The sequence below is a fragment of the Canis lupus genome, chromosome X, assembly GCF_011100685.1.
Source record: "Canis lupus familiaris isolate Mischka breed German Shepherd chromosome X, alternate assembly UU_Cfam_GSD_1.0, whole genome shotgun sequence".
In the NCBI taxonomy this organism is placed as follows: Eukaryota; Metazoa; Chordata; class Mammalia; order Carnivora; family Canidae; genus Canis; species Canis lupus.
In genome coordinates this window covers 70,002,144-70,074,232 of record NC_049260.1, presented here as the reverse complement: position 1 = coordinate 70,074,232, position 72,089 = coordinate 70,002,144, and the positions used below count along the sequence as shown (strand labels likewise).

The window sequence follows — 72,089 nt, the reverse complement described above, 5'->3', positions numbered from 1 at the left end:
GTTGTAACCTCACCCAACTTTTCCATTCAGGGAAGTGTATTGCAATGCAAGCGAATGAAAATAATTGTGATCTGACTCAATAAATAAATTACTCACAGACTTTCTTTTTAAAAATATTATTGAAAACATTATTTGCAGCATACCTCAAAATCGATCTGTGTCACAATTATATTCATAACATCATGGTTGAAAACGGTTCTAAAAAACCACAGAAGTGCTCTTCCTCTCTGTTTCTTTGAAGGTAGAGATCTGGTGCTTTTCAGGTTTGGAATTAAGCCTTGCATGTTCCTTTTAAAGTTTCTTTTTTTCATACTTTAGTATTTTGTGCATACATACACCCTGATGCCTTTTATGATAAACTCATTTTTATAAATCAAGTACATATATTATTGCTCTTTCTCATAAATGCAGCCCTCTAGGTCAGCACTAAAGTATACTGCAAAGATGTTTATATTATTTTATTTCTTGTGATACTGATTCTATGTGTAAACATCATTTTTGCACTTTTAAGGTTATCATTACACGTCCCTCAGAACATTATGTAATTTTTTCTTTCATTATTTAAAAACTTTTTTCTTTCCCAATATTTAAAAATGGTAAGTGTGCTCTTAATTTCCTCTATTTCACCCATTCCCCCCTCCCCCCACTTCCCCTCTGGCAACCACCAGTTTCTTTTCTGTATTTTAAGAGTCTATATTTTATTCTTTTTTACTTTGTTCATTGTTTTGTTTTGTAAATTCCACATATGATGAAATCATAAAGCATTTACCTTTCTCTAATTGACTTATTTCACTTAGTGTTTTACCCTTTAGGTCCATTCATGTTGTTGAATATGGCAAGATCTCATTCTTTTTTATGGCTGAATAGTATTCCATTGCATATATATACCAACTCTTCTTTACCCATTTGTCTATTTTGATTATTGAAAATAATCTTGCATAAATGTAGGGGTGCATATATCTTTTTGAATTAGTGTTTTATTATTTCTGGGCAAATACCTAATAGTGTACTGGATCATATGGTAATTTTATTTTTAATTTTTTGAGAAACCTCCATACTGTTTTCCACAGTGGCTGCATTAATTTCCATTCCCACCAACTGTGCACCAGGGTTTCTTTTTCTCCACATTCTTACCACACTTGTTATTTCTTCTGTTTTTGATCCTAGCCATTCTGATAGCTATAAGACGATATCTCATTGCAATTTTGATTTTTATTTCTCTGATAATTAGTGATATTGAGCTTCTTTTCAAGTCTGTTGTCCATTTGTATGTAATTTTTGGAAAAATGTCTATTCAGGTCCTCTGCTTATTTTTAACCCCTTATCAAATATATCATTTATAAATATCTCCCATTCAGTAGGTTGCCTATTTGTTTTATCGATGGTTTCCTTTGATGTATAAAAGCTCTTTATTTTGGTGTAAAACATTGCATGTTTTTTCAGAGAAATAATGAAAAAGCAAATTGGTTTTTAGAGAATTTAGGGAATGGGTTTATAAAGTTTTATCTCTGCTTAGAGGCTCCAGTGGCTCTCTGACTATAAACTTTATGCTTTTGATTAAACTCTCACTCTGGGCTAAAGAGGAAGAAATAGTTCTTATTCTGAAAGGAGAAACTGAGTCACTTAAAGATAGCATAAAGAATGCAAATATTTGGGATCCCTGGGTGGCGCAGCAGTTTAGTGCCTGCCTTTGGCCCAGGGCACGATCCTGGAGACCCAGGATCGAATCCCACGTCGGGCTCCCGGTGCAGGGAGCCTGCTTCTCCCTCTGCCTGTGTCTCTGCCTCTCTCTCTCTCTCTCTCTGTGTATGACTATCATAAATAAATAAAAATTAAAAAAAAAAAAAAAGAATGCAAATATTTGAGTACTTTCAACTGCCCCTCTAGAAAGTGATAATATGACAGAACACCTTTCCACAGTTGTTTCTTTTACAGTATTCACAGATAATGTGAACTTTAAAATTTTGTATTCTCACTTAAGTATGGTCATGCAACAGATTTTGAGCCTTGAATACTTTTTTGCTTGTGGGAAGTGCTTCATTTCATGAAGAGAAGCTTATTTTTTGTATGCTAACTTATGTGTGTAAGAGGATTTGACACATGCAACTGTCTGTGGATTTTCTGATGTTATTCAGAAGGCTCTTAGAAAACTTGCCGTGGTTTTTAAGGAAAAAAGCAAGTTTTTAGTCAAGCAGGACTGCATCTATCTTTTGGTAAATAAGTATTCTCAATTTCATTGTTGTCCAAAACAAAGTGATACAGTTTTAGAGTGATGATATAGACAATGTAGTATAGAGGAAGGGTTATTGACTTGGGAACCTGTGCTAACTCTGCTACTAACTACTAATGTAACTTTGGTAACCTTGGACTAGTCGCTTACTCTCTGTGGGTCTCAGTTTGTTTATGTGAAAAGAAATATCCACGTCAGTCTGTGTGGGTTTTAGATTGACATCAATAAATACTTTATAAGGTCAGCAATTTATCTTTTCTTTACACAGACTGAGTCTGAACTGTGAAATTAGGTGCACATCATACAGAATAAATAGAGTATGTACCAGAGAACCACAATTAGGCATTCGAGCAAGAAATAGGTTGTGTGTATATACAAAAGTGCATGCATAAGTACATTACAATGCTTTAAAAATAATTTTTTCATATTATATGAATAATACATATTCTGTTTTGGTTATTTGTTGCTGCTTCACAAACTGTCAAAACTTAGTGTCTTAAACAGCAACATTTTATTATTTATCATCGTTTTATGGATGACTTGGCATCAAATGAATGGTTCTTCTCTTCCATGTACTAGGACTGCAGTCATCTTAGGGCTTGATTGGGTTGGGGAATCCAGGATGACTTTACTCACATGTCTTGGTGGGTACAGCTAGAAAACTGGGTTCAGATAGGATACTGGCAAAATTCAACCTTTTCTCTTCATGTAATCTCAGGTTTCTCTCTCTCCATATGACTTCTCCACTTAGTTTCTCCATGAGGGTAGCTGGTCTTAGTGACTCAGGAATCCACAAAACACAAAAGTGGAAGCTTCTGGGCCCTCTTAAGTCTTAAATGATTAACTCACACACTGTTACTATCAGCTCATTCTTTGATTAAAGACAAGCACCAAATCAGCCAAGATTCACAGGCGTAGTTCCATGGAGATTGTCTCTGGAGATAAGCTACTTTCTGCTCATTATTTATTTTTTAATTTGGAAAATACAGAAAATTGTAAATAAGAAAATAAGGTAAAATTATCTGGAATTATCTTAAGATTTACTATGAAAAAAGTAGTTACAAAATAATAAGCACCCTATAATACCATTTTGTGTTTAAAATGTGTATGTGCACATATGAGGTAAAAAAATCTGTAAGAACAAACAACAAAAAGACTTAAAAGAGTAATTTTTGTTCTGTGGATTTATGGATGATCATTATTTTATTTTTAATCTCTATTTTCTAGCATTTCAATAATGCATGTATATTACTTGTATAAAACATTGAATCAATTCAAATTCCACCACCCACTGATAACTACTATTAATATTTGGTGAATTTCTTCCTACTCATTGAACATTCTTTGAAAACATGATTTTACTGGTTATGTTGTATTTTATTATATAGATATATTATGATTTACTTAATCATTTCCCTACTGCTTCAAATTTAGGTTGTTTATTTCTATATGTGTATATCATTATTGTAAATCATATGATGGACATTTTAGTACATCTTTAACTATATCATTTATGATTTTCTTAAGATAAACTAATAGAAGTAAAGTTTCTCTGTGAACATGTATGAATTTTCAAGTCTTTCAATAAATGTTCCCAAACTACTTTCCAGACAATTATAAAAATTTGCATTACTTTTTTACTCTCTCTGGTACAAGCTTTAGTTTGAACAAGATGAATAGTTGTAGATTAATTGAAAACATTATTATTTTTTAAGTTTTTACTTAAATTCCAGTTAACATACAGTGTAATATTAGTTTTAGGTATATAATATAGTGATTCAACACTTCCATACATCACCCAGTGCTCATTACAAGTGAACTTCTTAATCTCTATCACATTTTTTACCCATCTTCCCACCCACCTCTCCTCTTGGTAACCATCAGTTTGTTATTTATAGTTGAGTCTGTTTCTTGGTTTGCCTCTCTCTTTTCCCCCCCTTGCTCATTTGTTTCGTTTCTTAAATTCCACATATGAGTGAAATTATATGGTATTTGTCTTTCTCTGACTGACTTATTTCACTTAGCATAATAGAAGATAATAAAGTATACACACACACATATACACACACACAGAAATATACACACCTATCATAGCATTTTCTTTCAGCTTAAAACATAAGTGCATGTGTGTTCATTTGCCAGCCTTCTGTTTTATGGTCAAAGATTTTTCTTTGAATATGGTCACACTTACTCGATTTTGCTTTTGTTCAGTGGTATGCTGATAAATGTTTAGCAATAAACTCTCTGGAAAAAAAATGGCCCTGGTTGTTGTGTTTGATTATTTTCATAATAGTAAATACTCCCATGATGGCCACTTTTAAGTTACTAACATGTCACTGAATGTGAAATTGGAAAGAAATGTATGGCAGTGCACCATTATATTTCCACTCTTTAGATACAATAACTGTAAATAACCTCAAGAGTATAGATAATTAGGGACACCTGGGTGGCTCAGCTGTTGAGTGGCTGCCTGAGGCTCTGGTGTGAACCTGGGGTCCAGATGGAGTCCTGCATCAGGATCCTGGCAGGAAACCTGCATCTCCCTCTGCCTGTGTCTCTGCCTCTCTCTCTCTCTCTGTGTCTCTCATGAATAAATAAATAAAATATTTTTTTAAAAAAGTGTATAGATAATTATAAAATATAAAATATTCATGAAGTAATGAGTCATTGGATTTAATACGTTTGTTTTAAAATAGAGTTTATTTTATTCTAAGTTTGTGTCATTTAATTATTAAAATGGCATTGTTTAACAATAGGCTCACCAAGCTCTTGAAAACTTGATAATTGGCCATTGTGAGGCCAGCACAAGCTGGCTCTGGCACACCACTGGTTTTGTCTTTTTCTGAAACTACAACATAATGCATCCTCTGTGATTTCCAGTTTGGGTTTCTTTGAGGTCAAGAAGTCAATTTAAAAACACTTGTTATGCAATTTGAGTGTGGAGTCCTTCTAGATGTTTATGACTCTTGCTCCCAAACCAATCTTTCAAAGTTGTTTCATCCTCATCTAATTTGACATCACATCTTTGTTTTACTAACGTCTTTATTGAGTCGCAATTTAATTTTCATTGAAATGAATCTGTTTTTTTTTTCTTTTTTGCACTTATACTTCACCATCACTATTTTATGTAATATACAAAGTAGAGTTGGCATCAGCAAGCTTGTTAAAAATTACAAGTGGTTTTTGGTAAATATATAACTCAACTGATAGGAGCATAAGTGCCTAGGCATCCACAATCATGTGAATCTCTTTGTTAACCTCCATTTAATGTGCCATGGGCACAGAGATGCACTAGGCAAGTACTATATTTAGTATTCTGTTTCTTTCAACAGAAGGACAGTTCTTTAGTAAAATGTCTGATAATGAACTGGATAACTCAGATTTCTACCCTATTTTTTTTTTTTTTTACAGTGGGGAATTATTTAACTGGTTATCTAAGTTATCTCCCCTATGATCAATATGAAGGATTTATGAGAGGACTAGGCAGAGTCTTAAGGAAGGTATGTCTTAGCCAACTAGCTCAGTAAACAAATCATATCCATGACCCTGTGCTCTAGAGGGTCATCACCACTAGATTCTAGCTTACTGAACTAATGAGGCACTTGATGTTATATTTTTCTTGACATTTGTTTCTTTTCCTGCTTTAGATTCTGCTGAAGTAGTTATCAAGTCAAACAATGTGAGAGCCAGTACAGTCCTTACAAATCAATTCCCAATTCCCTCATTTTATTTATTTTTTTGTTATTTTAATTTTTCTTTCTTTCTTTCTCTCTCTCTTTCTTTCTTTCTTTTTTTCTTTCTCCTTTCTTTCTTTCTTTCTTTCTTTCTTTCTTTCTTTCTTTCTTCCTTCCTTCCTTCCTTCCTTCCTTCCTTCCTTCCTTCCTTCCTTCCTTTCTTTCTTTCTTTCTTTTTCTTTCTTCCTTCTTTCTTTATTTTCACTTACAAATTTATTTTTTATTGGTGTTCAATTTACCAACATATAGAATAATATCCAATGCTCATCCCGTCAAGTGCCCACCTGGGTGACCGTCACCCCCACCCCCCACCCACCTCCCTTCCACCACCCCTCGTTCGTTTCCCAGAGTTAGGAGTCTTTCATGTTCTGTCTCCCTTTCTGATATTTCCCACTCATTTTTTCTCCTTTCACCTTTATTCCCTTTCACTATTTTTTATATTCCCCAAATGAATGAGACCATATAATGTTTGTCCTTCTCCAATTGACTTATTTCACTCAGCATAATACCCTCCAGTTCCACCACATCGAAGCAAATGGTGGGTATTTGTCGTTTCTAATGGCTGAGTAATATTCCATTGTATACATAGATCACATCTTCTTTATCCATTCATCTTTCGATGGACACCGAGGCTCCTTCCACAGTTTGGCTATTGTGGACATTGCTGCTATAAACATTGGGGTGCAGGTGTCCCGGCTTTCATTGCATCTGTAACTTTGGGGTAAATCCTCAGCAGTGCAATTGCTGAGTTGTAGAGCAGATCTATTTTTAACTCTTTGAGGAACTTCCACACAGTTTTCTAGAGTGGCTGCACCAGTTCACATTCTCACCAACAGTGCGGGAGGGTTCCCCTTCCTCCACATCCTCTCCAACATTTGTGGTTTCCTGCCTTGTTAATTTTCCCCATTCTCACTGGTGTGAGGTGGGATCTCATTGTGGTTTTGATTTGTATTTCCCTGATGGCCAGTGATGCGGAGCATTTTCTCATGTTCTTGTTGGCCATGTCTATGTCTTCCTCTGTGAGATTTCTGTTCATGTCTTTTGCCCATCTCATGATTGGATTGTTTGTTTCTTTGCTGTTGAGTTTAATAAGTTCTTTATAGATCTTGGAAACTAGCCCTTTATCTGATATATCATTTGCAAATATCTTCTCCCATTCTGTAGGTTGTCTTTTAGTTTTGTTGACGGTATCTTTTGCTTTGCAAAAGCTTCTTATCTTGATGAAGTCCCAATAGTTCATTTTTGCTTTTGTTTCTCTTGCCTTCATCGATGAATCTTGCAAGAAGTTGCTGTGGCCAAGTTCAAGAAGGGTGTTGCCTGTTCTCCTCTAGGATTTTGATGGAATCTTGTCTCACATTTAGATCTTTCATCCATTTTGAGTTGATCTTTGTGTATGGTGCAAGAGAGTGGTCTAGTTTCATTCTTCTGCATGTGGATGTCCAATTTTCCCAGCACCATTTATTGAAGAGATTGTCTTTTTTCCAGTGGATAGTCTTTCCTTCTTTGATGAATATTAGTTGACCATAAAGTTGAGGGTCCACTTCTGGATTTTCTATTCTGTTCCATTGATCTCTGTGTCTGTTTTTCTGCCAGTACCACACTGTCTTGATGACCACAGCTTTGTAGTGCAACCTGAAATCTGGCATTGTCATGCCCCCAGCTATGGTTTTCTTTTTTAAAATTCCCCTGGCTATTCTGGGTCTTTTGTGATTCCACACAAATCTTAAACTCTCCCTCTTCGCTAATGGCATGATACTCTACATAGAAAACCCAGAAGACTCCACCCCAAGATTGCTAGAACTCATACAGCAATTTGGCAGTGTGGCAGGATACAAAATCAATGCCCAGAAGTCATTGGCCTTTCTAGAGAAATTAGAGTCAATCGCATTTACAATTGCACCCAAAAGCATAAGATACCTAGGAATAAACCTAACCAAAGAGGTAAAGGATCTATACCCTAAAAACTATAGAACGCTTCTGAAAGAAATTGAGGAAGACACAAAGAGATGGAAAAATATTCCATGCTCATGGATTGGAAGAATTACTATAGTGAAAATGTCAATGTTACCCAGGGCAATTTACACGTTTAGTGCAATCTCTATCAAAGTACCATGGACTTTCTTCAGAGAGTTGGAAACAATTCTTTCATTTTATAGATTTCCTCTCAAACTCTCTTCTGCGTCCATTCTTCTCTTATTATATTGTTGTGTATATCTCAGCAACTTAGAGTTGTAATGCTAACAATTTCCTATAGAAGATTGGTATTTTGTGTTATATAACTGGGCAGTTCCTTCAAATGTGTGGATTGATAACTGAAGTTTGAGGATGCTGATATAGTTATGTAACTGGAGAAGAATCTCCAGTGCTACTTATTAGGAACTTTGTAATCATATTAGAAAGGTATCAAGACTCCACTAAGTGAAAATGTCAAGACATATTTGTGAAACTTTCAAGTTTCCCCTGAGCCTCAAGGTAACCAAATGACTACCGCAATTGGAAAGGTTAACTATTCTTTTGTTTCAAGTAATTGTTGCCAGAAATGCCATCCTGCTTTCTAGCTGGAGGTTTTTTCATAACCTTTCGTAAAAGAGATTTTAGAAATCTTAGAACTTGAAGCATACTGCCTCTGTGTTATTCACTTAAGTGATCATTATTTCTTTTTCTAATTCTGTCAGGTCAGGGAAATAATTTACATATTGTCAAAAGAGCTTTATAGGTCATAAGCATTTCCAAGTGTTGTCTTTAATGATGTTTCAACTGTTTCATTTGTCTATGCTATTAAAACTCATTTTGTTTCTAAGATTTCTTTAATTTTTGATAGTCAAGTTTTCTTTAGTGTGAATCTGAAGTAAACTTAAAGTTTCAACATGGCTAAAAGGGTTATTCTAACTACCCTATATTATAAGTCAAGATGGGGCATAAAAGGTGATCAGGGCCAATAAATTATTTGTGGTGGTAAATGCTGTCTGCTGATAGTTAAGGAGGTTTGCAAAGGCAAATGTTCCTTAGGACTGATAAACTTTGAAAAAGATAGCAGTATTGGATGGTCCAATTGTGACTCTTTTTTTTTTTTTTTTTTTAAATTTTTATTTATTTATGATAGTCACAGAGAGAGAAAGAGAGAGAGGCAGAGACATAGGCAGAGGGAGAAGCAGGCTCCATGCACCGGGAGCCTGATGTGGGATTCGATCCCGGGTCTCCAGGATCGCGCCCTGGGCCAAAGGCAGGCGCCAAACCGCTGCGCCACCCAGGGATCCCCAATTGTGACTCTTGATACAAATTACATTATCTTATTCAATCCTTGTGATGTTGAGAGTGTCAGTCACATATCTATCAAGTCACATAGCTATCAAGAAGCAGTGCCAGGACTCAAACCTAATTCTAGCAGGTGTTGAATTCATCTTATTTTTTAATTTACAGTTTCAATGGCACTAGCAGATAGTAAATGTTACTTAGTGCTGTTCTGATCTGATTGCTTGATTTTGTAAAAGAGGATTTTCAAGTTTTTTTACAGTAATTTGACTCAGGCATTTCATTTGAGGGATAGGCAAGATTGACACCTCGGAATCATAGGTCTGTTAATTGGCCCCAACCACTGAATCCACAGTGGGAAAGAAAAGAAAAGTGTAACACTTGATATCCAGGAACTGGTTTGATGCTCACAACTAGGTCTTATGCATGCTACTTCAAGCTGGAATGTCACTAACGACTAGGCCTCTTCTCTTTTGGGGGAAGATCACAGAATATTAATACCAGACAAGATTACTTTGAGATTATAATGGAGTGAGAACAAAACAAGGTCACTGTGCAACCCAATTGTACACATAAGCCTCCCTCTCTCTTAGTTAAAATGATTGTTACTTGTTTACCAATTATAGCTTTGACCTCATCTAGCCTGCCCTCTTTATAAATACGATTCATTGAGATACCCAATTGTAGAATTGTCCTTGTTTTCTGATAGCTCCCAAACCAGAGGGAATTACTGCTTCCTTACCTCTTCCCCCAAATTATGCAACCTAATCCCAAATACTGTAATATGTTCTTTCCAACACCCTCTTTCTGAGATGTTTCCTTTGATACATGTTTTCCCTCACTGCAACGAGTAATAATCCCAACTTGTTCAACTACAAGTGTGCTCTGTGTGGTCTTTGAATAGAATTGACACCAGACTCTCATGATGGACAGGGCCTATTTTGCAACCTTACAACTTGCTTGGACTATCTAGTGAACAGTTACGCTGATGGAGGTGGCTAGAATCCTCTCTCATCCTACCAGTGCTATATGATATGGAATCCTGAATTTCTTAATGAACCTTTAATCTTGAGTTAAACTTCTGGGCATCATTAGCTATAGTTCCACAATTGGGTCTCCCTAGAGAAGAGAGTCTCCTAGTGGAGGGTAAGGTTAATACAAATAACGCTGGGACATGTCAAAAACCTTGGCTCCTGGTTTTGTCTCTGTTGGAAGATATCACTGTGACCACAGTCAAGTTGCTTAACCTCTTTGGGCCTCAGGTTTTTAGCTTTAAAATGAAAGATTTGGACAAATAGAGGGTTCTTGTAGCTCTAACATTTGGTGACTGAAATCCACTATGGGGATGTCATCTCCTCTCTCTAGTAGATAATACCATGTAACTGAAGAGTTTTGTGATCTGAATCACTCAAAATGTTTGATTTTAAAAAGATACCTGAAATACATAAAGGTATAGTTTGTAATTTTCTCCACGAATATTTTCAGACTGATGGCTAGCATAATTGTTTCTGGTGTAAAAGCAAACATTGTTAAGATAATAAGAACCAGATAAATCTGCAGGAATTCTCTTAGCTTCGTCTCTAGAGAACCAGTGCTAATAAGTCAAATAGTCATTTTTATTTAGGAGATATAAGAAGGCATATGGTTGCATGCTGTGCCAGCTGTCATTAAGTTTTGGAGAAGTGTTACTTACAAAGCTTCTAGGGAAAGTGTTTCATAAAAGTACTTTAACCTTTATAGCTTACAAAACTGGTTCATGTTCTTTCTTCATAAACTATGTTTTTGGACTAAATTCTCTTTAACAACAAAGATTTAGCAGGAAGGAAAACACAAAACTAGGAGAAAAATAAGTGAACTGCCTTCGAGTGGAGGACCTGTTATATATTGTTTTTTATGGTGCAAGGATTTTCATGTGAGCCTAAAGTGTGTTGTAATGAAATATATTTAGAGATTTGTTTTCAGGTAAAATAAGTGTAAGTTCTAGAAAGCTATGCTCCACTGTTTAACCTTCATGCATAGTGTGAATTACAATGGTAATTATATTATGTACATATTTTGTCTGCATACTTTAAAAATCCTTTCTCATATACAAAATCTTTTCATCTTTTGGCCTCTCTTCTGTTACCATTATTGAATTATATGTGTGTGTGAATGTAGAATCTAAAGACCTTCCACTTATTGTAATTTATTTTTCTTCAGTTTCTCTGGTCTTTGCATTTTCTAGCTTATGTTTTCTTAAAATTTCCTTGTTTATTCACCTTATAGATTCAGGGTGGTTTTTTTTCCTTTTCTTTTAGTTTTCATTAAAATAAGCCAGACTCATAAAAGGACACTGTTCAAAACAAACCTGGAATCAGAGATTTACAAGTTTATATATAAGAGCCCATCACTGCAATTGTAGTTGGCCTCATGCTAAGAAAGAAATGCATAGTAAATTATAAAAGACTAGTTAAGGAAAATCTTTGGAAATAATCAGAAAAGATAGTGGAATTCTCAAAAACTAACAGTAGAAATTGCGTAGTTATGTATAGATGTTTATAAGGGTAAATATTTGGAAGGTATTAATTAGAAAATCTATTGAGTTTGCTTGTATAAATTGCAAACTTAGTGTCTGGGTTGTCAAAGCAACTTGAATATATTTGTTCTTTGAAATAATTTTTGGCTATGAAATTGTAGAAGGCTTTTAAATAATTTTTACCACACATTACATTGGGGCCTTATGGCCTTAGTTTCTTTGAAATAAAATTACATTTCATTTCTCATCTTTTTCATTCCATTAAGACTAAAGTACATTTTTTAGCATTTTGCATAATATATTGTATATAAGTCTATCAGATTATGCATTTGTTAAATAGTTGACTTTTGCCATGATCTCAATAGATTAAAAGCAGTGATTCTAAAATTTTAAGGGTAAAGATTTCTTGTATGATATCAAAATAGTTCCTAGGACTATCCTCCTTCACCTTTGCCTCTAATCAAATAGCTATCATTTTCTATTTTCCTCTTATAAAGCCACATAGCTTCTATTAATTATTATAATTGATTTGCCTTTCATTAATGCCATTAAAACTTTGCATATAATAAAAAATAGTAATATACTATTCAGTTAACAGATTAGTGTACACATGAACTGGTGATCTCTTTGTAAGAACTGATTAGTATCTATAGTACTCAGATTGGTTTAAAACTTGACACCTTAAATTGTTAACTCCTTGCTTTGGCTGATTTAATTCCCAGTGTGATTTACAGGACTTATTCTCTAAATCTGATCCTACAATTTTAAATGGGATGTTACTAAAATGACAGCAGTACGGATTAGCAGTATTGATCACCTTCCTTCTGTTTTTGCCTTACAGTTTGTTATGGGAAGTAGGTATGAGAAGGCTGGCCCAGATAGTTACTGATTATTGGGGGATGGTGAGGGTTGTGTACTGTGCGTGGTTGTGTGTTTTGAACTGAAGTAGGGTATTTCCTGCCTAAAAGAAAATGAGTTGAAACGAACAGGGTTAGAGGGCCAAGAAAAAAAATCTGTGAAGGATAAGTTAAAGTTTACACACTGAAAAAAGCACAAACAAATACCAAGTCCAAAGGTAGAATCAGTGTCAGGACTACAGAGCCAAATATACAAGAGTTGAATTTAGAAAAGGCTGGAGTAAAAACAGGATCAATTATGATACTGCTTTTCATTTCTTTACTTCTGAAATTGATCCAGATTCAGATTTTTTTTATAAATTTATTTTTTATTGGTGTTCAATTTGCCAGCATATAGAATAACACCCAGTGCTCATCCCATCAAGTGCCCACCTCAGTGCCCATCACCTGTCTCACATTTAGATCTTTCATCCATTTGAACTTATTTTTGTGTATGGTGTAAAAAAGTGGTCCAGTTCTATTCTTTTGCATGCAGCTGTCCAGTTCCCTCAACACCATTTGTTGAAGAGACCATCTTTCTCCCATTGGATGTTCTTTCCTGCTTTGTTGAAGATAAGTTGACTATCAAGTTGTGGGTCCATTTCGGAGTTCTCTATTCTGGTCCACTGTCTGTTTTTGTGCCAGTACCATACTGTCTTGATGATTACAGCTTTGTAATACAGCTTGAAGTCTGAAATCTCAATGCCTCCAGCTTTGCTTTTCTTTTTCAAGATCATTTTGTCTATTCAGGGTCCTTTGTGGTTCCATAGGAATTTTAGGGTTATTTGTTCCAGCTCTGTGAAACGTGCTGGTGATATTTTGACAGGGATTGCACTAAATGTGTAGATTACTGTGGATAGCATAAACATTTTAACAATGTTTGTTTTTACAGTCCTTGAGCATGGAATGTTTTTCCATTTCTTTGTGTCCTCTTCATTTTTTTTAAATAAATTTATTTTTTATTGGTGTTCAATTTGTCAACATACAGAATAACACCCAGTGCTCATCCCGTCAAGTGATTCAGATTCAGATGTTTATTTTTAATAAATGGTGAAGGGCTAATTGGCTTACAATATATGGTTTTCCATTTAGTGTCCCAAGGTATACTTAGCTTTAATTAGAAACTGGAAGGCTAGTTTGTTTTCCTTTTTTTAACTGAAAGTCATAACATTGTTTTGATTATATTATAAGAAGCAAGATAATAGGTGTGTTGACTGGAAAATCCATCTCCTGATCTATAACTCTCAAACCTACATTTTATATAGGTTTTCCAATATAAATTAGTTTTTTTTTCTTAAACTATCTCCTATGGATTTTCCTTCCCACAGACAACCAATCTATTTTCTATCTACAGACTGTACAAACAACTACATCTAGCTGTCATGTGGGTATATGATGTTGGACATCAGTGGATTCCATGTAAATTAGTGATCACTACTCTGATCCTTCTTTCCTGGTGTAAAAGCTAGGGAATGCTCAGATGAGCTCTGTAGGGCTAGAGCAGGAGTTAGGAGCATCTGTTGTGATATGTTATGCCAGTGGTTGAATACCAAACCATCTAAATGTCCAGGGGCAAACCTAGAGAAGTGAATGTAAATGGGACAGTAGAACAAGAAGACCTTTGTTCTTTACTGCATAACTTACCTCAGTATTTCATATGACAATGTGAAATACAACTCTCCTACATAAGGATAGATTATGCTGTCTTTTCCAAATATATTTAATCATTGATTCTGAGTATTTGTAACTGTGTGTGTGGTGAGTTAATATCTTGCCAGACACTAGTGTTCCATGGAACATGGTTTGGAGAATGCTGCCCTAATATAAATGAAGTTTAGAACATAAGTTCTGCTAACTGTGTGTTATATTATTTCAGAAAGTAGAAGAATAGATTTGCTTTAGAATGAGCAGAGCAAAAATAATGTTATTTAATTTGCTAAGGCCTATAAAATGATATGGCACATCAGTATAATGTACTAAAAGTGAAATGGTTAGATTTGTACCATTTCAGAAAATTTCAGATCATAGGGTGCTAGGATGGGGGCATAACTGTGGAAGGAGAGACACCCTTTGGTCACTTTGATCATCAAGAAATGATCTATATTAGTGTGAATAGGAACCCAAATCTACTTTCAAACAAAGCCTAACTAATAGCAGTGAATTTCCATATTATTTTTCTTCTTAAGTTCAAATCGATTCCTTTCCTTGAGGTACCACAAATGTTATTTTAAATTCCAAAATCTTCTTTTTGTGCTCAAATATCTCCCTGACTGTGTTTTGCTAGCACAAAGAAAAATTATGTGTTTACATTAAAATGCACTGCTTACAAATCCTATTTACATTACTCACACCAACAGGTCTGGAAGTACTTTACCCTATGAGAATTTACAAACGTCAGAGTCTTCTTCACATATCTCTAGTCACCTTTCAAGGACAAAATTCCTCTTAATTTAGAGTTTAACTTGTGAGGTGGTATGTTTAGTTTTCTGAATTAATGTCAGTGTGCTTTACTATGCTGAGACATCTGTTCAGAACACAGGTCACTCCTTCATACAGTAAATTTATACTGCTAGACCTGGCTTCTACTTTTCCTTTCTAAGAGAGTCATAGTTGACTGCAAGCAGACTTACCAGTTAAGAATATCATGTCATTTAACCTGTCTCCACATTGTTTCTTTAATATTTTGCAGGATGGAAGAAGAGATAGCAGGTACAAATAGCTCAATGTTAATGAACTTCCTTGAACAAGTTATGTATCTGAGGGTCTTTGACCAGCCTCACAAGAAGGTAGATGATCTGTTACAAAACCAGTTTGATTTGAGGTGTGTTACTAAGGGCCTGTGCTCCTACCAATACTTGGCATAATACCAGCATTTCTTCTGTTGGGAATTTCTTTCTTTGGAACTTAAAGATTTCAGTCTTTCAAAAGATTTTTACTTAACTATAAATACCTCAAAAAAAAAAAAAAGGTATGATATGGGATGCCTGGGTGGCTCAGTGGTTGAGCATCTGCCTTTGGCTCAGAGCATGATCCTGGGTCCAGGGATTGAGTCCCACATCAGGCTCCCTGTAGGAGCCTGCTTCTCCCTCTACCTATGTCTCTGTGTCTTTCATGAATAAATAAATAAAATCTTAAAAAAAGAAAAGGTATGATAAAGTTTCTTAACATCTAATAATTTAGCAGATTATAGTTTGATTTTTATTTTTAAAAATTTTTAAGAGATTTTGTTTATCTAAGAAAGAGAGAGAGAAGTGCACGAGCACAGGGAGTGGTAAATGGGGAAGCAGGCCCCACAATGAGTGGGGAGCCTGATATGGGGCTTGATCCCAGGACCCCGAGGTTACAACCTGAGCTGAAGGCAGATGCTTAGCTGAGTGAGCCACCCAGATACCCAAAGTTTGACTTTTAGAGCAAGGATGCATCCAAATATTGTGGGACTGAAACTTATACTGCTAAGAAGTCTCTTCAAGAAGAAAAAACAGACTTTAATAAAAAATTAGGCAAAGATTGTTAGAAGGAATTCAGGCAAGTTAGAGGCCCTAAAACTTTCTTAATTTCAAGGTACATCCTCCTTTGGTGTAGAGCAGTGATTAGAGTGCATTAGAAGGCCCACCTTTTGAGATTCAGTTTCAGTATATCTGAATTGGAGGCCTGGAACCTTGGATCCCAGGAGGGTCTGAGGTATATACTTATATACCACACTTTGAGAAACATTGTCCAGAAAATTAGATCACAGAGTAGGCTCCTGAGGGACATAGTAGGACCTTGCCATCTAGGGAAATAAGAAAGTAGGAAGAGGCTAAAGATAACTCCTAAGTAAGATACTGGTATGCATAGCTGTATGGCTCCAGAGTCACATCCACAATCACCATCATCATATATGGCTCCTTCAGTCTTGTCCTTCTCTGTACTCAATATACCAATTTTCTCAGACATCTGCACAATGAATTAAGGCACAAAACATCTCAATTTAGTAACTTTACTTACTGCATCTATTTCTTTTGCATATCAAGGATAAAGTAGCATGAAATGCAAGCTTTTCTCATAAAGAAACATTTTTATTATTGAAATGAGGACCCATATGCTATTATACAGTATCTATTTTTCTCAGGACATGAAAGACATGTGAGGTCTCTGATATTACTCTTTGCAAGAGGAGTCCTATGCTTATATATAAAGGGGAGGTGATGAATGATTGGACAGGAAGAGGGGCAGAAGGGCAATGTCCCTGACTATGGCTCAAAATGTACTCTTCCATTCTTGGAAAACTGGATCAACAGACCTATTAGGAAATTTTCATTAACATTTAGGGTAGCAGAAGATTCACAGTTATTTACCTTTGGATCATAATTATAAAGGTTAGATGGATATATAGATTGGTGTATGTTAAAACATATACTAAAATGTATATTATAGAATGTAAGTGGTGGGTATATGGGCAATTAAAAAATTAGAGCTGCCTTCCAAATAGTAAATGCTTCATATACATTATCTTATTTATGTGATATAGATATTATTAGTCTCATACTACAGATGTGGAAATTTAACCTCAGAAAAATCTACCTAAATACACACAGCTAATAGTTGAACTATGATGTGAACTCAAGTTTGTCTGATTCCCAAAGTTTACCATAGGTGAAAGTACTGATCCTTCTGGACTCTTATATCCCTAGGTACTGAATTTCTCTCAGTTGGAAAATAATCATGCTTAATTAAAGAAATATTTCTGAAAAAAAAAAAAGAAATATTTCTGTTTAGCTGGTGTCATAGTGAGAGCCATTTTTGGTAAGAAACTAGTTACTGGACACTATCATCATATGCTACTCTTATACACAAATCTGAACTGCATGCTATTCCGAGTAATTGTATTAGAGTTCTCTAAAGAAACAAAACCAATAGGATGTGTGTGTGTGTGTGTTTGTATAAAGAGATTTATTTTTTTTTATAAAGAGATTTATTATAAGGAAATCAATCACATAATTATGGATGTTGGCAAGTCCAAAATCTACAGTGTGAGCCAACAGGCTGGAGATTCAGGAGAGCCGATGGTGTGGATGAAGTCCAAAGGCAATCTTCTGGAGAATTCCAAGGGCCTGGTCTTTTTGTTCTATTAAGGCCATCAATTGATTGAATGAAGCCCACGCTGATTATGGAAGACAATCTGTTTTATTCAGAACTCAATAATCTAAATATTAATATCATCCAAAAACATCCACAAATTTAAACAATTAAACATCACAGCCACTTATATCATGGTTTCCCTTTTCTATTGTGGAAGATTAGCTCTAGGTAGGGCAATGAGCCTCCCAATGCCTCCATTGGAGTCAGGTGTCTAGAATACAGTAACTTTCTATATAGTTGGCAGAGACGAACTGTTTCTGTTTTTGGATATTCAGAAATGACCCAGGAGAAGTAGGTCCTAAACTCTTTGAGTGATTTCTGTCAATGAGATCACTATAATAAGCATTGGCATGCTTCGCATCAGTCACAGCACTGAGCTATCCATAAGACTTTTTCTGAATTCTTGTTTCTCTGTCAAGCTAAGTATGATTAATCTTCCTTATCGATAGAGTATCACTTTATTTTTACATTTGTTGTGTAATTCATCAAATCATATGCTCTAATATGAGTAGTTCTAAACAGATTTTATGTTCACCTCTCCCTCCTCTGGAAATAGTCACTAATTTATCAGTCACTTGAGAAAATGGTTGTGTGTCATTTACTTAATGTCCCTCATTGCATGTACTCATGAGCCTTATTCATAGTAGATGTTCAAAAGATATTGGTTGAAATTACTTGGAACATATTTTGGGGCTCAAAACAATCCTGGCCAATGCCTATTTAAAGCAAATAGGAAGATACAGTTCTCATATACATTACAGCCTGACAGAACACGGCCATTTTTTTGGTATATTTTTCTATTGGAGTTTGATTTGCCAACATATAGCATAACACCCAGTGTTCATCCGGTCAAGTGCCCCCATCAGTGCCCATCACACATTCACCATATACCCCACCACCCTCCTTTTCCACTACCCCTTGTTCATTTCCCAGAGTTAGGAGTCTCTTGTGTTCTGTCACCCTCACTGATATTTCCCGCTCATTTTCTCTCCTTTCCCCTATAATCCCTTTCACTATTTTTTATATTCCCCAAATGATGATAAGATATATATATATAATGTTTCTATTTTATCTGATTGACTTACTTCACTCAGCATAACACTCTCCAGTTACATCCACATTGAAGCAAATGGTGGATATTTGTCATTTCTAATGGCTGAGTAATATTCCATTGTGTACATATACCACATCTTCTTTATCCATTCATCTTTCGATGGGCACCGAGGCTCCTTCCACAGTTTGACTATTGTGGACATTCTGCAATAAACATTGGGGTGCAGGTGTCTCAGTGCTTCACTGCATCTGTATCTTTGGAGTAAACCCCCAGCAGTCCAATTGCTGGGTCCTAGGGTAGCTCTATTTTTAACTCTTTGAAAAACCTCCACACAGTTTTCCAGAGTGGTTGCGCCAGTTCACATTCCCACCAACAGTGCAAGAGGGTTCCCCTTTCTCCACATCCTCTCCAACATTTGTTGTTTCCTGTCTTGTTAATTTTCACCATTCTCCTGGTGTGAGGTGGTATCTCCTTGTGGTTTTGATTTGTATTTCCCTGATGGCCAGTGATGCGGAGCATTTTCTCATGTCCTTCTTGGCCATGTCTACGTCTTCGTTGGTGAAATTTCTGTTAATATCTTTTGCTTATTTCAAGATTAGATTGTTTCTTTGCAGTTGAGTTTAATAAGTTCTTTATAGATCATGGGTACTAGTCCTTTATCTGATATGTCATTTGCAAATATCTTCTCCCATTTTGCATGTTGTCTTTTAGTTTTGTTGACTGTTTCTTTTGCAGTGCAGAAGCTTTTAATCTTGATGAAGTCCCAATATTCATTTTCACTTTTGTTTCCCTGACCTTTATGGATGTATCTTGCAAGAAGTTGCTCTGGCCAAGTTCAAAAAGGGTGTTGCCTGTGTTCCCCTCTAGGATTTTGATGGATTCTTGTATCACATTTAGATATTTCATCCATTTTGAGTTTATCTTTGTGTATGGTGCAAAAGAATGGTCCAGTGTCATTCTTCTGCATGTGGATGTCCAATTTTCCCAGTACCATTTTTTGAAGAGATTGTCCTTTTCTGGTGAATAGTCTTTCCTGCTTTGTCAAATATTAGTTGACCATAAAGTTGAGGGTCCACTTCGGAGTTCTCTATTCTGTTCCATTGATCTATGTGTCTGGTTTTGTGCCAGTACTACACTGTCTTGATGACCACAGCTTTGTAGTACTACCTGAAATCTGGCATTGTGATGCCCCCAGATATGGTTTTCTTTTTTAATATTCCCCTGCCTATTTGGGGTCTTTTCTGATTCCACACAAATCTTAAGATAATTTGTTCCAACTCTCTGAAGAAAGTCCATGGTATTTTGCTAGGGATTGCATTAAACGTGTAAATTGCCCTGGGTAACATGGACATTTTCACAATATTAATTCTGCCAATCCATGAGCATGGAATATTTTTCCATCTCTTTGTGTCTTCCTCAATTTCTTTCAGAAGTGTTCTGTAGTATTTAGGGTAGAGATTCTTTATCGCTTTGATTAGGTTTATTCCTGGGTATTTTCTGCTTTTGGGTGCAATGATAAATGGGATTGACTCCTTCATTTCTCTTTCTTCAGTCTCATTGTCAGTGGATAGAAATGCCACTGATTTCTGGGCATTGATTTTGTTTCCGGCCACACTGCCGAATTGCTGTATGAGTTGTAGCAATTTGGGGTGGAGTCTTTTGGGTTTTCTATGTACAGTATCATGTCATCTGTGAAGGGGGAGAGTTTGAATTATTCTTTGCCATTTTGAATGCCTTTTATTTCTTTTTGTTGCCTGATTGCTGAGGCTAGGACTTCCAGTACTATGTTGAATAGCAGTGCTGAGAGTGGACATCCCTGTCATGTTCCTCATCTTAGTGGAAAGGCTCCCAGTGTTTCCCCATTGTGAATGATATTTGCTGTGGGCTTTTCATAGAGTGCTTTGAAGATGGTGAGGAATGTTCCCTCTATCCCTACACTCTGAAGAGTTTTGATTAGGAATGGATGCTGTGTTTTGTCAAGTGCTTTCTCTGCATGTGTGGAGAGGATCAAAAGGTTCTTAGGTTCTTGTTTGTTCTCTTGCTGATATGATCAGCACATTGATTGCTTTACAAGTGTTGAACCAGCTTTGCATCCCGGAGATAAATCCCACTTGCTCATGGTGAATAATTTTCTTAATGTATGTTGGATCCTATTGGCTAGTATTTTGTTGAGAATTTTTGCATCCATGTTTATCAGGGATATTGGTCTATAATTCTTCTTTTCGGTGGGGTCTTTGTCTGGTTTGGGAATTAAGGTGATGCTGGCCTCATAGAATGAATTTGGAAGTACTCCATCTATTTCTATCTTTCCAAACAGCTTTAGTAGAATAGGTATGGTTTCTTCTTTAAACGTTTGATAAAATTCCCCTTGGAAGCCATCTGGCTTGAGACTTTTGTGTCTTGGGAAGTTTTTGTTGACTGCCTGATTTCCTCCTTGGTTATCGGCCTGTTCAGGTTTTTTATTTCTTCCTGTTCCAGTTTTGGTAGTTTGTGGTTTCACAGAAATGCGTCCATTTCTTCTAGATTGCTTAATTACTTGATGTATTGCTGCTCATAATAAGTTTTTAAAATTGTAATTCTCTGGTTTTGGTGGTGATCTCTCCTTTCTCATTCATTATTTTATTAATTTCAATCTTTTCTGTCTTCCTTTTAATAACGCTGGCTAATGGTTTTTCTATCTTATTAATTCTTTCAAAGAACCAACTCCTGGTTTTGTTAATCTGTTCCACAGTTCTTCTGGTCTCTATTTCATTGAGTTCTGCTTGAATCTTTATTAATTCTCTTCTTCTGCTGGCTGTAGGATCTATTTGCTGTTTTCTCTCTAGCTCCTTTAGGTGCAAGGTTAGCTTTTGTATTTGAGTTCTTTCCAGTTTTTGGATGCATGCTTGTATTGCGTGTATGTCCTCTTCAGGACTGCTTTTGCTGTATCCCAAAGATTTTTTTTTTTTTTTAAAGATTTTATTTATTTATTCATGATAGTCACAGAGAGAGAGAGAGAGAGAGAGAGAGAGAGAGAGGCAGAGACACAGGCAGAGGGAGAAGCAGGCTCCATGCACCGGGAGCCCGACGTGGGATCCGATCCCGGGTCTCCAGGATCGCGCCCTGGGCCAAAGGCAGGCGCCAAACCGCTGCGCCACCCAGGGATCCCTGTATCCCAAAGATTTTGAATGGTTGTATCTTCATTCTCATTAGTTTCCGTTTATCTTTTAATTTGTCTCTAATTTTTTGGTTGACCCTTTCACCTTTAGCAGGTTGTCCTTAACCTCCACATGTTTGAAATCCTTCCAAATTTCTTCTTGTAATTTAGTTCTAGTTTCAAAGCATTATGGTCTGAAAATATGCAGGGGAAGATCCCAATCTTTTGGTATCGGTTAAGACCTGATTTTTTTATTTTTTTATTTTTTTTTATTGGTGTTCAATTTACTAACATACAGAATAACACCCAGTGCCCGTCACCCATTCACTCCCACCCCCCGCCCTCCTCCCCTTCCACCACCCCTAGTTCGTTTCCCAGAGTTAGCAGTCTTTACGTTCTGTCTCCCTTTCTGATATTTCCCACACATTTCCTCTCCCTTCCCTTATTTTCCCTTTCACTATTATTTATATTCCCCAAATGAATGAGAACATATAATGTTTGTCCTTCTCCGACTGACTTACTTCACTCAGCATAATACCCTCCAGTTCCATCCACGTTGAAGCAAATGGTGGGTATTTGTCATTTCTAATAGCTGAGTAATATTCCATTGTATACATAAACCACATCTTCTTTATCCATTCATCTTTCGTTGGACACCGAGGCTCCTTCCACAGTTTGGCTATCGTGGCCATTGCTGCTAGAAACATCGGGGTGCAGGTGTCCCGGCGTTTCATTGCATTTGTATCTTTGGGGTAAATCCCCAACAGTGCAATTGCTGGGTCGTAGGGCAGGTATATTTTTAACTGTTTGAGGAACCTCCACACAGTTTTCCAGAGTGGCTGCACCAGTTCACATTCCCACCAACAGTGTAAGAGGGTTCCCTTTTCTCCGCATCCTCTCCAACATTTGTTGTTTCCTGCCTTGTTAATTTTCCCCATTCTCACTGGTGTGAGGTGGTATCTCATTGTGGTTTTGATTTGTATTTCCCTGATGGCAAGTGATGCAGAGCATTTTCTCATATGCATGTTGGCCATGTCTATGTCTTCCTCTGTGAGATTTCTGTTCATGTCTTTTGCCCATTTCATGATTGGATTGTTTGTTTCTTTGGTGTTCAGTTTAATAAGTTCTTTATAGATCTTGGAAACTAGCCCTTTATCTGATATGTCATTTGCAAATATCTTCTCCCATTCTGTAGGTTGTCTTTTAGTTTTGTTGACTGTGTCCTTTGCTGTGCAAAAGCTTCTTATCTTGATGAAGTCCCAATAGTTCATTTTTGCTTTTGTTTCTTTTGCCTTCGTGGATGTATCTTGCAAGAAGTTACTATGGCCGAGTTCAAAAAGGGTGTTGCCTGTGTTCTTCTCTAGGATTTTGATGGAATCTTGTCTCACATTTAGATCTTTCATCCATTTTGAGTTTATCTTTGTGTATGGTGAAAGAGAGTGGTCTAGTTTCATTCTTCTGCATGTGGATGTCCAATTTTCCCAGCACCATTTATTGAAGAGACTGTCTTTCTTCCAATGGATAGTCTTTCCTCCTTTATCGAATATTAGTTGCCCATAAAGTTCAGGGTCCACTTCTAGGTTCTCTATTCTGTTCCACTGATCTATGTGTCTGTTTTTGTGCCAGTACCACACTGTCTTGATGACCACAGCTTCGTAGTACAACCTGAAATCTGGCATTGTGATGCCCCCAGATATGGTTTTCTTTTTTAAAATTCCCCTGGCTATTCGGGGTCTTTTCTGATTCCACACAAATCTTTTTTTTTTTTTTAATTTTTTATTTATTTATGATAGGCACACAGTGAGAGAGAGAGAGGCAGAGACACAGGCAGAGGCAGAAGCAGGCTCCATGCACCGGGAGCCCGACGTGGGTGTCGATCCCGGGTCTCCAGGATCGCGCCCTGGGCCAAAGGCAGGCGCTAAACCACTGCGCCACCCAGGGATCCCCCACACAAATCTTAAAATAATTTGTTCTAACTCTCTGAAGAAAGTCCATGGTATTTTGATAGGGATTGCATTAAACGTGTATATTACCCTGGGTAACATTGACATTTTCACAATATTAATTCTGCCAATCCATGAGCATGGAATATTTTTCCATCTCTTTGTGTCTTCCTCAATTTCTTTCAGAAGTGTTCTATAGTTTTGAGGGTATAGATCCTTTACATCTTTGGTGAGGTTTATTCCTAGGTATCTTATGCTTTTGGGTGCAATTGTAAATGGGATTGACTCCTGAATTTCTCTTTCTTCAGTCTCATTGTTAGTGTATAGAAATGCCACTGACTTCTGGGCATTGATTTTGTATCCTGCCATGCTACCGAATTGCTGTATGAGTTCTAGCAATCTTGGGGTGGAGACTTTTGGGTTTTCTATGTAGAGTATCATGTCATCGGCGAAGAGGGAGAGTTTGACTTCTTCTTTGCCAATTTGAATGCCTTTAATGTCTTTTTGTTGTCTGATTGCTGAGGCTAGGACTTCCAGTACTATGTTGAATAGCAGTGGTGAGAGTGGACATCCCTGTCTTGTTCCTGATCTTAGGGGAAAGGCTCCCAGTGCTTCCCCATTGAGAATGATATTTGCTGTGGGCTTTTCATAGATGGCTTTTAAGATGTCGAGGAATGTTCCCTCTATCCCTACACTCTGAAGAGTTTTGATCAGGAATGGATGCTGTATTTTGTCAAATGCTTTCTCTGCATCCAATGAGAGGATCATATGGTTCTTGGTTTTTCTCTTGCTGATATGATGAATCACATTGATTGTTTTACGGGTGTTGAACCAGCCTTGTGTCCCAGGGATAAATCCTACTTGGTCATGGTGAATAATTTTCTTAATGTATTGTTGGATCCTATTGGCCAGTATCTTGTTGAGAATTTTTGCATCCATGTTCATCAGGGATATTGGTCTGTAATTCTCCTTTTTGGCGGGGTCTTTGTCTGGCTTTGGAATTAAGGTGATGCTGGCTTCATAGAACGAATTTGGAAGTACTCCATCTCTTTCTATCTTTCCAAACAGCTTTAGGAGAATAGGTATGATTTCTTCTTTAAACGTTTGATAAAATTCTCCTGGGAAGCCATCTGGCCCTGGACTCTTGTGTCTTGGGAGGTTTTTGATGACTGCTTCAATTTCCTCCCTGGTTATTGGCCTGTTCAGGTTTTCTATTTCTTCCTGTTCCAGTTTTGGTAGTTTGTGGCTTTCCAGGAATGCGTCCATTTCTTCTAGATTGCCTAATTTATTGGCGTATAGCTGTTCATAATATGTTTTTAAAATCGTTTGTATTTCCTTGGTGTTGGTAGTGATCTCTCCTTTCTCATTCATGATTTTATTAATTTGAGTCTTCTCTCTCTTCTTTTTAATAAGGCTGGCTAATGGTTTATCTATCTTATTAATTCTTTCAAAGAACCAACTCCTGGTTCTGTTGATCTGTTCCACAGTTCTTCTGGTCTCGATTTCGTTGAGTTCTGCTCGAATCTTTATTAACTCCCTTCTTCTCTTGGGTGTAGGATCTATTTGCTGTTTTTTCTCTAGCTCCTTTATGTGTAAGGTTAGCTTTTGTATTTGAGTTCTTTCCAGTTTTTGAATGGATGCTTGTATTGCGATGTATTTCCCCCTTAGGACTGCTTTTGCTGCATCCCAAAGATTTTGAACGGTTGTATCTTCATTCTCATTAGTTTCCATGAATCTTTTTAATTCTTCCTTAATTTCCTGGTTGACCCTTTTATCTTTTAGCAGGATGGTCCTTAACCTCCATGTGTTTGAGGTCCTTCCAAACTTCTTGTTGTGATTTAGTTCTAATTTCAAGGCATTATGGTCCGAGAATATGCAGGGGACAATCCCAATCTTTTGGTATCGGTTTAGACCCGATTTGTGACCCAATATGTGGTCTATTCTGGAGAAAGTTCCATGTGCGCTTGAGAAGAATGTGTATTCAGTTGAGTTTGGATGTAAAGTTCTGTAGATATCTGTGAAATCCATCTGGTCCAGTGTATCATTTAAAGCTCTCGTTTCTTTGGAGATGTTGTGCTTAGAAGACCTATCGAGTATAGAAAGAGCTAGATTGAAGTCACCAAGTATAAGCGTATTATTATCTAAGTATTTCTTCACTTTGGTTAATAATTGATTTATATATTTGGCAGCTCCCACATTCGGAGCATATATATTGAGGATTGTTAAGTCCTCTTGTTGAATAGATCCTTTAAGTATGATATAGTGTCCCTCTTCATCTCTCACTACAGTCTTTGGGGTAAATTTTAGTTTATCTGATATAAGGATGGCTACCCCTGCTTTCTTTTGAGGACCATTTGAATGGTAAATGGTTCTCCAACCTTTTATTTTCAGGCTGTAGGTGTCCTTCTGTCTAAAATGAGTCTCTTGTAGACAGCAAATAGATGGGTCCTGCTTTTTTATCCAGTCTGAAACCCTGCGCCTTTTGATGGGGTCATTAAGCCCGTTCACATTCAGAGTTACTATTGAGAGATATGAGTTTAGTGTCATCATGATATCTATTCAGTCTTTGTTTTTGTGGATTGTTGCACTGAACTTCTTCTTAAAGGGTAATTTTAAGAGTCCCCCTTAAAATTTCTTGCAGAGCTGGTTTGGAGGTCACATATTCTTTTAGTTGCTGCCTGTCTTGGAAGCTCTTTATCTCTCCTTCCATTTTGAATGAGAGCCTTGCTGGATAAAGTATTCTTGGTTGCATGTTCTTCTCATTTAGGACCCTGAATATATCCTGCCAGCTCTTTCTGGCCTGCCAGGTCTCTGTGGAGAGGTCTGCTGTTACCCTAATACTCCTCCCCATAAAAGTCAGGGATTTCTTGTCTCTTGCTGCTTTAAGGATCTTCTCTTTATCTTTGGAATTTGCAAGCTTCACAATTAAATGTCGAGGTGTTGAACGGTTTTTATTGATTTTAGGGGGGGATCTCTCTATTTCCTGGATCTGAATGCCTGTTTCCCTTCCCAGATTAGGAAAGTTTTCAGCTAGAATTTGTTCAAATACATATTCTGGCCCTCTGTCCCTTTCGGTGCCCTCGGGAACCCCAATTAAACGTAGTTTTTTCTTCCTCAGGCTGTCGTTTATTTCCCTTAATCTATCTTCATGGTCTTTTAATTGTCTGTCTCTTTTTTCCTCAGTTTCCCTCTTTGCTATCAACTTGTCTTCTAGGTCACTCACTCGTTCTTCCACCTCGTTAACCCTCGTCGTTAGGACTTCTAGTTTGGATTGCATCTCATTCAATTGATTTTTAATTTCTGCCTGATTAGCTCTAAATTCTGCAGTCATGAAGTCTCTTGAGTCCTTTATACTTTTTTCTAGAGCCACCAGTAGGTGTATAATAGTGCTTCTGAATTGGCTTTCTGACATTGAATTGTAATCCAGATTTTGTAACTCTGTGGGAGAGAGGACTGTTTCTGATTCTTTCTTTTGAGGTGAGGTTTTCCTTCTAGTCATTTTGCTCAGTGCAGAGTGGCTAAAAGCAAGTTGTATTGGGAAAAAGAGAAAAAGAGAGGAGAGAAAGAAGGAAAGAAAAGAGAAAGAGAAAAAAAAAGGGGAAGAAAAAGAAAAAAAAAACGAAAAAAGAAAAAAAAAAGAAGAAAAAGAGAAAGAAAAAGAAAGGAGAAAAAAAGGGGGTGGGGGAAGGAAACAAATCAAAAAGCAAAACAAAACAAAAACAAAAACAAAAACAAAAACAAACAAAAAAAGAACCACCGGGGAGTATCTTCTGATTCTGTGTACTTTAAGTCCCTTGGTTTCTCCTGGAAGTTGTCAGTCTAGTTGGTGTTCTGGGGGAGGGGCCTGTTGTGCTGATTTTCAGGTGTTAGCAGTTGGGGGAGCTGCTGTGCCCCTGGCTGGTGCAGGACTCAGTGGGGGTTGTTTACCCCGTGAGGCCGCAGGAGGAACAGCCCCAGTGGCGGGGCAGCTCTGGAAACCTGGATTCAGCTCCCGCAGGAACTCCGTCTGCAGGGCCTGGAGGCTCCGGGGCGGGGCCGCTGATCTGCTCAGCTGGGGCAGGAGCGTCCTTGCTGTCCTGGGCCCTCCCGGCCTCTGCCTGTCCCGGGGGAGGCGGGATCCTGGGCTGTGTCCCGGCGCCCTGTGCTCCGGAGCCTGCGCTGTTGGATTCGCGCTCCCGGCCCGCAGCCCCCTCCGCGGAGCCGCCGCCCGAGCCCCTCTGAGCTGCTCCTGGAACCGCGCAGCCCCCTCTGCACGGAGCCTCTTCCTCTGCCCGAGCCCGGCCGAGCTGCTCCCGGGGCCGCGCAGCCCCCTCCGCGGAGCCGCCGCCCGAGCCCTTTCAGCTGCTCCGGGTCCCGCCGTGCGCGCTGCAGCCCTTAGGGAGCTCGGCGCACTCTCCTGGGCGCGCAGTTGCTGTTAGTGTCCCCGGGAGCCCGAGGGCATCCCCGCCCTCCTGGGTCCTGCTCCAACTCCCCGCGAGCCCCTTTCCGCCCGGGAACGTCGGTGCAGCTCCTGCTCCTCCGGGACGGGGCTCTCCTGTCCTGGGGACACTCGCCCCGGCCTCAGCCCGGCTCCTCGCGGGGCCCCTCCCCCTTGGAGGCCTTTGTTCCTTTATTTCTTTTTCCCCGTCTTCCTACCTTGATAGATGCGCGAACTCTTCTCACTGTAGCATTCCAGCTGGTCTCTCTTTAAATCTCAGGCCGAATTCATAGATTTTTAGGATAATTTGAAGGTTTTCTAGGTAGTTTGGTGGAGACAGGTGATTTGGAGACCCTACTCTTCCGCCATCTTGCTCCTCCCCCAAGACCTGATTTGTGACCCAGTATGTGGTCTATTCTGGAGAAAGTTCCAAGTGCACTTGAGAAGAATGTGTATTCAGTTGCATTTGCATGTAAAGTTCTGTAATATCTGTGAAATCCATCTGGTCCAGTGTATCATTTAATGCACTTATTTCTTTGGAGATGTTGTGCTTAGAAGATCTGTCAATTGTAGAAAGCGCTGTGTTCAAGTCACCAAGTATAAGTGTATTATTATCTAAGTATGTCTTATCTTTGGTTATTAATTGATTGATATACTTGGCAGCTCCAATATTCGGGGCATAAATATTCATGATTGCTAGGTCCTGTTGTTGGATAGATCCTCTAAGTATGATATAGTGTCCCTCTTCATCTCTCAGTACAGTCTTTGGGATAAACTTTAATTTATCTAATATGAGGATGGCTACCTCTGCTTTCTTTTGAGGACCATTTGAATGGTAAATGGTTCTCCAACCTTTCATTTTCAGGCTGTAGGTGTCCTTATGTCTAAAATGAGTCTCTTGCAGACAGCAAATTGATGGGTCTTGCTTTTTTTATCCAGTCTGAAACCCTGTGCCTTTGATGGGGTCATTAAGCCCATTCATGTTCAGAGTTGCTATTGAAAGATATGAATTTAGTGTCATCTTGATACCTATTCAGTCTCTGTTTTTGTGGATTGTTTCCTTGGATTTCCTCTTTCTTTTACACAGTCCCCTTATTATTTCTCACAGAGCTGTTTTGGTGGTCACATATTCTTTCGGTTTCTGCCTATCTTGGAAGCTCTTTATCTCTCCTCCTATTCTGAGTGAGAGCCTTGCTGGGTAAAGTATTCTTGGCTGCATGTTCTTCTCATTTAGGACCCTGAATATATCCTGCCAGCCCTTTCTGGCCTGCCAGGTCTCTGTGGAGAGGTTTGCTGTTAACCTAATACTCCTCCCCATAAAGGTTAGGGATCTCTTTTCTCTTGCTGCTTTAAGGATCTTCTCTTTATCCTTGGCATTTGCAAGTTTCACTCTTAAATGTCGAGGTGTTGAACAGTTTTTATTGATTTTAGGGGTGGATCTCTCTATCTCCTGGATCTGAATGTCTGTTTCCCTTTCCAAGTTAGGGACATTCTCAAGTATGATTTATTCAAATATGCTTTCTGGTCCTCTGTCTCTCTCAGTGCCCTCTGGAACCCCAATTAAACGTAGATTTTTTTTCTTTCTGAGGCTTTTTATTTGCCTTAACCTTTCCTCATGATCTTTAATTTTTTTTGTCTCTTTTTTTCCTCAGCTTCCTTCCTTGCCATCAACTTGTCTTCTATGTCACTCACTTGTTCTTCTACCTCATTTACCCTCATTGTTAGGACCTCTAGTTTGGATTGCATCTCATCTAATTGATTTTTAGTTTCGGCCTGATTAGATCTAAGTTCGCAGTCATGAAGTCTCTTGAATCCTTTATGCTTTTTTTTAGCACCACCAGTAGCTTTATAATTGTGCTTCTGAATTGGCTTTCTGACATCAAATTGTAATCCAAATTCTGTAACTCTGTGACAGAAAGTAGTGTGTCTGATTCTTTCTTTTTTGGTTATTTCTTCTTTCTAGGCATTTTGCTAAGTCTAGAGTGGCTAAAAATGAGTTGTACTGGAAAAAGGAAGGAAAAAAAAAGAAAAAAGGAGAGGTATCCTCTGGTTCTTATACTGTAAATCCCTCGACTTCCCCTGGATCTTTGTAGTGCTTTTTGTCAATAACTTGCTCTTTTCGGGTCCTCCCAGCTGGCTTTCTGGGGGAGCAGCCTGCTGTGCTGATTCTCAGGTGTGTGTACCTGGGGGAGCTGCCCCTCTCCCTGCCAGGTACATGGCTCAGTGGTAGCTGTTTATCCTGTGAGGCCCTTCTTCCCTGGTGGCGCTACCTTGTCCCAGGCACACGGTGACACCAGAAGGAACAAGTACATTGGCGGCGGCCAGCCTTCCAGCTCTGGAGTCAGCTACCATAGTAACTACTGCAGTCTCCCAGTCTGCACTGGCCCGGATGCTCCCGGGGACAGGAGGTGCTTATCTGCACAGTTTGGGGGCACCTGTCGACAGGAGAGTGCTCACTGTCCTCTACCTTCTCTGCCTCCACTTGTCCTGGGGGCGAGCGCAGGATGGCCAGCTGTGCCTCCAGGCACCCTGGGATCCAAGCCCTGTGCTGCTGGAATCGTGCTCCCTAATGTAGCAAGGCACAGTCCCCTCCTTCCCGAACTGCTGCCTGAGCTTCTCCCGAGGCGCCACCGGGTTTAGGCTCCAGCCCTTTATGGAGATCAGCCCACAGTCTGTGGGGCGCTCTCCCCCAGGCACACTTCTTCTGTTAGTTACCCAGGAACCTGGAGGCTCCACTACCGGTACTGCCGTTCTGCCCAGTTTCCCTGCTAAGCGCCTTTCTGTCCGGGAAGAATCAGGTGCAAATTTATAAAGTTCCTGCTTCTCCGGGACTGGGCTTTCCTGTCCTGGAGGCTTTCACCACCAGGCCTTAGCCCAGCTCCTCGCAGGGGCCCGTCCCACTGGATTCCTTTTTATTCTTTTTTCTGCCTCCCTACCTTGTTAGAAGCGCAAACTCCTCTCTCTGTTGCATTCCAGCTGTTCTCTCTTTAAATCTCAGGTCAAATTCGTAGGTTTTCAGAATCATTTGAAAATTATCTACGTTAGTTGGTGGCAAGTGGTGACTTGGGAACCCTACACTTCCGCCATCTTGCCCCGGCCCCCCAACACTGCCATTTTCAAGATTGTTCTTGTCACTCATTCTAGTGGAAAGTAGCTAAATCTCTTGGCTATAGTATTACTTTTACCATTACTGACAGAAATAACATCAAGTACCACTAAACTAAACACAAACCCTTTGTATGAATTATGTACTTTTTATTTTTATTTTTTTACTTTTTTTTAGATTTATAGCTGGGTCTTAAATTTCTAAAATGTCTATTTAGTTTCTTTTAGAAGCAACTTGGAGTATTTTGGGGAGGAAATTAATCATTTAATATTGATATGAACCATGGCATTCATTATAGGTATGAAGCCAGGCATAGTGCTAAGCAGAGAGCTATTTGACTATTTTTTAGAACTTAAGTAGGGTGAGCAAGAAACATCTTTCTACATATCCCTGAGCTCCATCCTGCGCCACAGCCCAAAAGGGAACAGTGAAGATGCTACAGCATGACTCTGGCCCTGCACATCTTTCACCCTTCCCTCTTAGACCTCAGCAGTACTTTCTGCTTTCTTTTTTTCTTTTTTTTTTAATCTTTTTTAAAATTTTTATTTATTTATGATAGTCACAGAGAGAGAGAGAGAAGGAGAGAGAGAGAGAGAGAGAGGCAGAGACATAGGCATAGGGAGAAGCAGGCTCCATGCACCAGGAGCCTGACATGGGATTCGATCCCGGGTCTCCAGGATCATGCCCTGGGCCAAAGGCAGGCGCTAAACCACTGCGCCACCCAGGGTTCCCTACTTTCTGCTTTAGTCCTGACAGGTAGGTTAGTTTGTTGCAGTCTGCCTGACAGATTCATGTGACTTAAGAATCCCTTAAGTTTATGCTTTTGGTAGTCTAAATTTCAGATAAAAGACAATGTGTTTGATTTTCACATTTCTCTATAGAAATCATAGCCTCTTCTGTATAATCCTAAATTTTTGAGGGTCTCTCTGGGTATTATGTATGCATGTTTAATGATTCATACTCCTAGGATTTTGATTTGTTCTCAACTAAACTCTGAGAATTTGGGCAGCCCCAGTGGCTCAGCAGTTTAGCGCTGCCTTCAGCCCAGGGCCTGATCCTGGAGACCCAGGATCGAGTCCCATGTCAGGCTCCCTGCATGGAGCCTGCTTCTCCCTCTGCCTGTGTCTCTGTCTCTCTCTCTCTCTCTGTCTCTCATGAATAAATAAATAACAATAAAATCTTAAAAAATAAATAAACTCTGAGAATTTTAGAAATATTAAAAATAACATAATAAGCTTTCGCAATGTCTGCTATCAAGAGATTGATTGCAAGTTTTTTAACCAACTTATGAACAAAACTGCACATTCCTCAAATGTAAGGTATATAGGGTAAAAATCTTCAAATGGAAAAATTTTCCTTCTTTTCTGAGGAAAATAATTAACTATTTGACCACTAATCCACTCGAGTGAATAAATGTGATGCCTTTAGCTTTTCTGAAGTTATGTATAACTTGTCAATCTAGCTTCATAAACTGTGGAATAGGCTCTATGGAGAAAAAATCTAATAGTGGACATCATAACATGAATCAGCTCTTGCTGCAAATTTGATGTAGTGTTTGCTGGAATTGACAGCAAAATGCAACATTAATCCATATATTAGTACTGCAGTGGTTTCATTTCATCCCTTTGCAACTACTTGACTTGGAATATATTTGTGTTTTTTTATTTTATTTCAGTGCCTCTGAGCAGACAACATGGCACCTTTTGAAACACGACATAGGTATGAAGCAATACAGCTTATACCTGTGCATTGCAACAGAGAAGCAATTCTAGGTTAGGACTTTACCTGGGAAACATAAAGGTTATGTTATAGGTTATGTTTACCTGGAAACATAAAACCATATGTTAAGTGTAAAGACCATCATGTATGGTTGGCTCAGTTAACTGGATCTTCTGTCTTCCCTCTTCTAGTTGTATTCTGCTTTGTCAGGTTCTCTTCTGTGCTCTTAGACAAGGTATGCGATTTAATTTTCTACTCTTAGATTAATTATGTGGGATTTGATTGTACATTGCTAAATTTACCTAAGAGTTAAATATGTATTCTCCTTTTCATTTAATCTAGTGATTTCACATTTGATTATCATGAGATAATTAGAGATGGAATTTCTGTGGTTGGTGGTGAATGCAATCAACAGTTTAAAAATTTTGATATAGATTATTATACTCACGTATTTATTGGAGAAAAATAATACAAACTAAAAGTGGTATTTTCTTTCAGAAAAAAAAAAACTATCACTTGGTAAATCTTTTTGATCCTGAAGCTTTTTGAGAACAATGGAGGAGGAAGAGATACTATTTATTTACTCCTGTATACACGTATCATTTGCCCCAATGCCCATTTGTGATAAATACTTAACATTTTTTCTTATGTGTACACTTGTCAGTGTGTTGACAACTGGTTTAACAAAAAATGTATATAAACGTATGTAACTATTGTTAGTTTGTAATAATGACTAAGTTATAACCACACCATTAAGCATTTTGTCAGGGTATATTTGAGGGTCCTGCTGGGTTTTCTTCAATCTGAGGAGGGCTTTCTTTCTGGACAGTTAATTAGTACTTGTCAGAGAAGACAAGCTTGTTGGCCTGGGTACTAAATCCATCTTTTGACAAGTGGTAAATTGGAATCTGTCTAATTGATAGCTGTCTACGACACATAGCCTATAAGTGATGGAGTAAATTTCAAATGGAAAAAATGCTACCTGAAAACTAATAGCTAATATGGAATTGTAGTTGAGGGGAGGAAAAATAATTTTCTCTTTACCCTTCTGGGCTCTTGGCTGAAACTACTTCCAACCCCATAGTAAAAGACAGATTAACACGAAAACAAACAAAAGTTTAGTAGCATGTATAACTTGTATACATGGGAGATACCAAGGAAAACCAAGTAACTCCTTGAAATGGCTCAAGTTACCACCTTAAATACCATTTCTAGCTAAAGACAAAAGAAGTTAAGGGAGAGGGGACAGTTATGGGAGGTTACCAGAAAAAAGCACAGTAAAGAAGGTAAAGTTAGGTAGATTTAAATCAATGCCTTCTTCAGTAACAAGAGTTTCTGGAGATTGAGTCATTCTTCTCTTCCTGATACAGAGAGGGAGACACCTTATAAATGGAAATTTCCCTTATAAATGTAAAAATGTCCCTTACAAAATAGTGACTTCTATTAGTTTTCAGAACTAGTTTTCAGCTCTGAGGTGTGCTGTTTCTTGAAAATAATCAACTCAAATAATACTTCTGTTAAAAAGAATTGTTTTGAGATGGTATATTCTGCTCCCTTTCATCAGAGGGAGTCTTAGTGCTAGTCTGTATGGGTGTTATGTGGGGGAAAAGGATGATGCCATTTGATATGGACTTTAAGTAGTCACGATTGCTCTGGGAGGAGTTTGGACAAACCTGGATCATTATATTTGTAGGGGAGTATTTACTGATGTGGGGCTGCAAACAAATGGTCAATAGTGAAGTAAGTCAATCGGAGAAGGACAAACATTATATGGTCTCATTCATTTGGGGAATATAAAAATACTGAAAGGGAATAAAGGGGAAAGGAGAGAAAATGAATGGGAAATATCAGTGAGGATGACAGAACATGAGAGACACCTAACTCTGGGAAATGAACAAGGGGTGGTGGAAAGGGAGGTGGGTGGGGGGTTGGGGCGACTAGGTGATGGGCACTGAGAGGGGCACTTGACAGGATGAGCACTGGGTGTTATGCTATATGTTGGCAAATAGAACTCCAATAAAAAATATTAAAAAAAGAAAGAATTCTTGAGATGCTTTTGGTGCAAAAAGGTGCTTTTATTATAGCATGGGGACAGGACCAGTGGGCAGAAAGAGCTACACTTTTGCTGTACAAAGCTGATGGTTATATGGTTAGTGTTCAAGGGATAGGGGAGGTGCAAGGAGTATTAGATCATAAATATTTTCTTTGAATTTCTATTCATAAAACTATTTTCACAAGATTTCTCTGGTGCTTATCTTTCAGCTCAGTATTAATTGTTCATGAGATGTACAGGCAGTCATGAGACCCTTTAAGAATATAGCAATCAGTATGTATTTGATCCTTATCAAAACTATACCGGCTATAGGTCAACATTCTGGGCTAAAGGTGAACATTTTTCTGCTTTTATATCTCATCATTACTACTTGCTAGTTAAATACCTTTGTTTATCTCAATCTCAGTCTTCAAATTTTGGTGGAGCAAAGAATTATCCTTTGAAATGTCTCATAACTTGACTTTTCCTCTTCCTAGAAAGCTTTTCCCAAAAGAATTGCTTGGCTTTTTCCTCACCTCTTGATGTTTCCTAACATGTTACGGTAGAGGCTGCTTTTAGGCAAACATTCTTGAGTGATGGAATGTAGAAAAGGCCCACAGTGACCACCTGGCTGAATATAGGCAGGCCCATCAGGTGACCCACCCCAAAATATCCATAGGCCCTCCTAACTGACCAATGGATTACTTACACCTAGGCACAGTTACCAAAAAGGTGAAATTCTGTAGGTTGCTTTACCTCCTCATCTTCCCCCTTTGAAAATAGCTTCCACCCACTGCTTCATTGAAGATAGCTTCTCCTCTACTGTCCTGCTCCCTTGTGGTGTATTCAGTAAACTTCTATCTTCTTTGTTCTGCCTCAGGTGAATTATTTAACCTCCTGCCTCACTGGCTTTCACTGGATCATCACCCCACATTTTGGGGCCCCCATGCTATAGAAAGAAACTCCTTTTAGACACCACAGTTACCTTTACATTGAAGGCTTTGAAATCAATCCCATTTAAAGTTTCAATTTGTCCTACCCTCACACACACACACACACACACACACACACACTCAATATATCGCTTTTCCTCCTTTATTTTTGTCTTTTTAGCACATATTGCTACCTAGAATATAAACTGTGTGTGTGTGCGTGTGTGTGTGTGTTGTTTTGCCTGTATCCCTAACTAGAATGTAAGTTCCATGAGGGCAGAGATTTTTGTTTGTTATTCTTATATTTTGCTTGTTATTCTTATCTGGTTCCTAGAATAATGCCTGGCACATTTAACAATGAAAAAATTGTCGAATGAATGAAAGGAAGGAAGGACAAAAAAGATAGAAAAAGGCATTAGGGAAGACATTGATTCCAGGATCCAAAAGTTCCTTTTGCTTTCAAAATTTGTACCAAAGTGATTCAATCATTAATTTTCATTAGGATAGAATATTTAGGGAACACTATGCCTTCTCTCAAATGGAGAGGACAGCAGTTAAATAGAACTACCTACTCTTAGATGGAAGGACTTCAGTCAGTTGGGTTAGTGAAAGAGGAGAAGGATGTAATAATCATCAGAGATACCAAAGAGCATGTTGGTCATGGGAGTTTTATAATATCCTATTCACTGAGGTAGAAATGGGGGTGGGAAAAAGGATAGCATGGCAATGAGGGAGGGGAGAGGAATGGAAAGGAAAAAGATGTAAAATATACAACTAAATCAATTTGGTTATAAAAACAAGATTTTTCAAGTGAATTTGTCAGTGAGCCCTCTTGTCTAACTATAGACCCCACAGTTAAAACCAGAAATAGACAAAACCACTTACCTCATGTTCTAACTATTAGAACCATTACTATTTCTTATCATACTTTCTTGAGGCATTGATGAATATTTTGTAATGACTTGAACATTTCAGTTGTCAGGCCAGAAAAGCTCTGATAGCTATAGAATGCCTAGAAGATCACATCCCTTCCCTGCCCATGATCATAGACACATACCGATCCTCACCTATGATCACACGCTTTCTGCCAGGTCTCTTCCATGCATCCCTTAGACCTCCAATCTCTCCTTATAAAACTCTAGGTGCCCATCTTGTCAACACAGAAGCCAGTTGTTAAGGCTTGAGCCTGCCACTTCTCCCAGCTGCCAGCACCTGAAATAAATCCCCCCCCTTTCTTTTTTCCAAAACATCATCTCTTCAGTTACTGGCTTCTCTTGGGACAAGTTTATCCAAGTTTGTTTGGCAACAGTGTTGGAAAACCCAGCCAGGAGCTATGCCTCTGATTTGTCTAACCATCTCACAGTTTCCTAGGATGAAGTAGTTGGCCATGGCAGTGAGCCAGGGCTTAACTGTTTGTCTCCTGAGTTAGTGGCTGTGATAGATTGGTAAAAAATTGATTTTCTTATTTTTAGCTTTTGTTGTATAACATGTAGATGTTAAAAGACTTATTTTTAACCTCAAATTATGATACAGGAACTCCTAGGTTTATGGTGAATTTTATTACTGGAAAAGTTTCTGTGGGTTAAAATTAAATGAAATCTTTTTTTTTTTTTCCTAAACAAATGAAGACTCCTTAACCAAGCATCTATTCTCACTTTTTTTTATTTTGTTAAACAACTACATATACCACACTTTATTAACTAAAATTATAGATGTTAATAGAACAGAATATGCCACCCCAAATATGCTTTTTGGTATAAAGATTATTTTGGCATAAGGATCATTTTAAAAAATAGGAGACACAGGAGAATCTCCAAAAACAGCACAAATTACCCTTTTGTAAAGGAAATTTACATTTATAAGGGAAATCTCTATTTGTAAATGTGTCTCTCTTTCTCTGTACCGGGAAGAGAAGGATGACTACAAATCTCCAGAGACTCTTATCAATGGAGAAGGCACTAACATAAATCTGCATAACAGATTTAACTCTTCTTTATCTCACTTTTCCTGATCACCTTCTGATAGATAACTTACCTCCCCACATCTTTTTTCCTTTGTTTTAGCTGAGTATGGTATTTAAGTTCAAATTCTCTCTTTGAGTTACTCAGTTTCCCTGGGTTTCTCCCATGTGTATATGAAATAGCTAGTTGAGCCTTGAACAACATGAGGGTTAGGGCCACTGACCCCTCCACACAGTCAAAAATTTTCATATAAGTTTTGACTCCCCTAAGATGTAACTATTAATAATAGCCTACTATTGACAGAAGCCTTAATTTTAATATGAATGACCAATTCACACATATTTTGAATGTTTTATATATTATATACTGTATTTTTACAATAAAGTAAGCTAGAGAAAAGAAAATCCTATGAATAAAATCATAAGAGAATATATATTTACAGAAATATCTGTATTTGTCAAAAAATATCTACAAACAAGTGGACCTGCACAGTTCAAAGCTGTGTTGTTCAAGGCTCAACTGTACATATTAATGAACTTCTGTTTGTTTTTCTTGTTAATCTGTCTTTTTTAAATAGGATCCCTAGATAAGAAGTAGAGGATTATAGAAAAAGGATTATTTCCTCCCCTACACTTGCATATCATAAAGATTTTTAAAGTATATTGAAAGGGCAAGAAAATTTTTTCTTCTAAATTCTTTGGCTGGTCTAATAATTAAACTGATGTAAGACAGACTAACAGGATAATGCTAAACAAATTTCATATGTAAGGCAGCTTACATATAAAGACCTGGGGTACCTAGGTGGCTCAGTCAGTTAGATGTCTGACTTCAGCTCAGATCATAGTCTCTGGGTTCTGAGCCCACATTGGGCTTCCTGCTCAGTGAGGAGTCTGCTTTTCCCTCTCCCTCTGCCCCCACCCCACCCATGCTCTTTCTCATTCTGTCTCTTTTTTTTTTTAATTTATTTTTTATTGGTGTTCAATTTACTAACATACAGAATAACCCCCAGTGCCCGTCACCCATTCACTCCCACCCCCCGCCCTCCTCCCCTTCTACCACCCCTAGTTCGTTTCCCAGAGTTAGCAGTCTTTACGTTCTGTCTCATTCTGTCTCTTATAAATAAAATCTTTTTTAAAAATATGAGACCCAAAGGGCAGCTAGGCATTCGAGGCTTATATAACATCCCGAGCTAAGGAAAGGGTATGGGTCTGAGGAAAGAAAGTTAGACGACATGTTTGGAAGACAAAGTTTGTTCTGCTATGCAGTTAAGTTGCTTAGGTAAAAGGGTATCTCTGGTAATAGTTCTCTCCCTAGTACAGGCCTCCTTTTCAATGTAAATTCAGGCAGTTGAGGGGGGAGATAAAGAGCTTTTCCTGAATCTGAAGTTTCTTGACAATAGTTAGCCTAAAATAACTCATAAGCCAAAGAAGCATATTTTGGGGCAAGCAATTGCTGCTCCTGTTCAGTATGTAAACTGATTAGTCAGAATAATTAGAAAATTGTATTTAGTAATACAATTATAGTTCTTATGTTAATCTTCATAATTTCCACTTTATTTTTTATGGCAAAACAAATTAGAATTGGAAATAAACATAGGTTAATTCAGATGTTCTGCCTTTGGCGGATTTTCACAGGCATTTTTTAGGAGTGTTTTTTTTGGGGGAGTATCTCTGACCACTTGATGATTTCTTAGAAATGATCATAGTGCTATCTGCTTTTTTTGCTAATACAAATTGCCATGTAACAAACAATGTCTTGCCCCTTCTGCTGCCTTCAGACAGAAAGGCTAATTTGAGCTGCCATCTCATCAGTACCAGCTGTTTCAGTCATATCCTGATGTTAGGCAAGGGCAGACCTTATGAATAAACCTTGATTTGCACTAAAATTTTCATCCTTTGATCCTTTATAATGTTCCTGCTTCTCATTGTCCAAAAACAATTAGAACCTTGGTTTGCCCAAACTTAAAGTACACAGGGCTAAGCTTGATCCCAAATCTGTAGGAAAGAGCTTTTCCACTTCAGGAACAAGTTCTGCATGTTGCCATTTAGTGGTAGGTTGTAACTGTCACTGGGGTACTGTTTTTACCTTTTAGAAACAATTTTAAAGTTTGAATAAAATAATGAAATGATACTTTTTTGGTGACAAATGTGCCTTAGCTTCTACATTCAAATGAATATTATCCTTAGAAGTAATCACATTGGGTGAAAATAAACATTTAAAGTGCTATTACCATAGTTCAACCATTTCTCAAACCTTTATTAAATTCCTTTCAGAAATCGTTTATCAGCAACACAAAAACAAAACACAACCAGTTTCCCTACTTTATAGTAACAGGATTAGTCTTTTAGTCCCTTATCCCCTCCACTCATCTTATTATTCCCTTATATGTCTCGTTCTTATAACAATCAGTAAACATCAACCATACATTAGGTTCTGGGGATACCATGGTGAAAAAGCCTCTCTCATATTGTCTAGCAAGGAGAAAGAAGATATGGACCCCTCTGGAAGCAGGTTGAGACAATTACTGCTAGATTATAAAGAAAGGAACTTTATCTTGTTTACCTCTCTATCTCCAGCACTGAGTACAGTGACTAACATACAGTAGGCACTCAATCAATATGTGATTAATAAATTGGTTAGTGGCCTGTTATGTTTAAATGCCATAAGTTACTGATATGGAATAGGTGATGGATCATTAGAAATTATATACTATATTTTGAGGACTGCCAACATAATAGCAAGTACTCTAATTACAGACTTTTGTCAGAAACTTTGTTGTTACTGATAGAAATAAAATAGGAGATAAAGTAATATGCTCCAGAATCTCAGAAAAGATATCCAGTGATCTCCTTCTCCTTGTCTTCAAGTATGGTATGCTATTACCCTTAAAAGAGATACTATTGATGATTCAACCAATATGTGCTCCCTACATTCTTTCCTCATTCTAAGAAACCCTGGATTTTGTTCAGATAGCAATCCTCCTTGATGAACTGATCCTATTTCAGACCATGGGAGATGGATCCTAATTGATCTAAGATAGTCTTTAAAAATTTTTTTTTAAAGGGTGTCTGGGCGACTCAGTTGGTTAAGCATTTGTCTTCAGCTCAGGTCATGATCCCTGCATCCTGGGATTGAGTACTGCATTGGGCTCCTTGCTCCGTGGTGAATCTGCTTCTCCCTCTCCTTCTGCCTCTGCCCCCACTCTTACTCTCTCTCTTAAATAAATAAATAAAATCTTTAAAAAAATGTAATTGAATAAGATTTAAATTCAAGTATCATTAACATACAATGTTATATTAGTCTCAGGTATACAATATATTTAGTAATTTTATACATTTCTCAATGATTATCAAGATAAGTGTACTTAATTCCCCTTACCTATTTCTCTCACCCCTCCACACACCTTCCCTCTGGCAACCACCATTTTTGTTCTCTATATGTAGGACTCTTGTAAATTTGTTTTGTTTTTAAAATTCCACAATTGACTGAACTTATATGGAATTTGTCTTTCTCTGACTGACTTATTTTAGTAATTATTGATAGATATGTATATATTGCCATTTCGTTATTTGTTTTTATGGTTGCTTTTGTAGTTCCTTTCTATTCCTTTCTTCTCTTCCCCCTTCCCTTGTGGTTGATGGTTTTCTTTAATAATATGCTTAGATTCCTATCTTTTTATTTTTTGTGTATCTATTACAGATTTTCGATTTATGATTAACATGAGATCATGTATGACATTTTATGCATATAGCAGTCTATGTTAAGCTAATGGTTGCTTACACTTGAATACTTCCTAAAAGAACTAAGTTTTGACAACCTCCAATGTTTTGTATATATGATGTTATACTTTACATACTTTTATTTTGTGAATCCTTTAACTGATTTTTATAGATACAATTGATTTTACTGTTTTGTGCCTTAATTTGTATATTGGTTTTAGAAATAATTAATCTACTACTTTTATTATGTTTGCATTTACCTGTGAAATTTTTTCTTTTACTAATTTTCTTACTCTTGATTATTGCCTTTTGTTTCCACTCAAACGAACTAGGGGTGGTAGAAGGGGAGGAGGGCGGGGGGTGGGGGTGACTGGGTGGTGGGTACTGAGGGGAGCACTTGATGGGATGAGCACTGGGTGTTATTCTGTATGTTGGCAAATTGAACACCAATAAAAAATAAATTTATTATTAAAAAACAAAACAAAACAAAACAAAATTGTAACATCTGATCATGTTTCTGCCATGTTAGGGGGGTATATTTTAAAATGTTTATGTATATGTTATAATTAAATCGATACAGTAATATCTGAAAAAAAAAGAATTCCCTTTAACATTTCTTGTAAGGCTAGTCTAGTGATGATCAACTCCTTTAATTTTTGTTTGTCAGGGAAACTCTTTATCTGTTGGTCTATTCTAAATGATAGCTTTGCTAGGTAGAGTATTGTTGGCTGCAGATTTTCCCCTTTTTAGCAATTTGAATATTTTATTTTACAGACCCCTTCTGGCCTGTAGATTATTCTGAAAAGTCAGCTGATAGGGTTATGAAGTTTTCCTTGTATGTAACTTTTATTTTCTCTTGCTGCTTTTCACTATCTCTTTATCATTACTTTCACTCATTTTATTTTATTTAAGATTTTATTTATTTATTCATGAGAGACACAGAGAGAGGCAGAGACATAGACAGAGGGAGAAGCAGGCTCCCCACAGGGAGCCCAATGTAGGACTTGATCCCAGGACCCCGGGATCACCACCCGAGACAAAGGCAGATGCTCAACCACTGAGCCACCCAGGTGCCCCACTTTTATTCATTTTAATTATTATGTGTATTGGTGTCTACCTCTTTGTACTAATTTTGCTGGGGTCTCTCTGTGCCTTCTGGATCTGGATGTCTTTTTTTCCTTCTCCAGATTAGGGATTTTTTTCAGCTGTTATTTTTTCAAATAAATTTTCTGTTCTCTTCTCTCTCTCTTCTTCTGGAATGTCTATAATTCCAGTGCAATTATGCTTGATGATGTCCCTGAGTTCCCTTACCCTATTCTGATTTCTTATTATTCTTTTTCTTTTTGCTGTTCAGTTTCATTTGTTTCTTTTATCCTGTCTTCCAGGTTGCTGATCCATTTTTTTGCCTACTCTAATTTACTATTGATATGTATTAGGAAAGTCAGCTATGTCTCCTGATTCAAAACTAGTGGCCTTATGAAGAAGAGGTCCTGTGGTGCCCTATAGTACAATGTCCCCTGTTCACCAGAACTTGGAACTTCAGAGGTGTCTCCTATGTGGGTTACACATGCCCTACTATTGTGGTTGAACCATGTTTGCATTCAGTCCAGTGGGCTGCAGTGGCCCACTTTTCTGTGGGCAAAGCTTGGTCCTTGTGCCATTAAGGGGCCCTTCTGGGTCACCTGTGAGCTTGTAGTTTGGAGGTGTCAGCAGTCAGACCAGATTCCTGACCTCAGTTTGTCAGCTGGGGCTGTGGTTGCATGGAACTACATGGTGCTCTCCCTGTGTTGTTCCTGAAAAAGCTTTTATTGGTGGGTGGGGTATGCAGTCAAACCAGATGCTTGCCCCCAGTCTCTCAGCTGAGACTTTAATCAAACTGGTATGTGTGTTTATCTTTCCCTCTCTTCAGAGCTGGAAAGATGGAGTGGAGTGGTCTTGTCCTTGCTGGGGCTGCTTGCTGGATATGTCACTGTAGCAGTTACTTAGGAGGGATACCTGCTGAGTGGGACTAGTTGGGCAGGGTGAATCTCCATGGGGGTGGGGTGCAAGGCTTTAGCAAAATATGTGGAGAGTGTTCCTACTGGATCATGCAAGTGTCTGGCTATCTAGGGTATGGGGGTTAGGGGAGAAATGGCCTCCACCAGCAATTTCATTCTTCCAGAAGTCTCCTAAAGATCTATGGCCCTCCAGCACACATCCTGAGATTAGTCAATAAATCTTAGTATATACCCCAGGCTTTTTTCAAACTGTTGCTTCTGTGCTCTATTTCAGTGGAGTTGTTTGTTATGCTGTCTCTTTAAGGGCAGAAGCTCAATTTCTTATTGCCTTCAGGCTCTTCCAGATCTAAACCGAATGATTTTTAAAGTACTAGAAGTTTATCCCCAAAACACAAAAATACTAAGTCAAAGGGATACATGCACCCCTGTGTTTATAGGAGCATTATCTATAATAGCCAAACTGTGGAAACAGCCCAAATGTCCATTGACTGATGAAAGGAAAAAAGAGATGTGGTATACATATACAATGGAATATTACTCAGCCATCAGAAAGGATGAAATCTTGCCATTCACAGCTACATGGATGGAGCTAGATATTATTATGCTAAGCAAAATAAGTCAGAAAGAGAAATACCATATGATTTCACTTATATGCAGAATTTAAGAAATCAAAGAAGCAAAGTTGTAAGAGAGGGAGAGGCACAAACTAAGAAACAGGTTCTTAACTATACAGAACAAACAGATATTTACCAAAGAGGAGAGGGGTCGGGGGATGGATGAAATAGGTGATGGGGATTAAGTAGTGCACTTGTGATGAGCACAGAGTGATGAATGAAAGTGTTTTATCACTATATTGTATATCTGAAACTAAAATGTAACTAGAAATAAAATAAAAACTAAAAACCAAAAAATACCTTTTATGTATCGTGAACACCCTGAAGAGAGTGAAAGGGCTATCCACAGAATGGGAAGAAACATTTGCAAATCATATATCTGACAAGGGATTAATATCCAGAATATAGAAAGGACTCCTGAAACTCAACAACAAAAATAAAGAGCTCAGTTCAAAAATAGGCAATGGACTGGAACACACATTTCTCTGAAAAAGAAACAAATGGCCAATGAGCCTATGAAAAAGATGTCCAACATCGCTAATCTTTAAGAGAAATGCAAATAAAAAACAGAATTAAGTACTATTTCATACCTATTAGCATGGCTATTATTAAAAGAAACAGGAGGGAGGTGGGCGGGGGATGGGCCAAATGGGTGATGGGTCATAAGTAGTGCACTTATTGTGATGAGCACTGGATGTTATATGTAAGTGATGAATCACTAAATTCTAACCTGAAACCAATTTTACCATATATGTTAACTAACTTGAATTTAAATAAAAATTTGAAATAAAAAAAGAAACAGAAAGTAAAAAGTGTTAGTAAGGATGTGGAGATACTGGTACCCTTATGTCTTGCTGATAAGAATGAATAATGATGCAGATGCTATGAAACACAGTATAGCCACATCTCAAAAATATAAACAGAATTATCAGATGATCTAGCAATTCTATTTCTGGATATATTTCCAAGAGAATTGAAAGCAGAGGCTCCAAAAGATATCTGTACATTAATATTCGTAGCAGCATTATTCACAATAGCCAAAAGGTTAAAACAATTCAAATGTTAATTGATGGATGAAAGAATGAGCAAAATGTAACATATTCATACAATGGAATATTATTCAACCTTAAAAATGAATACATTTTAATGTTTGCTATAACCTGAATGAACCTTGAAAACATTATGCTAAGTGGAATAAGCCAGATATAATGAACAAATATGTATTATTCTACGTATATAAGGTACTTAAAGTATAACATTCATAGGGATAGAAAGCAGAATAGTGGTTACCAGTGACTGGAGGAAAATAGGTACACAGAGTTATTTAACAGAAGTTACTCAATAATGATTGGAAATTATTTTGTATATTTTTTTTTATTGGAGGTGGATATGACAACATATAGCATAACACCCAGTGCTCATCCCTTCAAGTGCCCCCCACGGTGCCTGTCACCCAGTCACCCCAATCCTGTGCCCACCTCCCTTTCCACCACCCCTAGTTCGTTTCCCAGAGTTAGGGGTCTTTCATGTTCTGTCACCCTCACTGATATATCGCACTCATTTTCTCTCCTTTCCCCTTTATTACCCTTCACTATATGTTATATTCTCCAAATGAATGAGACCATATAATCTTCTCCTATTGACTTACTACACTCAGCATAGCACCCTCCAGTTCCATCCACATTGAAGAAAATGGTGGATATTTGTCATTTCCAATGGCTGAGTAACATTCTATTGTATATATAGACCATATCTTCTTTATCCATTCATCTTTCAATGAGGCTCCTTCCTCACCAAGGCTCCTTCCACAGTTTGGCTATTCTGGACATTGCTGCTATAAACATTGGGGTGCAGGTGTCTCGGTGTTTCACTGCATCTGTATCTTTGAGGGTAAATCCCCAGCAGTGCAATTGCTGAGTCATAGGGCAGATCTATTTATAACTCTTTGAGGAACTTACACACAGTTTTCCAGAGTGGCTGTACCAGCTCACGTTCCTACCAACAGTGCAAGAGGGTTCCCCTTTCTCCACATCCTCTCCAACATTTGTTGTTTCCTGTCTTGTTAATTTTCCCCATTCTCCCTGGTGTGAGGTGGGATCTCACTGCAGTTTTGATTTGTATTTCCCTGATGGCCGGTGATGCGTAGCATTTTCTCATGTGCTTGTTGGCCATGTCTATGTCTTCCTCTGTGAGATTTCTGTTCATGTCATTTGCCCATTTCATGATTCGATTGTTTGTTTCTTGGCTGTTGAGTTTAATAAGTTCTTTATAGATCTTGGATACTAGCCCTTTATCTGATATGTCACTTGCAAATATCCATTCCCATTCTGTAGATTGTTCTCTAGTTTTGTTGACTGTTTCTTTTCCTGTGAAGAAGCTTTTTATCTTGATTAAGTCCCAAGAGTTTATTTTTGCCTTTGTTTCCCTTGTCTTCATAGATGTATTTTGCAAGAAGTTGCTGTGGCCAAGTTCAAAAAGGGTGTTGCCTGTGTTCTCCTCTAGGATTTTGATGGATTCTTGTCTCACATTTAGATCTTTCATCCATTTTGAGTTTATCTTTGTGTATGGTGTAAGAGAATGGTCCAGTTTCATTCTTCTGCACGTGGCCGTCCAATTTTCCCAGCACCATTTATTGAAGAGACTGTCTTTTTTCCAGTGGATAGTCTTTCCTCCTTTGTCGAATAGTAGTTGACCATAGAGATGAGGGCCAATTTCTGGATTCTCAATTCTGTTCCATTGATCTATGTGTCTGTTTTTGGGCCAGTACCACACATTCTTGACGATCACAGCTTTGTAGTGCAACCTGAAATCTGGCATTGTGATGCCCCCAGCTATGGTTTTCTTTTTCAATATTCCCCTGGCTATTTGGGGTCTTTTCTGATTCCACACAAATCTTAAGATGATTTGTTCCAACTCTCTGAAGAAAGTCCATGGTATTTTGATAGGGAATGTGTTAAATGTGTACATTGCCCTGGGTAGCATTGACATTTTCACAATATGAATTCTTCCAATCCATGAGCATGGAATATTTTTCCATCTCTTTGTGTCTTCCTCAATTTCTTTCAGAATTGTTCTGTAGTTTTTAGGGTATGGATCCTTTACTTCTTTGGTTAGGTTTATTCCTAGGTATCTTATGCTTTTGGATGCAATTGTAAATGGGACTGACTCTTTAATTTCTCTTTTTTCAGTTGAATTGTTACTGGATAGAAATTACACTGATTTCAAGGCATTGATTGTATATCCTGCCACACTGCTGAATTGCTGTACGAATTCTAGCAATCTTGGGGTGGAGACTTTTGGGTGTTCTATGTACAGTATCATGTCATCTGCAAAGAGGGAGAGTTTGACTTCTCCTTTGCCAATTTGTTTTTTTTTTTTTTTGAAATACAGAATTTTATTTAGAAACTGTTTAAAGTAGAAAAAAACCCTGTCAAGAAAGACCAGGTGGAAAATGGGTTCCCCATAAAATGGAATTTTAGGGCAACAAAAGTCCAAAAGGCCACAAAAGAGAAATAGCACCACTGTTATTTGAACAATGGCTAGTTACTTGCATTTTTTTGGCATTGTTAATCACTGAATCTCGGTTTTCCTCTGAATTCCACACAGAGCATGCATTACAAAACAATTTTATCATAAAATATCTGCTTTCTACACACATTTTAGGACAAGCTACCACCAGGAACAAATCAATACAAATACATCAGGGGCTGAACAATCTCAGTAGTGGGTGACACACATTTTGCAGAATTCTGCCAAACAAAGAAACTGAATAGGCTAGGGGCAAAGCAATGAGGAAGAGTTAAGGAATGAAATATTTTAAATATTAATAATTAATTCAGACACAGTACTGTATCTTCTGCAAAAGAAAATTAACATTTAGTAACACGCTAATGAATTTTATCTCCAAGGAGATTAGTGCACTGGCAAAGTATTCCGATAACAGTGGAGGGTGGTGGGCAGCAGGTACAGAGAACACCCAGCCTTGCAGATCCTAAGGTAGTGATGGCCTTCACTGGTCACTCTCTTTGCCAGAGATCCAGAAAGAAATTGCAGCGTGACCTGCCTGCTGAACTTACACTCTAAGCAGCAAACTTTAAGGAGCCCAAGAGGAGTCTCCAGTGGGCACAGGGAGCAGAGAAGAGAAACATGTTCAATGTAAACTTAAAAGACAGTAAAATGGGACATGACCCCCATTCAAATCCCAGAGATGTGGGCAAGTCCCCAAAGGTAGTTGTTAGATTTAGAAACTGGACACACCTCATTTCCCAAAAACACAATACATAGAAATTTCAGGGATAACTGGAAAAATCGTCAGAGAAATGTTCAATGAAATTCAAGCTCTTCAACATCTCAGGGCTGAAACGTGCCCTCTATTCATCCAAGCAACAATGCCTCTTGCTTCTTAGAGGAGGGATACGATTGGTCAAGGACACCAAATGGCTTTACAGAGCAACTTTTTAAACTTCCCTTTTGAGCCAAGGTCTAGGTCTTTGAGGATTCAAGTAGCCCTGCAAGGCCTGTGAACAGCAGATTCCAAAGGTCCAGAGGTCTGGCCCTTCCTTCCCAGACACCATGTCAAACATGTAAAATCTGTCATGGTACATTTTTTATTTTGAAATATGGAAGCATATTTTAAATACTCTTAAAGCATTTATTTATTAAAACGTTCTCTGCCAAATTTCACAGTAGCTTAAAATTCAAATCAGTCTTTACATTTCTCTACTGAGGACTCCACCTCAGTGTATGACATAAGAGCACCTTCTCCAGCACTGAGTGTTACCAGCATCCACACAGTGAGCCCCATGGTCAGCATCTCTGTTCTCCAGGTGACCCAACTAGATGTTAACACTGCTCTGCTACAGGGTAAAAGCTCCTAACTGAAACTCATTGGAAAAAGGGTGAAACTTCTGCAAAGTGCACTTTAAGAAGAGGTGCTGTTTGCTCATGAAAAGAAACCAGTGAGTCCTCTAAGAATAATAAAAGGGGATATTTTACAGTTAAGCACATGATTTGGAGTGAAGAATTTGGATGTTGCTTTGCTGGTCCAGGCTGTTAATACTCTTCTTGTTCCTCCTGTGGGCCCCCTTCATCAGGTATCACAAAGCCTTCATCTGTGGCATAGAGAATGTCCACGATCCTCTGCAATACAGGGTTGTTTTCCCCTTCGTTCTTCTGGCAAATCAATTCAATGTTTCTTAGCTTTCCAAAGTAGAAATTTCTCTCTTTCTCCAAGTCTTCGACGGTAAATTTCAATACATTGACCTGCTGCATCAATTCAGCTGCTTCATCATCCCCGTTGCACACACCAGGATTCTTTCGCACCACACTCGGGCCAGCCTTAGGGGTTGCAGTAGTTCTGTATGTTGCAATGGGCCTCTGTGGAGCTGCACTGCTAGAGCTGAGAGGTTTCTTCGGTTTGTTCAGAGCTGGAGCAACAAGGGAGGGAGCCACTGCAGTTACTTGACCTTGTCTGGCACCTACAGGGTCATAGTCTTTTCCATCATAGTTTGCATCAAAAAACTTCTTGAACCACTGAACAAATTCAAAATTCTCCTGAAACTTTCCTTTTACTAATTTGTCCACAGGAATTATTTTGTCAACACCCATTCTCTTAAAACCTGCTTGTAGTATTTTGAAGTTCTGGATGTATTCGTGCTCTAGTTTAGCCTGGAATTTCACTTTCTTCAAGGCAATGGAGCCAGGGAAAAACATGTCCATAAACTGACAATAGGCAGCCCCTGAGCACAACTGTTCAATCTTTGTCAGATTCAGCTACAGAGACTCATTGATACAGGCCAGCATATCATGTCAACTTAGGTTATCACTGGTGACGGACATTGAGTAAACGTTCACTGCCATCTTCGGCTCTCGGCAGGACCGCGTCCACTGCCTGTGCCTGGCTTCGATTCTGTCTTGTCTCGTTCAAACCGCCCGACCTCCTTTGCTAATTTGAAAGCCTTTTTTCTTTTTATTGATTACTGAGGCTAGGACTTCTAATACTATGTTGAGTAGCAGTGGTGAGAGTGGACAACCCTGTCTTGTTCCTGATCTTAGGGGAAAAGCTCCCAGTGCTTCCCCATTGAGAATGATATTTGCTGTGGGCTTTTCGTAGATGGCTTTTAAGATGCTGAGGAATGTTCCCTCTATCACTACAAGCTGAAGACTTTTGATCAGGAATGGACGCTGTACTTTGTCAAATGCTTTCTCTGCATCTATGGAGAGGATCATATGGTTCTTGTTTTTTCTCTTGCTGATATGATCAATCACATTGATTGCTTTACAAGTGTTAAACCAATCTTGCATCCCAGGGATAAATCCCACTGGGTCACGGTGAATAATCTTCTTAAAGTTTTGTTGGATCCTATTGGCTAGTATCTTGTTGAGAATTTTTGTATCCATCTTCATCAGGGATATTGGTCTATAATTCTCCTTTTTGGTGGGGACTTTGTCTGGTTTTGGAATTAAGGTGATGCTGGCCTCATAAAACGAGTTTGGAATTGTTCCATCTCTTTCTATGTTTCCAAACAGCTTTAGTAGAATAGGTATGGTTTCTTCTTTAAACGTTTGATAGAATTCCCTAGGGAAGCCATCTGGCCCTGGACTTTTATGTCTTGCAAGGTTTTTGATGACGGCTTCAATTTCCTCCCTGGTAATTGGCCTGTTCAGGTTGTCTATTTCTTCCTGTTCCAGTTTTGGTAGTTTGTGGTTTTTCCAGAAATGCATCCATTTCTTCTAGATTGCCTAATTTATTGGCATATAGCTGCTCATAATATGTTTCTAAAATCATTTGTATTTCCTTGGTGTTGGTGGTAATCTCTCCTTTCTCATACAGGACTTTATTAATTTGAGCCTTTTCTCTCTACTTCTTAATAAGGCTGGCTAATGGTTTATCTATCTTATTAATTCTTTCAAAGAACCAACTCCTGGTTTTGTTGATCTGTTCCACAGTTCTCTTGGTCTCTATTTCATTGAGTTCTGCTCGAATCTTTATTAACTCTCTTCTTCTTCTGGGTGTCGGATCTATTTGCTGTTTTTTCTCTAGCTCCTTTAGGTGCAAGGTTAGCTTTTGTATTTTAGTTCTTTCCAGTTTTTGGATGGATGCTTGTATTGTGATGTATTTCCCCCTTAGGACTGCTTTTGCTGTATGCCAAAGATTTTGCACAGTTGTATCTTCATTCTCATTAGTTTCCATGAATTTTTAAAACTTCTCTAATTTCCTGGTTGACCCTTTCATCTTTTAGCAGGATGGTCCTTAACCTCCACATGTTTGAATTTCTTCCAAAATTCTTGTGATTTAATTCTAATTTCAAAGCATTATGGTCTGAAAATATGCAGGGGCCGATCCCAATCTTTTGGTATCGGTTCAGACCTGATTTGTGACCCAGTATGTGGTCTATTCTGGAGAAAGTTCCATGTGCACTTGAGAAGAATGTGTATTCAGTTGCATTTGAATGTAAAGTTCTGTAAATATCTGTGAAATCCATCTGGTCCAGTGTATCATTTAAAGCTCTTGTTTCTTTGGAGATGTTGTGCTTAGGAAACTTATCGATTGTAGAAAGCACTACATTGAAGTCACCAAGTCTAAGTGTATTATTATCTAAGTATGCATTAACTTTGGTTATTAATTGATTGATATGCTTGGCAGCTCCCACATTCGGGGCATAAATATCGATGATTGTTAAGTCCTCTTGGATAGATCGTGAAGTATGATATAGTGTCCCTCTTCATCTCTTACTACAGTCTTCGGGATAAACTTTAGTTTATCTGAAATAAGTATGGCTACCCCTGCTTTCTTTTGAGGACCATTTGAGTACCTTTCATTTTCAGGCTGTAGGTGTCCTTATGTGACATAACACATATGCTCAAGCATAACACATATGCTCAACACAACGCTCATCCCATCACATGTCCCCCTCAGTGACCTGTTACCCAGTCACCCCACCGCCCGCCCACCTCCCTTTCTACCACCCCTTGTTCATTTCCCAGAGTTAGGAGTCTCTCATGTTATTCTAATTCTCTTCTCATGATCTCCTAATTGTTTTTCTCTTTTTCCCTCAGTTTCCCTCGTTGCCATCAACTTGTCTTCTATGTCACTCACTGATTCTTATCCCTCATTAACCCTCGTCGTTAGGACCTCTAGTTTGGATTGCATCTCATTTAATTGATTTTTAAATTCTGCCTGATTAGATCTAAATTCCGCTGTCATGAAGTCTCTTGAATCCTTTATGCTTTTTTTCTAGAGCCACCAGTAGCTTTATAATCGTGCTTCTGAATTGGCTTTCTGACATTGAATTGTAATCCAAATTTTGTAACTCTGTGGGATAGAGGACTGTTTCTGATTCCTTCTTTTGAGGTGAGTTTTTCCTTCTAGTCATTTTGCTCAGTGCAGAGTGGCCAAAAACAGGTTGTTCTGGGAAAAGGAGAAAAAGAAGAGAAAAAAGAAAAGAAAAAGAAGAAGAAAAAAAAAGAAAAGAAAGAAAAGGGGGGGAAGCCAACAGAAAACAAAAAACAAGGGGGAGTATCCTCTGATTCTATATACTGTAAATCCCTCGACTTCCTTTGGAACTTTCCGTGCTGCTTGGTCAATAACTTGCTTTTCCCCTATCCTTCTAGCTGGTCTTCTGGGGGAGGGGCCTGCTATGCTGATTCTCAGGTGTGAGCACCTGGGGGAGTTGCTCAGCCCCCTACCTGGTGCAGGGCTCAGTAGGAGTTGTTTATCCTGTTTATCCCCTGAGGCCACTGTGAGGCTCAGTGGCGGTTGTTTATCCTGTGAGGCCCCAAGAGGAGCAACAACAGTGGCGGCCAGCTCTGCAGCCCTAGAGTCAGCTCCTGCAGTAACTACTGCAGTCTCCCAGTCCACACTGGCCTGGATGCTCGGGGGCGGGGCTGCTGATCTGCACAGCTCGGGCCGCCCAGCGGCAGGAGCGTCCTTGCTGTCCTGTGCCCTCCTGGCCTCTGCCTGTCCCGAGGGAGAGCCGTATCCTGGGCTGTGTCCCCTGGTGCCCTGGGCTCTGGGGCCTGTGGGGCTGGAATACCTCTCCGAGGGCCTAAGGGGCGCAGTCGGGGGCGTGCTGCAGCCCTTTAAGGAGCTGGGCTGCGGTGTGTGGCACTCTCCCCCTGGGCGCACGTCCTCTGTTAGTGCCCCTGGGAGCCTGAGGGCATCCCCGCCCCTCCTGGGATCCTGCTCCAGCTCCCTGCTAGCGCCTTTCCATCGGGGAAGATGGGTGAAGCTCCTGCTTCTCAGGAGGAGGCTTTCCTGTCCTGGGGGCACTCGCCCCGGGCCTTAGCTATGCTCCTGCCAGGGCCCCTCCCTCTTGGATGCTTTTTATTTCTTTTTTTTTTCCATCTTCCTACCTTGACAGAAGCACGAACTCTTCGCACTGTAGCATTCCAGCTGTTGTTTCTTTAAATCACAGGCCGAATTTGTAGGTTTTTAGGATAATTTGAAAGTTATCTAGGTAATTTGGTGGGGACAGGTGACTTGGGGACCCTACTCTTCCACCCTCTTGCCCCCTCCCCCTTGCATATAATTGCTCATAATATTCTCTTACAATTCTTTGTATTTTTGTGGTGTTAGTTGTGATCTGTATTCTTTCATTCATGATTTTATTTATTTGAGTCCTTTCTTTTTACTATAAGTTTGCTAGGGGTTTATCAATTTTGTTAATTCTTTCAATGAACCAGGTCCTAGTTTTGTTGATCTGTTATACTGTTCTTTTTCTGTATCATTGATTTCTGCTCTAATCTGTAGTATTTTCCTTTTCTGTTGATTTTAGGCTTTCCTTGCTGTTCTCTTTCCAGCTCTTTTAGGTGTAAGGTTAGGTTGTATATTTGAAACTTTTCTTGCTTCTTGAGGAAAGCCTGTATTGCTATATTCTTCCCTTTTATGAGCACTTTTGTTGTATCCCAAAGGTTTTGCACTCTTGTGTTTTCTTTTTCAATTGTTTCCAGGCATTTTTTAGTTTATTTTTTTAATTTTCTGTTTAAGGGTCTCCTGGGTGGCTCAGCAGTTTGAGCAGGTGACTTTGGCTCAGGGTGTGATCCCAGGGTCCCAGGATCGAGTCCCACATCGGGCTCTCTGCATGGAGCCTGCTTCTCCCTCTGCCTCCCTCTCTCTGTCTATCATGAATAAATAAACAAATCTTTAAAATAATTTTCTGTTTAACCCATTCATTATTTAGTAAGATGTTCGTTAATCTCCATGTATTAGTAGTTTTTCCATTTTTTTTTTTTTTTGTCGTGGATAACTTCAAGTTTATACTGTTGTGGTCTGAATATACGCATGCTATGATCTCAATCTTTTTGTACTGGTTGTGGCCCAGTACGTGATCTATTCTGGAGAATGTTCCAAGTGTACTAAAAAATAATGTATATTCAGTTGCTTTAGGATGAAATGTTGAGAATATATCTGTGAAGTCCATATGGTTCAGTGTGTAATTCAATTCCTCTGTTTTATTTTTGATCTTCTGCTTATACAATCTCTCCATTGTTGTAATGAGGTGTTAAGTTCCCTTACTATTATTGTATTATTATTGATATATTTTTTAAGTTTGTTATTTATTTTTAGATTTCTCCCCGTGTGGGGTCATAAATATTTACAATTGCTAGATCTGTTGTAGGATAGGCCCTTCTTCATCTCTTATAACACAGTCTTTGGTTTAAAATCTAGTTTTTCTTATGTAAGAATGGCTACTTCATCTTTCTTTTGATGTCCATTGGCATGATGGATCATTCTCTACTTCCTCACTTTCAATATGGAGGTGTCTTTGGGTCTAAAATGAGTCCCTTTTAAGCAGCATATAGATGGGTCTTGGGTTTTTTTTAATCCATTCTGATACCCTGTCTTTTGATTGGAGCATTTAGTCCATTTACGTTTAGAGTAATTATTGAAAGATATAAATTTAGTGCCATTTTGTAACCTATAAAGTTGCTGTTCCTGTGGTTTGTCTCTATACCTTTCTAGTCCTTGTTGATTTTCATCTCTCTTTCCCACTAAAGGGGTCCCCTTTAATATTTCTTGCAGAGCTGGTTTAGTGTTCACAAACTCCTTTAGTTTATGGTTGTCTGAGAAACTCTGTCTCTCCTTCTATTCTGAATGACAGTCTAGCTGAATAAAGTATTCCTGGCTGCATATTTTTTTATTCATCACATTGAATATATCATGCTACTGTTTTCTGGTGTCACATTTCTGTGGACAGGTCTGTTGCTAACCTTATGTGTCTACCCTTGTAGGATTCTGCTTTCAGAATTTTCTTTGTATTTTTCAAGTTTCACTATGAAATGTCTTGCTGTTGATGTGTTTTGTTGGTCTTTAGGGGAGTTCTCTGTGCCTTTTGGATTTGAATGCCTGTTTCTTTCCACAGTTTAGGGACATTCTCAGCTATAATTTGTTCAAATAAATCTTCTGCCTCCTTTTCCCACTCTTCTGTTTCTGAGACTGCTATGATATGGATATTATTGTGCTTTATGGAATTACTTAGTTCCCTAAGTCTATATTTGTGATCTAATAGTTTTCTTTCCCCCTTCTTTGAAGTTTCATTATTTTCCATAATTTTACCTTCTATATCACCTATTTGTTCCTCTGATTCTTCCATCCTTGTTAAGATTATGTCCAGTTGGTTTTTCATCTCAGTTATAGCATTTTATATTTCAGGCTAACTAGTTTTTAGTTCTTTTATTTGTGCAGCAGGATTTTTCTGGTGTCTTCTATGCTTTTCTCAAATCCTGATGGTAGTCTTATGTCTATTATTTTAAGTTCTTGTTCTGATATATACTATTTATATCTGTTTTGAGCAAATCCGTGACTGTGGTTTCTTCTTGATCTTTCTTTTCGGGAGAATTCCTTCATTTTATCATTTTGTATAGGTTTTTGCCTTTTGTGTGTTATGAAAGCTTATTATGTTTCCTGCTCGTGAGAGTAATGCTATATTATGAAGGGTTCATGCAATGTTCAAGGCCTGGCACTGCAGGAAGTGTTTCTGGTGTGTGCCTTGTGCATTCTGCTGTTGTGTTTTGGCTGCTGTTTCCCACAGGTCAGTCTTTTGCAGAGTTCTTCCTTGGTTGCAATGGGAATTATCTGGACCTTTAACTGGGTGTGCTAGGATTTGTTTATTCAGATACACCTGGAAAAAAAACGTAATCCAAAAAAAAAAGAGAAAAGGAAAAGAAACAGCAACAAAAAACATGCAAATTACAAATTATAAGTCTGATTCCAAACAAATAGAAAGAAAAAAGAAATTTGATCTGAAAAAAGAGAAAAGAAAATGAAAAAAATAAACAAATAAAAAACAAAAAGTCTGATTCCAAAGGGGGAAAAAAACCCTTGTCCTATTTCCACCAGAACTGAAGATAATGCTTGGAGCACTTTATGATCAGTAGACTTGATGCCTGCAGGAGGCCTCTGCTGGTCCTTTGGGGAAGAGGCCTGCTACTTTGGCTCACAGTCAGACCTGTCCTCTTAAAATGCCCCTGCAGGGTGCAGAGAGGTGGCATTTGGTGTAAGCTTCTCTAGCCTCTACTGGGGGGTCTGTGTTGCTTACTGAAGTCCAACCATGCTATTGGGTGGGAAGCAGATGACATTGACATTACTACACTCTCTGGTCCCCAGAGAGGGGACCTTGTTGCCATTGCTATCCAGGAAGCTCTCACAGAAAAGTGAACAATCCCCATGCTTGTGTCCCAGGCTTTTATCAGATCCCTACCCTCAGCCTGCCTGTCACAGGGTCATTGGCATGCCTGGCATCACAGTTCTCCTGTGTTTTATCTCTGGCACACAGCTGGAATTCAAAATTCCAAATTTTAAAGGACCAGGAAAGCGCAGACTCACTTCCCTCCTCTGAGGGAGAGACTGGCACTGGGACAAAATGGCACTAGACCCAGTGCCATTTTGTCCCAGAAAAGCAGTCACACAGGTTTACATGTGCTTGGAGTTTATGGTGAAGCATAGCAAAAAGATGTGACCAGGTTACCTGCCCTTTGTGTGCACTTCTGTCCCTTGCTGATGAGCAAACGTCCGACAATGGCACCCGGCAGGTCTTTTATCCTTGGAGAGGCAATATACATTTTTCCAAATGTTACTCCAAGAAGGGAGACATTCTCTCTCAGTGCAACCCAGGAGATCCTTACACCATGCTGTCCACGGCCCACTTCTGGAACTCTGCTGTCCTTCTCCCATACAGCACTGCTGCCAACTTGGATTGACTGGCAAATGGTGGAGGACTTCTAAAACCTCAGAATTTGAGCTCCACTGTTTGTGAAATCTTGTGATAGTAAGTTTCTCTTGACTCCCTAGTCAATGGTTTGGAGGGAGGGTTTTTCTTGTTTGAACCCAATGCACTGCTCTCTTCCCTGTTCCTTTCTCTGTCCTCTCTCTGTGGAAAGGGCTCCATTCTCTCTGTGGCACTGTGGCTTTTCTCTCCCCCAGTTCATGTCTCTGCACTAGATACCTGGAATGTTCTCTCCCTCTAATTTTGCAGATTGTTCTCTTAATGCTTAGATCAATTTCTGAGATGTTCAAAATGATTTGATGTTGATCTAGCTGTGCTGGAGAGGTGAGGCAAACCCAGGATCCCCCTACTACTCCAGCATCTTAACTTCCTTCCCCATCTGTATGCTTTCTTTGGAAAAATGTCCAATCATGTCTTCTGCCCGTATTTTAACTGGATTATCTGGTTTTTGGGTGCTTATTTGTATGCTTTTTATATATTTTGGATACTCTTTATTTGATGTCATTTGCAAATATCTTCTCTCATTCTGTAGGTTGCCTTTTATTTTTTAAATTTTTAAAAAAGGTTGTATTTATTTATTCGACAGAGAGAGAGCACACAAGCAGGGGGAGGAACAGGCAGAGGGAGAGGGAGAAGCAGACTCCCCACTGAGCAGGGAGCTGGATGTGTGGCTCAATCCCAGGATCCTGAGATCATGACCAGAGCTGAAAGCAGATGCTTAACCACCTGAGCCACCCAGCACCCCTGTAGGTTGCCATTTAGATTTGTTATTTTGTTCACTGTGCAGAAGCCTTTTATTTTGATGTAGTCCCAATAGTTTATTTTTGCCTTGATTTCCTTTGCCTCAGGAGACATATCTAGAAAAAGTTTATTAAACTGTTCAAAGTAAGTATTGTTAAAACTATAAAGATAAATTTATTTAAAATAAAAATCATAATGGAACATTTCTCAGTCAATTAAACTAAAAGAGTAACATTGAAGGGTTTACTAGTGGAATATAATGTAGACCATTAAAGAGATCACATATTATTTTCAACTGCATATTGAGCTTTTATTTTTGAATATACTGATTGCATATTAAGTGATAAAGAAAACTTCACTAAATTCTAAAGAGTGGAAATCATACAATCAATATTCTCTGATCTCAATGCACTAAACATAGAAATTAGTAATGAAAGGATAAACAATGATACATATATAGCTACTTGGAGATTAAACTATATCCTGTTCATAGCTGTTAGATCAATAAGAAAGTGAAAACTTTTGTTTCAATCTGTTTAGAAAGCAACAATAAAGACAATATTACTCCTAAAAGTGTATGGAAAATGGTTAAACTTATACTGATGAAATTCATAGTAGTTAACGATTTTCTTTTCAAATGAAAAATAATAAAAATAAACTAAGAATTCAAAATCAGTTTATAAGAAGGGTTATAAAATAAGGCTAAGTAAAGCAAAGGGAAGGAATTAATAATGGTAGAAGTCACAATAAAATTAATTAGAGAAGCGTAGGCTCAAGAAATAAATCCAAGAACTAATCCTTTGAAAAAGTAATTTCTGCCAATTTTAATTAAGAAAAGAGGTAAAATTCAAATTTACATTAAAAATGAAAATGGTGGAGGCAGGGCAAGATGGCAAGATGGTGGAAGAGTAGGGTCCCCAAGTCACCTGTCCCCATCAAAATACCTAGGTAACTTTCAAATCATCCTGAAAACCAACGAATTAGGCTTGATATTTAAAGAGAGAACAGCTGGAATGCTACAGTTAGAAGAGTTCACGCTTCTATCAAGGTAGGAAGATGGGGGAAAAAAAGAAATAAAGAAACAAAAGGCCTCCAAGGGGGAGGAGCCCCGCGAGGAGCCGGGCTAAGGCCGCAGGGCGAGTGCCCGTAGGACAGGAAAGCCCAGTCTGGGAGAAGCAGGAGCTTCACCAATCTTCCCTGATGGAAAGGCACTCGCAGGGAGTTGGAGCAGGATCCCAGGAGGGGCGGGGATGCCCTCGGGCTCCCAGGGGCACTAACAGAGGAACTGGGCCCGGGGGGAGAACGCCATACCCCATGGCCGAGCTCCCTAAAGGGCTGCAGCGGGGGCCCGGCTGGATCCGGGAGCAGCTCAGGGGTGGCTCTGGCAGAGGCTCCACGCTGAGGGGGCTGAGCAGCCGGGAGCGCGAATCCTACAGTGCAGACCGGGAGCACAGGGCGCTGGGGACACAGCTCAAGATCCGGCCCTCCCTCCGGTACAGGCAGAGGCCGGGAAGGCAAAGGACAGCAAGGACACTCCTGTTGCCAGGCGGCCCCGAGCTGTGCATATCCGCGGCCCCCACCTCCGGAGCATCCAGGACCCTGCAGACTGAGAGCTCTGTAGTTACTGTGGGAGCTGAATCCAGAGCTGGAGAGCTGGCCTCGCCACTGTTGTTGTTCCTCCTGGGGCCTCACAGGGTAAACAACCCGCACTGAGCTTCACTGTGGCCTCACAGGATAAACAGGTTAGACAACTTTCACTGAGCCCTGCACCAGGAAGGGGGGTGAGCAGCTCCACCAAGTGCTGACACCTGAGAATCAGCACAGCAGGTCCCTCCCCCAGAAGACCAGCTAGACGGACAGGGGAAAACCAAATTATTGACCAAGCAGCACTGGAAAGTTCCAGGGGAAGTCGAGGGATTTGTAGTATACAGAATCAGAGGATACTCCCCCTTGTTTTTCATTTTCTGTTTGCTTCCCCCCTTTCCTCTCTTCTCTTCCCCCATTCTTTTCCTTCTTCATTCTTTCTTTCTTTTTCTTTCTTCTTTCTCTTCTCTTTTTCTCCTTTTCCCAATACAACTTCTTTTGGCCACTCTACACTGAACAAAATGACTAGAAAGAAAAACTCACCTCAAAAGAAAGAATCAGAAACAGTCCTCCCTCCCACAGAATTACAAAATTTGGATTACAATTCAATGTCAGAAAGCCAATTCAGAAGCACTACTAAAAAGCTACTGGTGGCTTTAGAAAAAAGTATAAAGGACTCAGGAGACTTCATGACAGCAGAATTTAGGTCTAATCAGGCAGAAATTAAAAATCAATTAAATGAGATGCAATCCAAACTAGAGGTCCTAAAGATGAGGGTTAACGAGGTAGAAGAATGAGTGAGTGACATAGAAGACAAGTTGATGGCAAAGAGGGAAACTGGGAAAATAGAGAAAAACAATTAAAAGATCACGAGGATATATTAAGGTAAATAAATGACAGCCTAGGGAAGAAAAAATCTACATTTAATTGGGGTTCCCAAGGGCACTGAAAGGGACAGAGGTCCAGAATATGTATTTGAACAAATCATAGCTGAGAACTTTCCTAATCTGGGAAGGGAAACAAGCATTCAGACCCAGGAAATAGAGAGATCTCCCCCTAAAATCAATAAAAACCGCTCAGCACTTCGACATTTAGTAGTGAAGCTGGCAAATTCGAAAGATAAAGAGAATATTCTTAAAGCAGCAAGAGACAAGATATCTCTAACTTTTATGGGGAGGAGTATTAGGGTAACAGCAGACCTCTCCATAGAGACCTGGCAGGCCAGAAAGGGCTGGCAGGATATATTCAGGGTCCTAAATGAGAAGAACATGCAGCCAAGAATACTTTATCCAGCAAGGTTCTCATTCAGAATAGAAGGAGAGATAAAGAACTTCAAGGATAGGCAGAAACTGAAATAATATGTGGCCACCAAACCAGCTCTGCAAGAAATACTAAGGGGGATTCTATAAAAGAAAGAGGAAATCCAAGGGAAGAATCCACAAAAACAGAGACTGAATACGTATCATGATGACACTAAATTCATATCTTTTATTTTTAGTTTTTTTAAAAATTTATTTATTTATTCATTCATTCATTCAAGAGAGAGAGAGGCAGAGACACAGGCAGAGGGAGAAGCGGGCTCCATGTAGGGAGCCCGCCGTGGGACTCGATCCCAGGTCTCCAGGATCACGCCCTGGGCTGCAGGTGGCGCTAAACCGCTGCGCCACCGGGGCTGCCCCAAATTCATATCTTTTAATAGTAACTCTGAACGTGAATGGGCTTAATGACGCCACCAAAGGTGCAGGGTTTCAGACTGGATAAAAAGCAGGACCCATCTATTTGCTGTCTACAAGAGACTCATTTGAGACAGAAGGACACCTACAGCCTGAAAATAAAAGGTGGGAGAAACGTGTACCATTCAAATGGTCCTCAAAAGAAAGCAGGGGTAGCCGTCCTTATATCAGATAAACTAAAGTTTATCCCAAAGACTATAGTGAGAGATGAAGAGGGACACTACATCATACTTAAATGATCTATCCAACAAGAGGGCTTAACAATCATCAATATATATGCCCCGAATGTGTGAGTCGCAAAGCATATCAATCAATTAATAACGAAAGTTAAAACATACTTAGATAATAATACACTTATGCTTGGTGACTTGAATGTAGCACTTTCTACAATCGCTAGGTCTTCTAAGCACAACATCTCCAAAGAAATAAGAGCTTGAAATGATACACTGGACGAGATGGATTTCACATATATTTACAGAACTTTACATTCAAACACAACTGAATAAACATTCTTATCAAGTGCACATGGAACTTTCTCCAGAATAGACCACATATTGGATCACAAATCAGTTGTTAACCGATTCCAAAATATTGGGATCATCCCCTGCATATTTTCAGACCATAATGCTTTGAAATTAGAACTAAATCACAAAAAGACGTTTGGAAGGATTTCAAACACGTGGAGGTTAAGGACCATCATGCTAAAAGATGAAAGAGTCAACCAGGAAATTAGAGAAGAATTAAAAAGATTCATGGGAACTAATGAGAATGAAGATACAACCATTCAAAATCTTTGGGATACAGCAAAAGCAATCCTGAGGGGGAAATACATCACAATACAAGCAGCCATCAAAAACTGGAAAGAACTAAAATACAAAAGCTAACCTTGCACCTAAAGGAGCTAGAGAAAAAACAGCAAATAGATCCTACACCCAGCAGAAGAAGAGAGTTAATAAAGATTGGAGCAGAGCTCAATGAAATAGAGACAAAGAGAACTGTGGAACAGATCAACAAAACCAGGAGTTGATTCTTTGAAAGAATTAATAAGATAGATAAACCATTAGACAGCCTTATTTAGAAGAAGAGAGAGAAGACTCAAATGAATAAAATTATGAATGAGAAAGGAGAGATCACTACCAACACCAAGGAAATACAAACGATTTTAAAAACATATTATGAGCAGCTATACACAAATAAATTAGGCAATCTAGAAGAAATGGACGCATTCCTGGAAAGCCACAAATTACCACAACTGGATCAGGAAGAAATAGAAAAACTGAACAGGCCAATCCCCAGGGAGGAAATTGAAGCAGTCATCAAAAACCTCCCAAGACACAAGAGTCCAGGGCCAGATGGCTTCCCGGGGGAAATCTATCAAATGTTTAAAGAAGAAACCATACCTATTCTACTAAAGTTGTTTGGAAAGATAGAAAGAGATGGAATACTTCCAAATTCGTTCTGTGAGGCCAGCATCACCTTAATTCCAAAACCAGACAAAAACCCCACCGAAAAGGAGAATTATAGACCAATATCCCTGATGACCATGGATGCAAAAATTTTCAGCAAGATACCAGACAATAGGATCCAACAATACATTAAGAAGATTATTCACCATGACCAAGTGGGATATATCCCCGGGATGTAAGGCTGGTTCAACACTCGTAAAACAATCAATGTGATTCATCATATCAGCAAGAGAAAAAACAAGAACCATAGGATCCTCTCAATAGATGCAGAGAAAGCATTTGAGAAAATACAACATTCATTCCTGATGAAAACTCTTCAAAGCGTAGGGATAGAGGGAACACTTCTCAACATCTCAAAAGCCATCTACGAAAAGCCCACAGCAAATATCATTCTCCATGGGGAAGGACTGGGAGCCTTTCCCCTAAGATCAGGAACAAGACAGGGATGTCCACTCTCACCACTGCTATTCAACATAGTACTAGATGTCCTAGCCTCAGCAATCAGGCAACAAAAAGAAATAAAAGGCATTCAAATGGGCAAAGAAGAAGTCAAACTCTCCCTCTTCTCAGATGACATGATAGTCTACATAGAAAACCCAAAAGACTCCACCCTAACATTGCTAGATCTCATACAGCAATTTGGCATTGTGGCAGAATACAAAGTCAAAGCCCAGAACTCAGTGGCATTTCTATACACTAACAATGAGCCTGAAGAAAGAGAAATTAAGAAGTCAATCCCATTTACAATTGCATCCAAAAGCATAAGATACCTGGGAATAAACTTAACCAAAAATGTAAAGGATCTATACCCTAAAAACTATAGAACACTTCTGAAAGAAATGGAGGAAGGCACAAAGAGATGGAAAAATATTCCATGCTCATAGATTGGGAGAATTAATATTGTGAAAATGTCAACGTTACCCAGGGAAATTTACATGTTTAATGCAATCCCTATCCTAATACCATGTACTTTCTTCAGAGAGTTGGAAGAAAGTATTTTAAGATTTGTGTGGAATCAGAAAAGACCCCGAATAGCCAGGGGAATCTTAAAAATGAAAACCATATCTGGGGGTATCACAATGTCAGATTTCAGGTTGTACTACAAAGCTGTGGTCATCAAGACAGTGTGGTACTGGCAGAAGAACAGACACATAGATCAATGGAACAGGATAGACAATCCAGACATGGACCCTCAGCTTTATGGTCAACTAATATTCGACAAAGGAGGAAAGGCTATCCACTGCAAAAAAGATAGTCTCTTCAATAAATGGTGCTGAGAAAATTGGACATCCACATGCAGAAGAATGAAACTAGACCACTCTCTTTCACCATACACAAAGATAAACTCAAATGGTTGAAAGATCTAAATGTGAGACAAGATTCCATCAAAACCCTAGAGGAGAACACAGGCAACACCCTTTTTGAACTTGGCCAGAGCAACTTCTTGCAAGATACCTCCATGAAGGCAAGAGAAACAAACAAAAAAAATGAATATTGGGACTTCATCAAGATAAGAAGCTTTTATACAGCAAAGGAAACAGTCAACAAAACTAAAAGACAACCTACAGAATGGAAGGAGATATTTGCAAATGAGAAAGCAGATAAAGAGCTAGTATCCACAATCTATAAAGAACTTTTGAAATTCAACAGCAGAGACAAACAATCGAATCATGAAATGGGCAAAACACATGAACAGAAATCTCACAGAGGAAGACATAGACGTGGCCAACAGGCACATAAGAAAATGCTCTGCATCACTTGCCATCAGGGAAATACAAATCAATACCACATGAGATACCACCTCACACCAGTGAGAATGGGGAACATTAACAAGGCAGGAAACAACCAATGTTGGAGAGGATGTGGAGAAAGGGGAACCCTCTCACACTGTTGGTGGGAATGTGAACTGGTGCAGCCCCTGGAAAAGCGTGTGGAGGTTCCCCAAAGAGTTAAAAATAGATCTGCCCTATGACCCAGCCATTGCGCTTCTGGGGATTTACCCCAAAGATACAGATGCAATGAAATGTCGGGACACCTGCACCCCAATATTTATAGCAGCAATTTCCACAGTAGCCAAACTGTGGAAGGAGCCATGGTGTCCATTGAAAGATGAATGGATAAAGAAGATGTGGTATATGTATACAATGGAATATTACTCAGCCATTAGAAACGACAAATACGCACCATTTACTTCGACGTGGATGGAACTGGAGGGTATTATGCTGAGTGATATAAGGCAATCGGAGAAGGACAAACATTATATGGTCTCATTCATTTGGGGAATATAATAAATAGTGAAAGGGAATAAAGGGGACAGGAGAACAAACGAGTGAGAAATATCAGAAAGGGAGACAACATGAGAGACTCCTAACTCTGGGAAACGAACTAGGGGTGGTAGAAAGGGTAGTGGGCCGGGGGTTCGGGTGACTGGGTGAGGGGTACTGATGGGGGCACTTGATGGGATGAGCACTGGTTGTTATTCTATATGTTTGCAAATGAACACCAATAAAAAATAAATTTATAAAAACATTGAAAATGGTAATATATCACCCAATACTGGGGAGATTAAAAAAATAACGCAGGACATACTGTACTGCAAAATATCAAAAGGGATTAGCTAAAATATTTTTAAAAGTTTAACATGAGAGTAGTGTCATGAATTGAACAGAAAGCCTAGAAACAGGACTGTATAAGAAATTAGAATATAGTATTTATGATATTTCAAACCAATGTGGAAGGGATTAATTAATATATGGTGGGTCCCCTGGTTAACTCTAATAAAATTAAGTCCCTGCATTGGACCCAAACCAATTCAAAATTAAATATGTATTAAATTGAGTAAAAGAATACAAATAATGTTAGAAAAACTATAAGTAAGTGTTTATATAATTAAGGGATGAAGAAGGTCTTTCTGAGTGTAACATGAAAGCCCTACACTGTATAGGAAACCACCTGTATAGCTACTACAAAAAATAAAAGCTTTTATACATTAATAATTACCATAGCCAAAATTAAAATGCAAGTTACACACTTGGAACATTTACAGCGTATATAATAAAAGAATAATATCCCTCTATTAAAATATAATTTCAGTCTTAGAGAAAAGTTCTAGGAATAGTAGACAGAATTTCTGTTTATCCTTTATCCAGATATTCTAAATGTCAATATTTTCTCTATTTATTTGCTTTATTCTTTTCTCCCTGTCTTCTGCCTTCTTTCTCCACCCAAACTCATTCTCTTTCTCTATTCTCCTCCTCTATCTCTTTCTACACACACACACACACACACACACACACACACACCAATTTATTTTTCCTGAACTATTTGAGAGTGACTTTCAGGCATGATTCTCCTTTACCTCTAAACACTTTAGTGTATGTTTCCTAAAAATAAGAATTCCCCTACATAATCATAGCACACTTATCAAAATTAGTAGCAACATTAATAGAATGCTATTATGTATATACATATCTCATTGAACTTTTGTCAATTGTCTAAATAATGTCCTTTGTAGCAATAGAAAATTCAGCATTATGTGGTGTGTTGAGTTGTAATGTCTTTTTGGTTTTCTTTTATGTGAAAAATTTCCCAAGACTTTTTTTCTCTTTGCATTCACAACATTGATGTTTTTGATGTGTATGGTCAAGTAATTTTGTAGAAGGTCTCTCAATTTGGGTTTATATGATATTTCTTATGATCAGTTTCATATTAAACACTTTTTGTAGGAATACCACAGAAGCAATTCTGAATTTTACTGCATCATATCAAGAGGGTGTATGCTATAAAATCTTTAAAAAACACAAAAAAGGACTCCTGAGTGGCTGCCTTCGGCTCAGGGCATGACCCAAGAGTCCCGGAATGAGTCCCACATCAGGCTCCCTGCATGGAGCCTGGTTCTCCCTCTGCCTATGTCTCTGTCTCTCTGTCTGTGTCTCTCATGAATAAATAAATAAAATCACTTTTCTTTTAAAAATGCTGTTGCTTAGTCCCATTATTCACAATATTTACTTGCATCATTTGGTTAATATGATGTTGTAGGGAAGGACAAATAATTTTCCCTTCACCTTTCCATGTTCTTTACTGAGAACATCCTGTGATAAAAGGTTAACAGGGGGGAAACAAACAGAATTTGAGTAACATGCATACCACCTGTATACATAGTAGATTCCCAGGAAAATAGTAACTTCTGGAAATGACCCAAGCCACCACTTTAAATGCCATCCCCAGCTAAGTACAAAGATGTTGGTTGGTGTTGGGGATGAAACCAGTTATGGGAGGTTACCACAAAAAGGCCAGGAAACTGGGATATGGATGTCATGCAGAATTAAGTCAATGACTTCACGGATTTTTTTGTATATATTTTAATTGGAGTTCAACTTGCCAACATATAGCATAACATGCAGTGCTCATCCCGTCAAGTGCCCCCCTCAGTGCCCATCACACAATCACCCCACCCCCTGCCCTAGTCCCCTTCCACTACCCCTTGTTCATTTCCCAGAGTTACAAGTCTCTCATGTTCTGCCACCCTCTCTGATATTTCCCAATCATGTTCTCTCCTTTCCCATTTAACCCCTTTCACTATTTTTTATATTCCCCAAATGAATGACACCACATAATGTTTGTCCTTTTCCAATGGACTTACTTCACTCAGCATAATACCCTCCAGATCTAACCATGTTGAATCATATGGTGGGTATTTGCATTTCTAATGGCTGAGTAATATTGCATTGCATACATAGACCACATCTTTACCCATTCATCTGTGGATGGACATGGAGGCCTTCCACAGATTGGCTAGTGTGGACATTGCTGCTATAAACATCGGGGTTAAGGTGTCCCAGTGTTTCACTGCATCTGCATCTTTGGGGTAAATCCCCAGCAGTGCAGTTGCTGGGTCATAGGGCAGTTATATTTTTAACTCTTTGAGGAACCTCCACACAGTTTTCCAGAGTAGCTGCACCAGTTCACATTCCCACCAACAGTGTAAGAGGGTTCCCCTTTCTCCACATCCTCTCCAACATTTGTTGTTTCCTGTCTTGTTAATGGTCACCATTCTCCCTGGTGTGAGGTGTATCTCATTGTGTTTTTGATTTGTATTTCCCTGATGGCAAGTGATGCAGAGCATTTTCTCATGTGCTTGTTGACCATGTCTATGTCTTCTTTGTTGAGATTTCTGTTCATGACTTTTACCCTTTACATGATTGGATTGCTTATTTCTTTGCTATTGAGTTTAATAAGTTCTTTATAGATCTTGGATGCTAGCCGTTTACCTGCTATGTCATTTGCAAATATCTTCTCCCATTCTGTAGTTTGTTTTTTAGTTTTGTTGACTGTTTCTTTGGCTGTGCAGAAGCTTTTTGTCTTGATTAAGTCCCAAGAGTTTATTTTTTCCTTTGTTTCCCTTGTCTTCATAGATGTATTTTGCAAGAAGTTGCTGTGGCCGAGTTCATAAAGGGTGTTGCCTGTGTTATGCTCTAGGATTTTTTTTTACAGCTAATTTTTTTCTTTTTGAAATATTTTATTTATTTATTAATGACAGACACACAGATAGAGAGGCAGAGACACAGGCAGAGGAAGAAGCAGGATCAATGCAGGGAGCCAGACGTGGGACTCAATCCCGGGTCTCCAGGATCATACCCTGGGCTGAGGTGGTGCTAAACTGCTGGGTCACAGGGGCTGCCCCTCCACTAGGATTTTGATTGATTCTTGTCTCACATTTAGATCTTTTATCCATTTTGAGTATCTTTGTCTATGGTATAAGAGAATGGTCTAGTTTCATTCTTCTACAAGTGGCTATAAAATTTTCCCAGCACCATTTATTGAAGAGACTGTCTTTTTTCCAGTGGATAGTCTTTCCTCCTTTGTCAAATGTATAACTGACCATAGAGTTGAGGGCCCATTTCTGGGTTGTCTATTCTGTTCCATTGATCTATATGTTTTTGTGCCAACCGCATTGTCTTGATGATCACAGCTTTATAGTACAACTTAAAATCCAGCATTGTTATTCCCCCAACTCTTGTTTTATTTTTCAATATTCCCCTGGTTATTCAGGGTCTCTTCTGATTCCACACAAATCTTAAGATGATTTCTTCCAACTCTCTGCAGAAAGTCCGTGATATTTTGATAGGCATTGGATTAAATGTGTACATTGCCCTGGGTAGCATTGACATTAACCCAATATTAATTCTTCCAATCCATGAGCATGGAATATTTTTCCATCTCTTTGTGTCTTCTTCAATTTCTTTCAGAAGTGTTCTGTAGTTTTTGGAGTAGAGATCCTTTACCACTTTTATTAGGTTTATTCCTAGGTATCTTATGCTTTTGGATGCAATTGTAAATGGGATTGACTTCTTAATTTCTCTTTCTTCAGTCTCATTGTTAGTGTATAGAAATGCCACTGATTTCTGGGCATTGATTTTGTATCCGGCCACACTGATGAATTGCTGTATGAGTTCTAGCAATCTTGGGGTGGAGGCTTTTGGGTTTTCTATGTAGAGTATTATGTCATCTGGGAAGAGGGAGAGTTTGACTTCTTCTTTGCCCATTTGAATGCCTTTTATTTCTTTTCGTTGCCTGATTGCTGAGGCTAGGACTTCTAGTACTATGTTGAATAGCAGTGGTTAGAGTGGATATCCCTGCCGTGTTCCTGAACTTAGGGGAAAGGCTCCCAGTGTTTCCCCATTGAGAATGATATTTGCTGTAGGCTTTTCATAGATGACTTTTAAGATGCTGAGGAATGTTCCCTCTATCCCAACACTTTGAAGAGTTTTGATCAGGAATGGGTGCTGTATTTTGTCAAATGCTTCCTCTGCATCTATTGAAAGGATCATAGGGTTCTTGTTTTTTCTCTTGTTGATATAATCTCTCATGTTGATTGGTTTACGATTGTTGAACCAACCTTGCATCTCAGGGATAAATCACACTTGGTCATGGTGAATAATCTTTTTAATGTACTGTTGGATCCTATTGGCTAGTGTATTGTTGAGAATTTTTTGCATCCGTGTTCATCAGGGATATTGGTCTACAATTTTCTTTTTTGGTGTGGTCCTTGTCTCGTTTTGGAATTAAGGTGATGCTGGCCTCATAGAACGAGTTTGGAAGTATTTCATCCATTTCTATCTTTCAGAACTGCTTTAGTAGAGTAGGTATTGTTTCTTCTTTAAAGTTTTGATAGAATCCCCTAGGGCAGCCACCTGGCCCTGGACTTTTGTGTCTTGGGAGGTTTTTGATGACTGCTTCAAATTCCTCCTTGGTTATTGGCCTGTTCAGGTTTTCTATTTCTTCAAATTTCACTTTTGTTAGTTTGTGCTTTTCTAGAAATGTGTCCATTTCTTCTAGATTGCCTAATTTATTGGCATATATCTGCTCATAATGTTTTTAAAATCGTTTGTATTTCCTTGGTATTGGTGGTGATCTCTCCGTTATCATTTGTGATGTTATTGAGTCATTTTTGTTTTTAATAAGGCTGGCTAATGGTTTATCTATCTTATTAATTCTTTTAAAGAACCAACTCCTGATTTTGCTGATCTGTTTTAGAGGTCTTCTAGTCTCTATAAAATTGAGTTCTGCTCATATCTTTATTAACTCCCTTCTTCTGCTGGGTGTAGGTTTTTTTGCTGTTCTTTCTCCAATTCCTTTAGGTTGAGGTTAGCTTGTGTATGTGTGTTTTTTTCCAATTTTTTGAGGGATGCTTGTATTGCGATGTATTTCCCTCTCAGGATTGTGTTGTTGTATCCCAAGATTTGATTGGTTGTATCTTCCTTTTCATTAGTTTCCAAGAATCTTTTTAATTCTTCTCTAATTTCCTGGTTAACCCTTTCATCTTTTAGCCGGATGATCTTTAACTTCCTCGTGTTTGAGTTACTTCCGAATTTCTTCTTGTGTTTGAGTTGAAGTTTCAAAGCATTATGGTTTGAGAATATGCAGGGGACAATCCCAATCTTTTGGTATTGGTTGAGACCTGATTTGTGTCTCAGTATGTGGTCTATTCTAGAGAAAGTTCCAGGTGCACTTGAGGAGAATTTGTATTCAGTTGCGTTTGGATGTAAAGTTCTGTTAATATTTGTGAAATCCATCTGGTCCAATGTATCATTTAAACCTCTTGTTTCTTTGGAGGTGTGCTTAGCATATCTGTCTTTTACAGAATGTGCCATGTTGATGTCTCCCACTATTAGTGTATTATTATATAAGTATGTTTTTAACTTGTTTATTAATTGATATACTTGGCAGCTCCCACATTAGGGGCATAAATGTTCTTGATTTTTAGGTCCTCTTGGTGGATAGATCCTTTAAGTATGATATAGTGTCCCTCTGCTTCTCTTACTACAGTCTTTGGAATAAACTTTAATTTATCTGATATGAGGATTGCTAACCTAGCTTTTTTTCGAGGACCATTTGAATGGTAAATGGTTCTCCAACTTTTCATTTGCAGGTCTGAGGTGTTCGCAGGTCTCAAATGAGTCACTTGTCGACAGCAAATTGATGGGTCTTGCTTTTTTATCCAGTCTGAAACCCTGCGTCTTTTGCTGGGATCATTAAGGCCATTCATGTTCTGAATTACTATTGAAAGATATGAATTTATTGTCATCATAATACCTATTCCATCACTGTTTTTATGGATGATTTCTCTGGGCTTCCTCTTTCTTTTCAGGGTTCTCCTTAATATTTTTTGGAGAGCTGCTTTGGTTGTCACATATTCTTTCAGTTTCTGCCTATCTTGGAAGCTCTTTTTCTCTCCTTGTATTCTTTATGATAGCCTTTCTGGTCATACTATTCTTGGCTGCATGTTCTTCTCTCTTCGTACCATGAATATATCCTGCCAGAACGTTCAGGCCTGCCAGGTTTCTTTGGAGAGGTATGATCTTAATCTAATATTTCTCCCTGTATAAGTTTGGGATCGCTTGTCTCTTGTTGCTTTAAGGATTTTCACTTTATCTTTGGAATTTTCAAGTTTCACTATTA

The 72,089-nt window shown here is 38.6% G+C and overlaps 1 pseudogene; it reads right to left on the bottom strand.

The window, feature by feature from the left end:
- Positions 1-49,257: 49,257 nt before the first annotated feature.
- Positions 49,258-50,237, bottom strand: LOC480976 (annotated as a pseudogene).
- Between the last annotated feature and the right edge of the window lie 21,852 nt (positions 50,238-72,089).